This window comes from Papio anubis, chromosome 11 (assembly GCF_008728515.1).
Source record: "Papio anubis isolate 15944 chromosome 11, Panubis1.0, whole genome shotgun sequence".
NCBI classification, from domain to species: Eukaryota; Metazoa; Chordata; class Mammalia; order Primates; family Cercopithecidae; genus Papio; species Papio anubis.
In genome coordinates, this window is record NC_044986.1 from 80,559,454 (window position 1) to 80,620,401 (window position 60,948).

At 46.4% G+C, this 60,948-nt stretch overlaps 4 protein-coding genes across 5 annotated transcripts in view; 2 read left to right on the top strand and 2 right to left on the bottom strand.

Moving 5' to 3' along the window:
* Nucleotides 1-1,847, top strand: part of CDHR1 (cadherin related family member 1) — a 24,507-nt gene extending 22,660 nt beyond the window's left edge. The window contains exon 16 of the mRNA XM_021943333.2: nt 1-1,847. This exon is cut by the window's left edge and continues 2,751 nt beyond it. The gene's annotated coding sequence lies outside the window, so the exon portion shown is untranslated.
* Nucleotides 1,848-3,714: 1,867 nt separating this feature from the next.
* LRIT2 (leucine rich repeat, Ig-like and transmembrane domains 2) lies at nt 3,715-12,237 on the bottom strand. The gene is made up of 3 exons (XM_021943332.2): nt 8,872-12,237; nt 7,794-8,575; nt 3,715-5,812 (listed from the first exon to the last, which is right to left on the bottom strand). The coding sequence occupies exons 1-3, from the start codon at nt 8,979-8,981 to the stop codon at nt 5,052-5,054; spliced, it is 1,653 nt and encodes a 550-aa protein (XP_021799024.2). The 5' UTR covers nt 8,982-12,237; the 3' UTR covers nt 3,715-5,051.
* A 97-nt stretch (nt 12,238-12,334) lies between these two features.
* Nucleotides 12,335-26,011, bottom strand: LRIT1 (leucine rich repeat, Ig-like and transmembrane domains 1). The gene is made up of 4 exons (XM_003903682.5): nt 24,687-26,011; nt 20,691-21,157; nt 17,547-17,852; nt 12,335-16,373 (listed from the first exon to the last, which is right to left on the bottom strand). The coding sequence occupies exons 1-4, from the start codon at nt 25,145-25,147 to the stop codon at nt 15,397-15,399; spliced, it is 2,211 nt and encodes a 736-aa protein (XP_003903731.5). The 5' UTR covers nt 25,148-26,011; the 3' UTR covers nt 12,335-15,396.
* Nucleotides 26,012-27,749: 1,738 nt separating this feature from the next.
* On the top strand, nt 27,750-42,525 carry RGR (retinal G protein coupled receptor). Of its 2 annotated transcripts, XM_003903680.5 has the most exons (7): nt 27,750-28,542; nt 30,957-31,113; nt 32,204-32,325; nt 36,146-36,299; nt 37,648-37,765; nt 41,502-41,615; nt 42,117-42,525. In XM_003903680.5, the coding sequence occupies exons 1-7, from the start codon at nt 28,464-28,466 to the stop codon at nt 42,246-42,248; spliced, it is 876 nt and encodes a 291-aa protein (XP_003903729.1). In that variant the 5' UTR covers nt 27,750-28,463; the 3' UTR covers nt 42,249-42,525. The 2 variants fall into 2 exon arrangements, with proteins under 2 accessions (XP_003903729.1, XP_003903730.1); XM_003903681.5 differs by lacking the exon at nt 41,502-41,615.
* Nucleotides 42,526-60,948: the final 18,423 nt, after the last annotated feature.

Below are 60,948 nucleotides of genomic sequence, written 5' to 3' on the forward strand. Positions count from 1 at the left end.
CTACCAGTGCAGCCCAGCAAGGGCAGGAATTGGGAGGCCTAGGGTGGGCGTGAAAGCTTGTGAAAGAACTGTCGTCTCTCAGACAGGGGTCATAAAAACCTCTGGACTGGAAGCTCAGGCTTGCAAGTGGATCCAGGACCGAGAGCGTTCTCTTGGACAACCCCAGGAACTTGAACCAAGGCAGAGCCAATCTTGCAAACTAGCCATGGATGGGGAAATGCCCAGTAGCCAGCATGAGCCACACTGGGAAAGAGGAGGAGGATGCAGCCAAACCTAAGGCACCGGCAAGTGTGGTCAGCACTGGAGGAGACCCTGCCAGTGGGGTGAGGCCAGTCAAGTCCCTGTGTTACGAATGGTGGGCCACGGGGCTGCCTGCTCAGTCCCAGTAGGACAAGCAGAGTTCCAGGCTGGCACCATGATAGGCCTCCAGGGAAAGAGCGGGGAGGCAGGAAAGGCACACTGGGCAGGCTTGCCCATTCCTGGCCCTAAGAATGGAGCTGTAGCCTCATGGACAATAAACAGACGTGACTCCAAGGACTCTGTAGAGTCATTTTCCTCCTGCGCCTGAGCTCAGATATTCCGATCACATGATATAACAAAGAGCTTTACAGTTTGACAGCCCTAGGTCTGAATTCTGGTTCTGCCATTAATTGTGACTTTGGGCAAGAGGTCAAGTCTCTCTGGGCCTCACTTTCCTCAATAACACAGGTGCAAAGTGTGGTTGCAGAGAGGATGACAAGAGCTAATACATGTAAAGTGCCTAGCACCAGCTTTGTACCTACTTACACAAGCTCAGTAGACACTTGCTGTGACTGTGGCCCACATACTAGAACACTATGTCTTGAAAGAGAGGACCCCCTCCATGCATCCTCACCCCCTGGGATGTTTCCACCCACCTATAGGTCCAGAAGCTTTTACTTCATGCTAGGAGAAGGGAGGAGAGTGGGTCTGGAGGGAAGTGGAGAACAGGGCAGTTGCCACAGCATCTGTGGCTTGTGCAGCCGGCAGCCTGCACTGAGATTCCAGGGGGTTAGGAACAATGAGATGTCTGTAAGAACCTGTGGAACTCTGTCCTCAAGCAGCTCTCCCTCAGAATCCAGCTGGAGAAGTGTGTTCAGAGATGGGAAGGAACTACCATGCTCTGCTTCTCTAAGGATTTTGGCGATTCTATCTTTAGGAACTAAAGGCTTTGAGGGAATCCAAGGCCAGTCCACCTGCCAGGGGTGTTGGCATCTGTTGACAGGCAGTGGCACATCCTGACAGTCTTCAAGGGCCTTGGCCACCAAGGGGTGGAGAGGGAGAATGGAGAAGATGCCACATGAGGAATGAGGCAGGAGACTGGCATGTGCCACATGGAGGACCCCTTAGGAGACTCACAAACAACCTGGGGAGGGGTTCTCTGAAGGTCCTAGTTTCCAGAATGAGGCGGTCATGGCTTAAGCTACCATCATTTGATCAGTAAAGGAGAGTAACAACAGGCTGATGTTGTGGACATCGGTTTGATGTTATAAAATCGTGCACACGCACTTCTTTTAAGGCCTGAATGAGGTTTGGTTATTTATTCATTTCTCAATAATTTACTCAGCCATTCCTAGGGTGACACATTTGGAGTATATCATCTGTGCCAGGCTCTCTTCTAGGTGTTAGGTGTACGTCTCTAACAAGATAGAAGGAAAGAAGAAAAGAAAAAGAACAACATTCCTCTCTTAAATTGCCTGGGACTAGAGAGGCTTCATTTTAAAAGCAAGTAGCTCTGCTTACAAATGTTTCCTCAATCAAAGGCATTTACCTTGAACTTGTATGGTCTAAGCTCTAAATAAATAAGCTTCTCAAGGGCATGACAACTACATCTGAAACTGTAGCATCTTTTCAACATGAATTAAACAGAATATGTGAAGGATATTAGCCTAGATATCATGTTATTACATATATATATTTATAAATATACACATGTGTGTAGTCCTACTAAGATCTGATATTCCAAATGGCCCTGTCTATGTGCTGAGTCACATTCAAAGAAAGCACAAACTGACGTAGATGCCTGAAATGATGGTACCATTTATTACTGTGACATTTACTGAGGGTTTACTATGTGCCAGCTATTGTTCTGAGAACTTTACATGTTTTTTTTAAAAAAAGCCTTGTATACTTATCAGAATAACCCTATGAGGTAAGGACTGTTATTATCCCCATTTTACAGGTGAGAAAACTAAGGTACTATTATTACTCTATTTTATAGGTGAGAAGACTAAGGTACATGAAAAGAGAGTAACTTCCCTGGTACAACAAAGCCAGTAAGAAAGCCAAAATTTAAGCCCAAGAAACCACATTCAAGTCAGGGTCTATTCTTGCATCCCCACTATGAAATTGCCTTATTCAATCTGAGTAACATGAATCTTTACTCTAGGGTTTTTCAAGGGGAAGCGCAAGCATCTTAAAAAGTATCAGATTCTCAGAAATCCTCCCTAGACCATTTTCCCTCTCCCTAAATTTCCATGTTTACAGAAGCAGCTGAATACTGCCCTGCCCACCAACATGCTCCTGGCTCTCCCCTTGCACTGCTTTCTCCTCTTCCACAGCCCTTCCCTGCTCCTGACTCCTCTGTCTCATGTGCACCACCAAGCCTCTTTTGCTTGGCATGAAGGTCAGAACATCCACTCTCACCTTCATGGTAGCCCAGGCCATTTCATGATGGCTGCACCCTCAAGATCCATAGACCACTGTATTAGTTCATTCTCATGCTGCTAATAAAGACATACCTGAGACTGGGTAATTTATAAAGGAAACAGGTTTAATTGACTCACAGTTCAGCATGACTGGGGAAAACTCAGGAAAGTTACAATCATGGTGGAAGGGGAAGCAAACATGTCCTTCTTCACACGGCAGCAGGAGAGAGAAGAATGAGAACTGAGTGAAGGGGGAAGCCCCTTATAAAACCATCAGATCTTGTGAGAACTTACTCACTATCATGAAAATGGCATGGGGGAAATGGCATGATATGTACAGATTATGGAAACTACAGTTGAAGATGAGATTTGGGCAGGGACACAGCCAAACCATATCAACCCCCCTTGATGCTATGGAAGGAAGTACACAGAGGTTACGAGAAGTACAAGTTCTTTTCTTGCTCCAACCACTTTTCTTCAAAAATTTATCATAGGAAATTCCACATAAATAAATTCTCCACTACATTACATGTATGTGTGTGTTGTACACATGTGCATATCTAAATATATATATGTCCATATAATTTAAAAATATATGTTCTTAAGAGTGATAATAACATTTTGGGTTATGTTTTTTTAAAACTTCATCTGTTAGACCTCAAACTAGAACATTTACAGGTAAACTGGTGTGAAGCTTTGTATTTGTTTTAAAACACTCCAGTTAAGAAAACTGTTGAGGGCAAGGACAAGATTTAAAAAAGCTTGGAAAATATTAAAACTTGCTGAAGCTGACAGAAGAGGAGGAATGAGATTCTCTCTACTTTTGGCGTGATTAAAAAATTTCTTTTAAAAGTGATTTTTGCCAGGTGTAATCCCAGTACTTGGGAGACTGAGATGGGAGGATAGCTTGAGGCCAGGAGTTTGGGACCAGCCCAGGCAACATAGTGAGACTCTGTCCTGAATTTTTTTTTAATTTAGAGTTTTTTTTTTCTAGTGCCCAGAAGAAAACAAATGAGTAGAACCTGAAGAAATGAGTGGACAATTAGTCTGAAAATGAGAGCCGTCTTCAATTTTTAAAAATTTATTGTAACTAACATTGATTATGAACACAATCCAGGTATTAGACGAGTGCAGTGGCCACAGTGAGGAAGGTCAGTCTTTGCCTGTAAATGTCTCACAACCGAGGGACACACTGTGCATACTGTCCTTTTCACCAGAGGTGTGAAGTCAAGGAAGGCTCTGTGGAAGACATAATGTACACACTCGAGAGAGGCCTAAAAGGATGATGAGGAATGGGTAAAAGTCGTGGGAAGGAGGAAACATGTGTGATGTCACAACGAGGCTAGTTCATGTTTACACTCTTCGAAAGGCTTCCATGTGGCCAGTGAGGGAAACTGCAGGGAGACAGATGTGGATTAAATCCTGGGAATGGTCTCCCCTAGAAGGGCTGTTCAGAGGGACAACGAGCTAATGCTGGGGTTCTTGGGGCCCCTCCATTCCACATAGGTCCAGCTAAGAGGAAATGACCACGTCTTATGGATTTCATAGGAGGGCTTGAGACATTCACTAGGGGAAAGCAGTGGACATATGTGTGCTCTTCTTTCTGGGTATGGCCCTGCAGAGTCTGCTTTCTACCAGACCCAGGGCTACAGCCAATCCCCTGCACTTCCTTGGTGCTGATGGCTCCAGCCTGCCCAGCAGCACCAAGGGCTGCTCACAGGGGAACAGATACCCACAAAAAGAGACTCCCATTACCCAACAGCTCTCATCACCCTGATGGGCAGCTCTTTTGAACATTTATGTGATCTCATTGGGAGTTTGTCATGAAGAGAGAGGGTCACACTTTATAAACAATGAAAGACACAAGAATACTGCAAAACAGACATTCAAGGAAACAACGGAATTGGAACCTCTTTTGAGTGGGGCTTCTGCCTCCCGCCAGATGCAGACTCTGGGCATATCATTGAACTGTCCAGGCTGCAGTTTCTTCATCTATAAAAAGTGGGTAGACCTTCCTTTACAGGATAATATATGTAAAATGTTATACATCAATGTTACGTATAAACATGCAAATGTTATAAGGCTATGTATATGCAAAGAGTAATATTTAGCGGTTTCTAATCACCATGTATAATAAAATGATTAATTTGATAGGACAAATCTTCATTGACTTTAACTTTATGAAGATAATGACTATGTCCCCTTTATCATGAAGATAAAGACTGTGTTTCCCTTTTTACTCTTGAACCCCCTGTGTCAAGTTCAGTGCTTGGAACACAGTGGGTGCTCAATATATACTTGTTGGATAAATGGATGGAGCTGCTGCAGAGGGTTAGTTTCAGAGGCTTGAAGCCCAAGCCGTTTCCACCCCATGGCCTGGGTTGTTCAGCTGTTTTCTTCTATTCTTTCTTTCTCCTTGTCCCCCTCAGTGTCTATGTGCCCTTCACCATCATCACAGACAGCTGGATGTTCTCTAAAGGAGCCATCCCTGCACTGCGGGGCTGCAGGGGGGCAGCTGGGGGCTTTCCTGCAATGAAGACAGTAGCACAGGACCCACTTGCTGCAGCTGCAGGGGCCCTGGGCTGCCCAGGCATAGGCGCCCACAGGCACTGCAAGCAGTACCACACACAGGACCACTGTGACATGCAGGAGGCGCTCACGTGCCTCTAGCCCACCACCATCTCTGCCTGTTACAAAAACTACACACTGGCCCTGGTGTGGAGGCTGGTCCTCTAGGCTGAGGCAGGCTTTATATTTTGTGCCAGGAAGGAGGTTGTCCACAGCATAAGTATTGATTCCGGGGCCGATGTGAACCACCTCCTTCCTGAAGGCTTCATCCGATGCAATGTGGAGGGTGAACCACTCCTCCTCAGAGGTGTCAGCCACTGCAAGCCACTCCAGCAAAATCCCATGCACTGTCTGTTTGACAACCCGCAGGTCAATGTAGGCATTGCCCTCTGAGGGGATGGAAAGAGAATCAGGTGCATGTAGGGCCTGGGCAGGCTGGACGTGGAGAGAGATTACAAGGGTGCTCTTGCCAATGGAGTTGGAGGCCATGCAGGTGTAATTACCACTGTCTACCAGGTGGGCAGCAGATATGGCCAGCTCCGACAGAGCAGTGTCTTCTCCAGTAGAAGATGTCAACACTGGGTGGAAAGAAAAGGAAAACAGCTGTGCATTTATCTGATAGACTGCTGCAAAGTGTCTAGCAATGCTAGTTTTTGTTTTGTTTTGCTTTGGTTTTTGTTGTTATTGTTGTTGTTGTTAAAAGATGGTGGTAACCGCTTTTGAACCTTGTACCTGGTGTCAGGTGTTTGCCTCCCAGCAATCCTGTAAGATAAGTAACTGATTTTTACACATAGGATGTTGAGGATTGGAGCAATCCATCAACTTGCCCATAGTGAGAAGTGTTCAGAAGCAACAATTCGTCTGGGACCTGGCTCTTCAATCTATGAAGACCATACTCTTTCAACTTCACTAACTGCACCCACCAAACCACCTTTGCCTTCCTGAGCCATGGCTTTCAGGAGAGTTCTTGCAACTATGTCATTGTGTGATATTATGAGCTTCAAGAAGTACCTTCTTACCTTCCAAATGCACAGTTTCTCAGAACCTGGAGCCACATGCCTGGGCTCCTATCCCTAATGGAGCTCCTATCCTATGTGGTCCTGGGCAAGTTACTTAAATTTTCTTGACATCAGTTTTCTTGTCAATAAAATGGGATGATAAGCAATCAACTACCTCGTTAGTTTGAAGGTAAGTGTTCAGTCTTAGCTTATATTTTTATGGAGAGATTATATATAACACGTTGCCAAAGAGTGATTATAGAACACCACAAAATACAACACCTGGATGCATTTCTTGGTTTTCAAAGCGGATACAACAATAAATCCCATATTTTTCTTTCATCGATATTGAATGTCAAACCAATAAGGTATGATCAAAACAATATAAAAATGTGAAAATTCAGTTAATTGGGTAGTTTTTTTTTTTTTTTTTTTTTTTTTGAGACGGAGTCTCGCTCTGTCACCCAGGCTGGAGTGCAGTGGCCGGATCTCAGCTCACTGCAAGCTCCGCCTCCTGGGTTTACACCATTCTCCTGCCTCAGCCTCCCGAGTAGCTGGGACTACAGGCGCCCGCCACCTCGCCCAGCTAGTTTTTTTGTATTTTTTAGTAGAGACGGGGTTTCACTGTGTTAGCCAGGATGGTCTCGATCTCCTGACCTCATGATCCACCCGTCTCGGCCTCCCAAAGTACTGGGATTACAGGCTTGAGCCACCGCGCCTGGCCAATTGGGTAGTTTTTGAACCATCCAGAGGTTTGTCATAATGTAAAACAATGTCTGGGCAAACGACTATATTTCCCAAGTTTTACCCAGCTATTCCTAGTTGTCTTCTAGACAGAGAACAGAAGACAGGACACGAGGAATGTACAAAGATTTTTCTTTTCAGCTTTGGGATACCCCCAGGGAGGCCATCCCTGGCTTTGTGATGTGCCCAGCCCTACAGAGTAGCATGAAAGGTAATCCCAGCTGAGGTATGAAAACAGAGCACAGGGTTCCAGGAAAGAAGAGGCAGGTTTGAATTCCAGCCCCGGGGCCCACAGAGGTCACTTCCTTTCCCTGGGTCCCAGTATTACAAATTCAAGCCAATAAGGTCTGAACAATTTTATGTCAATGTTATTTCAAACAAGCACCCCAGGTGATTCAGTTCAGGCAAGTTAAGGAAATAAGTAATAGATCATCTCTAGAATCAGTCCTAGTAAAAAATTCTAGAATTCTAAAATACATGGTCCAGTGTTTTGCATCTAGAAGATTCCCAAAGACTATATCTGCTCATGTAAAATTTTATAATATTTACATAAGATATTAAATTAGCCCTGAAATGTGTATTTACATATGTGTATGTGTTCTAGAGAGATCTGTATGCAAACATTTAAAATAATGCCAATAATGGAACACTACCTTGGAATCTTTTCTGTTCTAGTGAGCATAATTCAGGGCTATCCCAGTCTTACTTGCACCCATCCTTTGTGATTGACCCAGCTTTGAACCTCTCTAATGAGGATGGGATTGCTACAGACCTCTCCATTCCCTCCAGATACACTGAGAGGGTGCATGTGGCTTACCATCAAATTCTCTCCACATACTCAGGGGATAAGTCCATGCAATGGATGGTGAGGGGCTGGCCTGTGCCAAGCATCGCAGGGTTACATTCTGTCCCACCCGGATGGTGACATTGGCACTGGGGGTTGAGATCTGTGGCTTCATGCAAGTACTAAGCTCAGTTTCATGAAAAAGCTGCCCTGCCTTGGAGAGAGGGCCCCGGCATATCAGGTAGGAATTCACCAGGATGACTGGGAGGGTAATGGACTTGACAAACTGGACAAGCCCCCTTAGGCGACAGTCACATACCCAGGGGTTGTCATGCAGCGCCACCACCAGGCTGGAGAGAATCCTGGCCCCACAGTCAGGTTGCCGGCGTTTCAGGTAGGCTGGCCAATTCAGGAAGACACTTCTGGATACAACTGTAAGCCTATTGGAGGATAGGTCAAGGTAGGTCAGGCTGACCAAGAATTGAAGAGCCAGCTCAGGGAGTGCATCAATCTTATTGCGTTTGAGATCCAAGACCCTCAGGAGAGGGGTGGCACGGAACGCTGTCCATGGTACTGAGCGGAGCCTATTCCCTTCGAGTCTCAGCTCCCTCAGTTCTGGCAGATGCTCCAGGGCTCCCAGGTGGATCACACTAATATTGTTAAAGTTGAGCCAAAGGTATTCCAAGGTGCTCATGTTGATGAAAGACCCTTGGGGCATCTCAAATAAGGGTGAGTTTTCAATTCTCACTTGCTTGAACTCTTCAGAAAGGTTCCCAGGGATCTTTCCCAAGGAGACAGATATGCACTGCAGAGTCCTGTACAAGAAACCAGAACAACTTTAAGACAAACAACAAGGAACCGGAAAGTGGGGTCAGGCTGATCCTGGCATTAGACATGTGAATCAGAATAAAAATATTATTATTCATTGAAATAAAAGGGTTAGACTCATTTTGGTAAAAATGCACAGTTCAGCAAAGTTCAGTCCCAACTAGAATGAGTCTCATAGAGATTTGCTGATTTCCTGCCAATTCTAAGCCTGCTTCCACTCCACATCATCCCCAAAGAAAACTCATTCCCCATAACCCTCTAACATCTGGCCAGCAGAGCGCACCTGCCAAAACTCTCCTCTGAACAAGTGCATCCTGGCAGACAGAAAGGCTGAGCTGCGTGTGTATCCAGAAAGACCAGAACTAACAGGAAGTGATGAAAAACCGAAGCCATATTTCTCTGTAAGAAAATACGTTGTGAGTTTTGAATAAGTATCGCCCCAGCTTCCGAGTGGCAAATCCTATTATTGGTAATCCATGGTGATGTAGGTCGCACAGCAGCAGGAAGCTCCTGGGAGCTCTGAGGTCTGTTACAGCCCAGATCACAGGTTCAGTCAGAACACACGAAGGGGGATCAATGTCTCTTAACTAGCGTCAGGAAATTCAACATTTGTGTGATTCTTGAGTCTGAAAAGTAAACTCCAAGTCAGATGTCCAATTCCATACAGATTCTACATTTCTCAGTGTCTTAAAAAGAAGTCTGAGAAACAAGCAGGCAGTGCTATTCTCAGCACCACTGTTCAGGGGATTTGGCCAGAATCCATCTAATGCTTCACCATTTGCAGTTGATTCCTGAAACTTAGAATTTCCAATCATTTTCTCAAAGTGAAAATAGGTAATGAGTAACAAAGTAATTCTGTGTTCATTTCCATCATTTGTTCTCTTCCCAACCCCACGGGTGGTGTAGTCATGCTTCTACTGCATCAAGACAGCTGCCTCTGCAGCTTGTATCACCAGTTTCAAATACAAGATGGTATTTTCTGATTAAACCAAAAGATTATTTTCTTGGACCTCACAACCTTTCCTTAATACTGTGTATTTCTCTTGGTCAGAATGAACAACCTACATTTTAAAAAGAGATATATGCAATTTTACATGCTTGCTCTTTCACTCTTCATTTATTCCACAAATATTTATTGGTCATTTGCTTTAAGCTATACTCTTGCTCAATGAAAGGAACAGGGTCGAGGGCAAACCTATTATAGACCCTGTCCCAAGGAGTCTTATCTCTTGCTTGTGCTTCTGAGTCTTGAGATCTTTGGAATGTAAAGTAATTTCTGTGATTCTCCTCTGCATAGTGAGAATAGTAACAAATACCTCATTATATTTCCAGGGATTTATTTTTCATTATTTTTTAATTTTTATATTTTTTCAGAGACGGGGTCTCACTCTGTTGCCCAGGCTGTTCTCAAGCTTCTCAGTCTCCCAAGTAACTGGGATTACAGGTGCAAGCCACTATATCCAGCCATATTTTTAGAAAATTTTGAGATTATGTTAAATACAACACCTAGCACACAGTTGGTGCCCATGAATCCTCCTCCCACCGACAAACTCTTTAAGATCTGAAAAGTCTACATCCCTATTAACTAGGGCACTTCCAGTTGAATATTGAAATTCCATCAGTTCCTTTAAGACTCATGATATACATCGTACCCTACAAAAGGCCTCAGCAAAGAAAATCCGCTTAGCTAACCAGTGAGGGGGGAAATGGGTCACCAACTAAGCTGATTACACTCCAAGCTTTCCATCCAAGCCAGATATATTTGCAGGAGTTTCCAAAGAGTCTAACTCTAAAACCTGGCTGGATCACTGGAGTTTGTCTGAAGGTAAAAATCCAAAACAAAACGAGAGCTATCGGCACAAAGTTTGTCATACATATGGCGATGTGCTGCCTAGATCCCCCTTCAAGGGATGAGTGGATGCTTAGCTGCAAGGAGTGCTTGCATGAGGTCATGTTCTTCCCAAGGCAGCCACATCCCACATCCAGTGACTGAGGGTGGTGAGGGCCTGGTCAGTTTGCCCTGATGGGGGAAAACTCTGATGAGCAATTATCACTCCAAAGTACCCTACCAGATTTGCTAAGGCTTTGCCAGGCTTGTTTCATGGAAATATGTGATTTAATTCATGACTATTCCAAACCACTAGTGGATTCCTTTCTCTCCCCTTACCCCAAAGGATAAAGATCTTAAGAGTCCTCCATTCCCCACAGTTTCATGTCTTTCCTTCTCATGCCAGCCTTTCCAAATGAATCCAGCTCCATCCGACTTCCCAGAAGTCTGCGGGAAGCTCGTGAAGCACACCCACTGGCATGCTATCTCGAGAATCATCTAGGCCACTTCTCTACTGCCCCCTACTCCTTTCCTGACCCCCTTATTCTCTGGTTTCCTTATTTGGCATATGAACACAGGGAGTGGCTCTCTTGGAAACGGAGGCAGGAGACCAGGACAATTAAAGTTAGCGTGGGTCAAGTTATTTATGTTAAACAACCTGTGGTTAAGTGTAGTCTCTAAACTCAAGAGACCCTAACAAAAATGGCAAGAGGGTCTGGGAATATTATAACCCATCTTCCCTCTTGCAGGATGCTTTTCAGAACTAGGCTCTTGAAATTCTCCATAGAGACAGAGTCATGGGGGAGGAATTACTCTGTGCTTGTGAATTGCTTAGATATAAATGGCTTCAGGAAGGCAGCTCCCTGGCTTGTCTTAATAGAATCTTAATAGGAGAGTGTCCTGCCTATTCAATTGGAAAATGCCACTCACCTTCCCAATATTAGTAAAACACTGGGATACCTCAGACAGAGAACTGGGCATCCTATCAGGGAGCAGACATGCTGTACTCCCTTTCTCTAAAGCTAGGACTCTTTCCCACCCCCATCCTCTGCTGCTAGCATGTCTGAGATGCTGCCTCAGCTACCCACATTCTGAGGTATGCCTGTGGCAGACATACAAAAGATGACCTTTCAAAGCCTCCTTGAAATAGGTGGGCTACAAGACTCTTGATCTGGCTAATGAAATGTTACAGGAAATGAGGTTTGAAAAGCCCTAACCCAATCTTCCAATTTATCTTTTTCCTTATTGTGGCAATCACTGACATTCCTAATGGTAGAGCCTTCCCAGCCATGTCCTTGAGTAAATAAGTGAAGCAGAGCCCTCCCTCCTTCGGCATTTCCCAAACTTAAGTAGAGTCTGTGGAACAGGAATACATTTTTCTGTGTTAAGCCGGGGACGTTTGGGAATGGTTGCCTAAGCATAAATCTAACCTATCTTAACTACAATGCCCTTGTGAATAAATATGCTCAGGTACTTGTATGTTGATTTTTGTCCTTGTTAGATTATATGATAATCAAGACAAAAATTTCCAGCTCTTGTCCTCTAGACAAACTGCTCACTGAATCCCTTGATTGATAGGCTAGGTTTGATAGCCCACATTCACTTTCCAGAGCACAATTTCTGTATTTGCCTTTTTGTGCCCAGCAACTACAATGGGCAAGTGACCTTGGACATATTCTCTGCTTAATCATGAAGACTATAACCATGTTGCAGTCATAAAAAGAAATCATGAGGATGCTATGATTCCAACCAGCCTCCAAACCAGGCTTCCAAGGCCAGCTATGCTGCAGCCTCACCATGGCCCAAATTGGTCTTCAGCATTGGAAGGCCAGAAATTCTTTTGCCAGGATACTCAGAGGGCATTCAGTTTTCAGGGACTAACTCATACTCATCAGACTCACATACTAAAAGACTAAGGTAAGCCAGACATCATTTTATTTTTTACAATAAGAATGTGTTTCTTCCCATGACTTGAATATTCATGGGCATAATCCAGGATGATTCTTCTCTACAAGAGCAAACCAGGGATGACAGGATACACAAAGGAAGGTTGACAGATGGGTATTGGGAGGCTTATCATCTTGGAGGCTGTATTAGTCCATTTTCATGCTGCTGGTAAAGACATACCCAAGAATGGGTAATTTATAAAGAAAAAGAGGTTTAGGGGACTCACAGTTCCACATGGCTGGAGAGACCTCACAATCATGGCAGAAGGCAAGGAGGAGCAAAGGCATGTCTTACATGGTGTCAGGCAAAAGGACTTGTGCAGAGGTACTTCCATTTATAAAACCATCAAATCACATGAGACTTATTCATTACCATGAGAACAGTATGGGGGAAACTGCCCCCATGATTCAATGATCTCCACCTGGCCCCACCCTTGATTGGTGGGGATTATTACAATTCAAGGTGAGATTTGGGTGGGGACACAGTCAAACCATATCAGAGGCCTTTCCGTACAGACCATGAAAATAGGTCCCAATAAACCATTGGATTGTTGGCAAGATTGAGCTCTCTCTCTCTCTCTCTCTCTCTGTTAGCATCAGATAAATACTACAGATTTCTTGCTTTTAAGTTCCTGATTTTTTTTCAAACAAGACTCAGTAAAACTGGCTACATGTTACTTGTCTTTAGGTCAATAACTGTCCCATCATGATTGTTCACACAATCATTTAAAGGCAACGCCCTGATCACTTCAACAGACGACTGCTTTCATCTACTGTGTTTACATTTGTCCTAATTTTGGGGGTGTCTATCACTCTCATTTATCAAACAGTCAGAACTGAGTCTTGGGTCTCCAAAAACTCACCAGAAATGCCTTTCTAAATCTTCATAAGGGGTAAACAAACTACAGTCTCAGGGTCAAATCCAGCCTGTCAACCGTTTTTGTAAAAAGTGTCTTATTGGAAGACATCCATAACTACTAATTTACATATTGTCTATGGCTGCTTTTGCATCCCATCAGCAGAGTTAAGTAGTAGCAACAGAGCCTAAAATATTTACTATTTGCCTTTCTTTACAGGAAAAAAGTTTGCTGGCTCCCAATGTATACAGTGTCTTTGTCATCTTTCAACAAAACCACCTCTCTTACCAATGTCTATGGCCCACAAGTTATAGTCAGGTGCACCCTCCAGGTGGTAGCAGAAGATATCCAAGAATGGAAATTCCATGCTCATGTGCATAGGTGCTCTCATGGTTCTGATCCCAGGTTTCGGCGATTTTTTAAAAGTTAATTTCTGTAGTGAACCTGCTGTGGACCACACTGCAGGGACTGATACTGAATAAAGACCCTCAGCCTGATGAGAAAGTTGTCAGAGAACTGGATTCTGAAAGAGAATTCATCACTTCCTTGTATAAATCATTCAACTCTTTGGTCCTCGTCTGTAAAATCAAACAGCCCCGCCTCCATAGTGGGTTGTCATGAGTATCACATGTGAGAAAACTGAGTGAAATATGTGGTAAGGTCTTTTGTAAATGTGAGGGGGAGTACAGTAATTTTAGGAAGCACTGCATCACACTGGCTTATATCTAATAAATCACGTGACATAATACTTGCAAATACTTGGAGTTTCTTGCATAATATTAGCAAAACACTTTTCTTTGATCACTTGCTGTCCCAAAATTTCTTCAGTTGCTACCCAAAGGACTTGGCACAGGTACCCTGGATGCTCCTCATGCCAGAGATCAGCTCTATAAACAAGAAACAAATTGAGCCTTCTGCTGGGAACATTCACTTTCCCCAGTGCACAGAGATAACATCTCAGTGGTTTCCTAGCTCTAAGAAAAAGCAAACAGGAATTTTCCTTTGAAACAACTTGAGCAACCAGGAAGGCTCTGAGACACTCTCAAGAACCCAGGTAGGTTTTGGTAAGAATCACAAAGGCTGCTGCATGGGAGCAGAAGTGAATGTGCCAGACAGCATAGAGTGTAATGAGATCTCTTGGATCCCTCCAGCCTGACATTCTGAAAGCAAATGAGCAATGTTCTCTTGGGCATTGTCTCAAACTCTAGCATTTATCGAAAAATCAAATGATTGTCTCTAGGCAGAATAGCACTCTGAGAATAAATATTAGAATTCAGTGAGGGCACAGTGGGTTATGAGTGTGGTGTGTGTGTTAGTGAGGATGGGTAACTACCAGTATGGCTAATGCATAGAGAGATGGTGTGTGTGAGTGCCTATGAATTAGCATTAATGTAATCAAGGTGCAGTATATGAGAATGGTAAGGACTTTTAACCGTGGATCCCAACTGCGTGGTCCAAATCTCAGAGTTAGCCAAATTTGCCTAGCTGTGTAATCCTGGTCAATGAAGATTAAATCACTGTTTAGCACATATTCCGTGCTCTACCATCACCTCCAGGGGAGAAGTGTCCTTACTTGCCCCGTTAAACTTGGGTTTGGCCATGAGACTTGCTTTGGCAGATAGAATATGGACAGAAGTGGCAGTATACCAATTCTGAACTAAGAACTTAACAGGCATTGCATGAAAAATCATTCCTCTATTATCATTCAACTGCACCATGAGAGAAACCTGCCCCAGGTACCCACTGCTACTCTCTAGCCCAGGCTCCAAATGAAACACACAGAGCAGAGCCATCCTAATCAACCCACAGGCCTGTGAGTGTGAAAATAAGTGTTCACTGCTATATATCACTAAGATTTTGCTTTCATTTGTTATACAGCAAAAGCTCACTGAAACAGGCAAGTTTCTTAACCCCCCACCCCAGGGAAATGGAGAGAATAGTGGTGCCTGCTGCAAATGATTGTTACAAGAATTTAGCACTTAGAACACTTTCTAGCCTGTAGTAAGTGCTTAACAAGTGTTAGTGGTTGTTGCAGTAGCTGCTGCTGCTGTTGTTGTGTGTAAGTATCTGTGTAAGCAGGCACCCGAGCAGGTAAGAGTGGGTGATCATGTACTCAGGTGTCAGAGTTAAAGAAGGAGAGTGGGCGGGCAGGTGTGTGAATTGTGGAGGCACGTCCCTCAGCAGAAGTACTCATTGATCCTCCTGCCCCCTTTGACTCCAAAGGCCTGAAAGTCCACACTGGAACGAGCTGAGAGAAGCCTGTCGGCCTCGCTGACACTGTGCCGGGACAGCTCCTCCAAGCCATCCTCGCTGTGGCCTAGTCTCTCTAGGTTGATGTAGGTAACTGTGGCCTCAGTGGAGTCCCTGTTGAAGCACTTTCGGCAGCGCCTCTGAAGAGCACCGCAGCAGACAAGCAGCGTGAGAGGCAGGGCAATGACGACAGCCACACTGATCACCACCACATTGATGAGCTGCTGAGTGTTCTCAGCATCCACCACTTCGTTGGTGGAGAAGATAACACACTGCTCCTTCCGGGGCACCAGGCCCTGCACGCAGACACACGCCACGTACTTGGTCTTGGGCAACAGCCCAGTGATAGTCACTCTGGTCTTCCCAGGCTGTACAATCACCCGCCGCATGCTGTGCTGCCCAAAGACCGCATAGAGGACATTGAAGGCAGTTGTGTTCTTAGCCTTGGGTGCCTTCCACACCAAGGACACGCTGTGGTAAGTGTCTCCCACCACCTTCACAGACCTCACCATTCTTGCCTCTGAGGGTCCCGCCCGCCCATCAGAGAGCTCTCCCAGGGCATCCATCTGGAAGTGCTGGAGGGTCAGCTCCTCCTTTGAGCTGGGCACAGACGGTCCAGTGGCCAGGACAGCGGGTTTGGGAATCTGGGGGACATGCCTGGCCACCAGCTTGTTGTTGTAAGCAGCGGCTTCCCCTCCACCGCCTGTCCTTGCCCATAGTGCCCCTGGGCTCCCGCTGTGCTCTGTGGAAGTCTGCGGCTCAGTGACAATCAGGGAGATAACAGTCTCAGAGGCTCCCAGGAAGTTCTTGGCTTGGCAGATGTAGTCTCCGGAGTCAAGGTGGGACACTGCAGGCAGGCCCAGCAGAGTCCAGCTCGTGCCGTCACTGGAGACTTCCTCATGCACTAGGAGGAAAACAGGCATGTGAGGGAGAACAAATGGGCCCATCTGCCCCAAGCTGCCTTTCAGGGCCAAGTTCACAGCCCCAGCTGGTGCACACTCAGGTGTCATCCTGAGAAAACACTGGTAGTCATTCAACTTTTCTTAGACCAGTCAAGGGGATCAATATTACCTTGGGCTCGTAGGTGGGGAACCTCTGGAGCCCCCGGCTGAGGCAGAGCCTAAGAATGATGCCTTCTAAATCTGACAAGCTCACACTATGGGTTTTTTTGTTGTTGTTAGCTTTTTTCAGATAGTGTCTTGCTCTGTCATCCAGGTTGGAGTGCAGCGGTGTGACCATGGCTCACTCCAGCCTGGAACTCCCAGGCTCAAGTGATCCTCCCACCTCAGCCTCCTGAGTAGCTGGGGCCACAGGCACATGCCACCATGCCCAGCAGTTTTTTGTTTGTTTGTTTTTTGCGACAAGGTCTCACTATGGTGCCCATGCTGGTAACTCCTAGATTCCAGCGATCCTCCTGCCTCATCCTCCCAAAGTGCTAGGACTGGGTGTGAGCCACCATGCCTAGTCAACCCACTATGTCCTTAAGGGCCCTGGAATTTTGCAAAGGTGACCAGCTAGATTGTGCTGGAACCACAGCTCCTCCATGTATGAGCTATGTAATGTAGCATTTAGTCTCTCAGAGCCTCAGTTTACTTATATGCAAAATAAGAAGGAAAACTGGGTTGCTCTCTGAAGTTCAACGTCATTATTTAAACATAATACACTTAGCATTGTGCTAGAACCACATGAAGAGCTCGATAGGTGATAGCTCACATCATTAATTACTCCAGGTAATTCTGGCTTAATATTTACAACTGGTAAACTTATTATAAATATTAATACACTAAAAGAGGATCTTCCACGAAAAAGTCAGCTTTTTGTTCTCTCAGTGTGGGCCCCCAGTCTCTATAGAGTGGCTGGTGGGATATGATAGGACAGGTCAAGAGCCATTGTCATTGTTGAATCTGTTGTCACAGTGACTTGCCTCGGGAAGCCCCCCATCAAACTCAACTCAGACAGATGGAAGCCCAGCTTTGCTTAGACAACTTCCCTCTGGCCCTGCCAAACCCCCATTTGGGGCACTGCTTTGCTCTCCCCAGTCTGGGGTCTCAGTGCAGCATCCCTGTAGTTCACATACCTGTACCATTAAGGGGCCTGCCATTGGCCCTCCTCCAGCTCATCTCGGGCCCAGGGACTCCGGTAGCTCCACAGCGTAGCAATGCTGTGCCACCCAAAGGGGACCTGATGTTGGCCACTCCTGGATGGAGCTCTGGGCCCTGGCACTTCCTCAGTTCAAGCTGGCTGAAGGCCACTCCGGCCAGGCTGCGTGGGCTGGCACATCTCAGTTCAGTCTCAATGAAGGCCAAGTTTGGGGCCCAGCCATCCAAAAGATGAACCAGGTCATAGAGTTGGCAGTCACATGCCCAGGGGTTGTCCTGTAGCCCTGCAGGGGTGAAAAAGAAGACAAGATATTCGGATAGATATTCAAGGTCCTCAGTCCCAGCACCCCTTCCCCTCTGGGAGGACAGGCAGGTCCTCATTCAGAGTCAGGAGAACTGACCTCCGGACCCAGTTCCTTGCCTTGCTAGTAGTATGACCTGAAATTTGATTTTTTGTGTTAAATAATAGCATTACTTTCTTTTCAGCATTGCTTTAAACATAATCAAAAATAAATCAATTTAAGTAGTGGGTAGATATACAGCATCCTGACAGAACTGGCAGTTACTGTTGCCATTCTCGGACTCATCCTTTCAGGCCACTGACCAGGTAGTATTTCCACAATAATCGCAATATGACAAAATCAATTTCTAGAAATGCATCACTGACCCCTGATCCTTAATGCCAGTTCTCCCAGTATATTTTCAGCATCATCCCAGCAATGAAGGCGGCTGCTCTGAGCCACGGACCCTTTGACATGGCTCAAATGGGCGTAAACAGCAGGGTGAAAGGGCCAGAAAATCAAATCCTGGGATATATCCCCTACTGTCTTTACTCTAAAATTGAACATTCTTATAGAGCCGAAAGCAGGTCATTGTACCCACTCTGTCAAAGAACATTATAGAGATAGAGGGGTACCATGTGCATATAAATGAGGTACCATATGTCCTCAATTCTAAGGCACAATTCCTTCTTACAGGGTTACATTACTGAAATGCAAGATAAATGCACTTGATACGATCTCCTTTTAGTCCCCAAAGACTTAATGAATTTAATAGTATATCTAACAATCAATGATATCTTATACATTCACATAGATATATTTAATACATGCGTCAAAGTGTTGGGGTGGGTGCATTCAGATCTGACCAGATATTCATGTCTCTCAGGTCTCTTTGAGCACAACCCACGGGTGCCAGTTCCTTTTCCTACCTCCCCCTTACCCCGTCTCGCCAGAGGTTGCTGCCTTGCGTCATTGGTTAAATGCACTTAATGATACATCTGCAACCCAAGATTCATCAATGCCTGGCTCCAGTGGTGTGCTACCTGCCTTTCATTTTATTACAATAGGGCCAGAAAGAATGAATGTAAAAGGCAAAGTTAAACAACAGTGAAACTTTCACTTGCCAGACTGGCAAAAGTTAAACATTTTGGCCATTTTAATTGTTAGTTCCATGAGTATATATGTTTTCATCTCTTTTGTTCTCTGCTGTATTCCCAGCACCTAGAATTGGAAGGCATTCAAAAATATGGAGTCTCACTCATTGCCCAGGCTGGAGTGTAGTGGAGTAATCTCCGCTCACTGCAACCTCCGCCTTCCAGGTTCAAGCAATTATTCTGCCTTAGCTTCCCAAGTAACTGGGATTATAGGTGCCCACCACCACATCTGGCTAATTTTTTTTTTTTTTTTTTGAGACAGAGTCTCGCTCTGTCGCCCAGGCTGGAGTGCAGTGGCTGGATCTCAGCTCACTGCAAGCTCCGCCTTCCGGGTTCACGCCATTCTCCTGCCTCAGCCTCCCGAGTAGCTGGGACTATAGGCGCCCGCCACCTCGCCCGGCTAGTTTTTTGTATTTTTTAGTAGAGATGGGGTTTCACCGTGTTAGCCAGGATGGTCTCGATCTCCTGACCTCGTGATCCACCCGTCTCAGCCTCCCAAAGTGCTGGGATTACAGGCTTGAGCCACCGCACCCGGCCGGTAATTTTTGTATTTTTAGTAGAGACAGAGTGCCACCATTTTGGCCAGGCTGGTCTCAAACTCCTGACCTCAAGTGATCCACCCGCCTCGGCCTCCCAAAGTGCTGAGATTACAGGTGAAAGCCACCAAACCCAGACCAGATGGGTTTTTAAATGTCTAATATGCACACTCTGTGACCTAATAATTCCACTTCTCAGTTCCTATTCTAGAGAAACATTGATGTGCACAAGAACGTATTGCCAAGAATGTTCTCTGTTGCATCATAGGTGTTAACAACATAATGGAAACAATTTAAAAGTCCACTAAAGGGGGAATGGCTAAATAAACTATAGTATAAATATGTTTATAACATAGTGCAGATATGGTATACTACAGAATGTTGTGCAGTAGTTTTAAAAATGAACTTGATCCATTTGTAGCAATTTAGAAAGATCTACAAGATACAGTGTTGGGTCAAAAAGTTAGTGTTGGTTAGTATGTATGACAAAATTTTATGTAAAACCCACACACAACTTTTCTTAATCCATGTATGTATGTGTATATATATGTACATACATATGCATATGAAATGTATCTGAACAGATAGGGAGCTTGCATATAAATATGATAATAGTAACTACTTTTGGGAACGGGTTGGAATAGGGAGAGAGGACAGAAGGGTCTTTAACCTCTTCTGCAATATTTTAAACGTTTGTATTTATTCATGTATGAGTTGTATAATTCAGATCAATTTTCCAGAATGAATTATGGCCCTTCTGTCATTCTCAGGACCAGGCAGGTGCCTTGGGCAGGAAAGGAGATCTAGCTCACATGGTAAGCTGTTGGTTTGTTAGGAACAGGAAGGAACCGAAGAAATAGCAGGTCCAGCTGGTGTAGTGTACTAACCCATCCAGCTCTGAGTTGGGAAATTGAGTCTCAGGGGCCTTCTCCTGGTTGTGTGACCTGGAAAGACCTCTCTTATGACTGGGATGTGAACTGCCACAGTCTGGCTTGTGGATTGAGCTCCTAAACCCGCCGCTCTTGTGGATCTCACTGTCTTTGCTTAAACCTGGAAGGCAGGTATGATTTCAATTTTCCAAATAAAGAATCGAAACTCAGAGAAGCATGGTAACTTGCCTAAGACCCCAGGTGAAGGATGCCACCTCTTACCTAGGACCAGCCTGGGGTGGTGGCTGTGAGGGAAGATACCGGTCTTCAGGTGAGCCCAGGACATGATCAGCTCCTGCGGGAGCCTCATCAGCTGGTTGCTGGAGAGATCCAGGAAGGTGAGGTTCTCCAGGAAGCGCGCGGCCTCAGGGGGCACAGCCGAAAGGCGGTTGGCCTGCAGGTCCAGCAGCCGCAGCTGGGGGGCGTCCCTGAGCGCGGCCCAGGGGAAGGTGGCCAGGCGGTTCCCAGGCAGCCGCAGCTCCCGCAGGCGTCGCAGGCCACGCAGCATGAGTGCGTTGAGCTCGCTGAGGGCGTTGTAAGGCAGCCACAGCTGCTCCAGGCGGCCCAGGGGCCTGAAGGCCTCGGCAGGAACCCTGCGGATGGCTGTCCGCTCCAGGCGCAGTCTGGAGGTGTCCGGGGGGATGGACGCCGGAGGCAGGGTCATGTCGGGGTCGTTGCACACCACCGTCCTGCTGGCAGAAATGGGGGATAGTTGAGCAAGGATCCTGCCTGGTCTGGGACCTCCCACCGCTTCGTCCCTTCGCGAGGCCTCCAGTTCTGCCTGTTATCACCGGACACCCACACCCGAGTCCAGGCCATGGCTGGGACCTGGAGAGGGGCCCGGAGCAAACCAGCCCCACTTTTCCTTTTTGCAGAGGTCTTGCTCTGAGAGCCTTTCACAAGGGTCCCAGGAAGGTCATTTGGTCTTCACGGTCCTGCAAGTCTTCACCTTTACACTGTTATGACCCATAACAGCCCACAGCACCCACAGTGCACTAAGAATGAACAGTATTAATAAACCCCGTGATCACGTTGTGCACTGTTGCTTTGCAAATATGTGTTAAAAGTGTTCGTTTGGCCAGGCACGGTGGTTCACGCCTGTAATCCCAGCACTTTGGGAGGTGGAGGCGGGTGGATCATCTGAGGTCAGGAGCTCTAGACTAGCCTGGCCAACAAGGTGAAACCTTGTCTCTACTAAAAAATACAAAAATTAGCCAGGCATGGTGGCACACGCCTGTAGTCCCAGCTACTCAGGAGGCTGAGGCAGAACAATCGCTTGAACCCAGGAGGCACAGGTTGCAGTGAGCGGAGATCACCCCACTGCACTCCCGCCTGGGTAGCAGAGCAAGACTTGGTCTAAAAAATAAATAAATAAATAAAAATGTTCGTTTGTTAAATTTTCCCTTAATTTTTGTAACTGTTTTGGTTTATCATTTAACAAAAAATGTACCAAGGACATAAAAAATGAAAGCACCTCAAGTCTCTCCCACCTCTGGTGAGCCATGTGATGATCAAGGTGTTCAAGAGCCAGGACTTGGCAGCGTCACAGCTGGATTCACACCTGGGCTCTTTGCGTGCTGGCTATGTGTCCTTGAGTATACTAGGTAATGTCTCGTTTCCTCAGTTTTGCCATCAAATAGACTCCACAGGTGGTTATGGGGTTAAAGAGATAATGCATGTAGAAGCCCAGCACATTGCCTGCCACCCTGCATGAGCCCAAGGGTATGGATCACTGTCATCATTGTTTGCATCTCAGCACTGCAAGTAGATCGGGTCAGTCTTATCAACTCTTCTACCCAAACCACGACTTCTTAAACCTTATTCTGTTATGACTGAGACTAAAGCAGAGGATAGAGAGATAATAGGAAGCAGTCCCTGCCCTCAAGGAGCCTACATTTCAGGGTTATGTTTTACAGTACGTAAACCGAAAATAAAATCCTAAGCCCCTCAACCACTGAACAGGCCTGTCTAAGGGAGGTTGTTCTCTTGTAATAGCATAACCTACTGGTCATATCAGGCTTTCCTGGAGGTACACACACATATCACCAGCATCCCTCAGAATAACTCATATACTCCACTTAAAGGCGGCTGGGCTGGGCTTGTTTTTTCTTGTAAACAGTGCCCACAAACAGCACGGATATTCTTATTCACTCCTTTTGAGCAAATATACGTGGAACTCCTACTAAGTGATGGGCAGTTCAGAAGAGACTCAGTCTCATAGCCCCTGTCTCCATACAGTGTGTAATCTAGCTCAGGAAGAAAGAGCATTTACAGCAACGGTATTTCCAGATAATAAAATAGGTTTGACCAGGTGTGATGGCTCATGCTTATAGTCCCAGCTACTCAGAAGGCTAAGGTGGGAAGGTGGCTTGCGCCCAGGAGTTGGAAGTTGCAGTGAGCTATGATTGTGCCATTGCACTCCAGCCTGGGTGACAGAGCAAGATCCTGTCTCAAAAAAAAAAAAAAAAAAAAAAAATACAGGTTTGGGTATTGCAAGGAGGAAGGTCTGGATGTAGGTGAGAGAAAGACAGGTGATTGGAAAACTTATCTTGGGAGAGAAAATGGCAAAAGGGGGATTTAAAGGAAACTGTAAGAACCCAATGCAAGCCTACACCACAGCTCAAACTTACAGCACAACTCAAACCTCCAGCGCAACTCCTGGTGGGGTAAAACCAGAGGCAAACTGGGACAAACAGCATAGGCACAAATCCATTCAGGTGCACAGTCCAGCTCTTCCCAGGTAATCCCAGTGACCACAGCACACACTTCATGATACAACAGCTCAGACATAAAGGCTGGGCTCTCTGAGAGGCCCAGGTGAGACAGGGATCCGAGGAAGGCTTCTGAGATGCAGAAGGAGCTTTGGTCTAACTGCACAGTCTGTGCCCATAGCCACAGGGGACCTCAGGGCCCGCTACCATCTTTCCTGATCTCATAGGACCCTCCGTGCAGATGGGCTGGTGCATGTTAGCCATGGGATGGTCAAGCGGGTAGAACCAAGAGCTCTGGCTTCAGAGGAAGGAATGCCCACTGACTTACATTAGCGGCCCTAGAAACTCATTTTCCATCTTAAGGCTAACTCTGCTGCCTGGAACTTATCACTGGTCCCTGCCCATGGCAGCATCACCAGAAAAGTGTTCTGAAAACTGAATCAGAATGCCTGGGTTCCAGGACCGGTTTCATCAAGGATGTTGTGTGTCTTTCAGCCCTATGCCTCCTATGGGCAATGGGAGGCTTTTTGTCACTCCAGTGACACTCTCCAGGCTGGAAACAGCCTGTTCAGGGCTCAGCCTGGCTTCTCTTGGGGACAGGATCCCTACCCTCCATATGAGTTGATGCGTTGGACACTTGGGCTACAATGGAGTTCGTTCTGGTTCTCAGATCATTTGAGGTGTCTTTTCTTAGTGGTTCTTCTCCATTCTCTGCCTCCTCTCCTCCCCCAATCAACTCGACATTCATTACCAAGATTATTAAAAGGGTAGCTCCGATAACATTGTTCCCTGGATCAGAAACCATCAGTGGCTCAGAAACCATGCAGAGGTCTTTAATGGATAAACTAAAGAAGTCGGAGAAAAGATGTTTTAAAGGTTGCTAAAGAAAAGAAGAAAATGAGCAGTAGTGGAAGAACAAGGGTCCACCAGCCACGGTGGCATGGGAATGGTCATGGAAGGAGAGGAGGAGCGATTGGAAGTGCTCTGAGGGATCAGACAGAGGGTGGGGAAAGTCAAGGAAAAGGCTGGGGATGGAAGGAAGCATGCTTGTCATGGGATGGGCACTCCTGGCTTTTGGAGCACCCATAAAAAGGGATTGAGGCTGAGGCTCCTGGGATCTGGCCAGCGAAGATCGAGAGGAGGAAGAGAATGAGAGGCAAGTGGTCCCATCATGGATGGGGTCATAGGAAATATGATTGGGCATTGTAGAGAGGTCAGGCAAGAGAGTGCAAGAGGCCTGGGAAAGAAGGGGCTGGGGAAATATAGAAAAGAAGAAGGAATAGAAAAAATCAAGGAGAAGAAAAGAAAGCAGTAAGGGAAGGGATTTCCTGGACGTTTAAGGAGGGCTCTTCTCCTCCAGGAGCCTGGAGGAGGACTCAGGAAGGACTTCCTAGAACTGACACACTTGTGCTTCACCCTCGGGCCCCAGCTCCAACTCCTCCCAACCCAGCCTAGCTGGCAGAGCAATGGAGGCTGGGCTGCCCATCCCATACACCCAGTACCATACCTGGCCTTGCTGCCATCACCCATGATATGGAGGCTGCAGCTGCATTGAGAGGGGCAGAACCCCCGGGCCTGGGGGGGCCACCCAAGGGCCAAGAGCCAGAGCATGCCTAATGCCACCCTCATGGCTCCTGGCTCCTCTCTGGCCCAGGCAGGGGCCTGTCCCTGGACCGCTCCGTCCCACCGGCCCAGCAAGCCCAGCAAGCCCAGCAGCTGCCCACTTGCTCGCCAGCCCCTTACACCCCCTCCTGAGGCCATCGGATAAACACTGACAGGCTGGGGATTAGGGAGGGGAGTCCCAGCCCCAGCACTCAGCGGCTTATTGCTTTCTGAATCACTCCGTCCTGAGGGTGGGGGCGGGGGACCCCCTTCCATAGCAATAGCGACAGGCCCAGAGAGGCCAGGGCACAGCAAAGCAAGACAAGTAGGCAGCTTCCCAGAGGCGAACAGCCATGGGACTGTCATCTGCAAAGCACCCCCATCCCAACAAGGCCACGGACAACACAGACTCCAGTGGAGTGCCAGGGAAGATGGAGACACAACCCCCGCCTCAATAAGGGCCTTTGGAAATTCTTTCCTCTGACACTGTCTTCCAGCAAAAAGAGCAGTGAAATGAAGCAACGCTTCTTGACGGTGCTAAAGGCATGGGAAGGAGGCTAAGCTCTGGACCCAGGCTTCCTGGGGTCAAATCCCAGCTGTTTCATTAATGGGCTGTGACCTTGGGTGAGTCACATTCTCTCTTGGCCTCTGTGTCCTTATCCGACAAAGAGAAATAAAGCTACTCCATGCAGGGTGTTTGTGAAAATTAAACTCAAATTCCAAGGCCTTGATAGCCTGTGGGAACAGAAGCTCCCTCATAAGTTGTAAGTGCCCAGTTTCACTGGTTCTTTTAAGTCCCTGCTTACAGAGGAACTGGACAGATTCAGATATTTTGGAGAGATATCAGAGGTGTCTCTCATGAGCCCGCAAATGGTCCCAGGCTGCCAGGCAAACAGCTGCCTGCCTTGAGTGCCCCATGGATATGGACTCAGCACACTGCTATTTCAGCTGGCCCCTCCTGGGCATTACTATGAATGCCAAAGGTGGGGATGTCTCCACATGAGGGACAAGGGCACCCCTCTCCTCAATGGATGGTACTCCAGCGAGGGCCCCAGAGAGGTAGCTCAGAGAGTTCTTAGAGAAGGTACTTCAGGTTTTTTTGGAGACAGAACCCAACCTCTGATAAGGGCTTTTGGAAATTCTCCATTCATAAAGCTTTCTTTTGCTTTATAGTGACAGGGTTGCTCTGTCACTCAGAATGGAGTGCAGTGGTGTAATCATAGCTCACTGTAGCCTCGAACTCCTGAGCTCAAGCCATCCTCCTACCTCAGCCTCCTGAGTAACTGGAACTGCAGGCAACCACCACCATGTTTGGCTATTTTTTTAAAAATTAGTTTTTGTAGAGACAGGGTCTTGCTGTGTTGCCCAGGATGGTCTCAAACTCCTGGCCTCAAGTGATCCTCCTGCCTCAGTTTCCCAAAGTACTGGGATTACAGGCCTGAGCCACCGCGCCCAGCCTAATTTCAATTTTTACCTATTCTCTCCTAACCCTATCTCACTTTACCATATCTACTCAAGATGCCGGTGGGGACTGACCAGGGATGATTCCTAATAGTAGACACTCAGTTGACTCGCTCATTTATTCTTCACATTTGACCCCGAGGCATTGTTCTCTAGTCCAGCATGCCCTACCTATGTTGTTTGACTTTTCTAGAGGGTTCCCCAGTCCTTCATGCCTGTGATTCCAGGCAGGCCTAGACCAGTGAGGTATACGACCTGCAAAGATCTCTGGGGCCCCAGCGCACACACAAAATGCCTAGCTCGGTGCCAGGTCAGTTTTGACAATACTGGCTTCTCATTCTTTCCTTCCAGTGCAGCCAGTAGGATTTTCCCAGTGTTTCCCAGCTATACTTCCTCCTCCCCAAACCCAGCCACCAGATGTGCCTGTTTCCACATCTCTGCTTCTTCCTCCTTGTGTCTTTTGCCCAAATGAACTTTACCGTTTAATCTTGGCCTTGCCCTGCTTTATCTTCTCTCATGAAGGCTTTTGTGACCTTGAAGGCATGAAAAAAGGACTGGCATATGTATTAACCAACACCATAAGGTAGAAACTGAGAAAGAAGGCCGGGCGCGGTGGCTCATGCCTGTTATCCCAGCACTTTCAGAGGCCGAGGCGGGCCTGAGGTCGGGAGTTCGAGACCAGTCTGACCAACATAGAGAAACCCTGTCTCTACTAAAAATACAAAATTAGCCGAGCATGGTGGCACATGCCTGTAATCCCAGCTACTCAGGAGGCTGAGGCAGGAGAATGGCTTGAACCTGAGAGGCGGAGGTTGCGGTGAGCCGAGATTGCACCATTACACTCCAGCCTGGGCGACAGAGCGAGACTGCATCTCAAAAAAACAAACAAACAAACAAAAAAAAAGAAATTGACAAAGAACAGAGAACGCTCTGGAGGGTGCAAAAATAAGCTCAGCCCTGCGGAGGGATTAGGCTTAGATGGAAGTGAGGACTCATGAGAGGAAAGGCCTGGGAAGTGGGCATTCCTGGAACAGAGCAGGTTGCTCTACCAGAGTGTGTCAAAGATGCCATTGAAAAGTGCCTAAGCCTGAGGAATAGGAGATTGGCTTTTGTTTCAGCTCCATCCATAAATTACTGCATGGCCTCAGGCAGATTTTAATTGTTTTTAGCCACAGTTTCCTCGTCTGAGATGGAAAGGATAATGGTATCCAATTCAAGGAGTTGTTTGTAGGACTCATCAGAAGATCCCTTAGCACAGTGCCTGACCTCGCTCAATATCAGCTATGTTGCCAATAGTGCTCTGGAGCTTGGTTTCTTAATCTGAAAATGAATTAAGTTGCCCTAGATCAGTGTTTCCTGGTGTAAATTTTATCACGAGCCAGAGCATAACAATGCATAAAGAGCCAGTGTGTCAGGAAGTCATTTGTAGCAGCCAAAGCTCTTAGTGGGGCCGGCAAGGCTGGGCGGGTTGGGGGGCGGAGACTGAGAAGACAGCAGCCCCTCTGTTCTAAGACAGAGTCCTAGGAGATTTTTTATGCTCGTGTGGCTCAAGTGCTCTATGGGAGACAGGAAATGCTGCCCTGAGGTTTATATTCACGATATCTAACCGGGACTTATACAGAGGCCACAGACAAAAGACATTGACATTGCAGAAAAGTAAACGAAGAATCTAGTGGTCCCACTCCAAGGTACATAACTAGTTAGTGACAGATTCAGAACCAGAAACCCATTCTCTGGTCCCATTTGGGGTTCTTCCTCTGACAACAGGTGACTTCCCAAACTTCATCCTTTCCCCAGTGCTTTGGAGTACACACATGTGAGCCTGAGGACACACGCGCCCAGGCACCGGGCTTGTCAGGAACAGCTGCGGCTCAGATCCCTCCTCCTGCTCCCCTCCCTTGGTTATGCAATTCTTTTCCAATAAGGCTCTCAGTCTCACACCATTTGGATTCCCCGACCTTAATCCTGTGCAATGGGGCTGAAATGAATGAGACAGGGCCCCATTCTGGCTTCACAAAGGCTGCATTGTCCAACTCGTGAATGGGTTCCTTCTGCTTGGACCAAGAGGACCATTTGCAGGGGGGAGGCATCCAGAAAGAGCCCAAGGTCCAGCATAATAACGTGCATGTGCCTCCACGCACATGGGATGGCCCTTTAAAAGGGAGGGCCTGGCTGCGGGAAGCCAGAGACAGCTGGGCCACTGGCAGGAGGGAGAGTGAGGATGGCAGAGACCAGTGCCCTGCCCACCGGCTTTGGGGAGCTCGAGGTGCTGGCTGTGGGGATGGTGCTGCTGGTGGAAGGTGAGCCAGGCAGAACCTGGGATGCAGCGGGGGCCCAGTGGGTTCTGAGGACCCAGGCTACCAATATGGAGCTGGCAAGGAGAGGCGAGGTCCCCAAATCCAGCTGGGTGTCAGGTCCCCTTGACTGCCTTCCCCTGTGTGTCTGGACTCAGGGGGTGTTCTGACAGCTGAACCTGTGAGGTGCAGCACACTGCCTGCCAAGCAGAGAGTAAGCCAGGCAAGGGTCAGGGAGGGAGGGACTTTTGAGAGGGGACATCTGCCCAGGAGATGATCAAGAGCCAGGTTTTAGGACTTTTCATGTCCCTCCAGTCGGGAGGAAATTTAATCCACTCCTTAGAAATCCTGCTAAGAATCCCACATAAGATCAGTCCCCTGAAAGGCTCTGGGGACAGACAGCTCTGCCACCTGCTCTTGTGTGACTGGAACCAAGTCCCTTCAGCTCTCTGCCCTCAATGCCTTGACATTCCGAATGGGTGGTTGTAAAGATTAAATTGGATAATGGGTGTAAAGTGCTAGCCTAAATAGACTCCAGGGCATTTGAATTCATTCTCTCCCATCCTCTCCAGCCCCACCACTATTTTCACTGTGTCTACTCCTATGAGCCTAAGCACTTTCCCTCTGGAGGCAACCTGGGTCCGCAAGGTACCTACCTCAACCTAGAATCCCTAAGATGCTCGCTGAGGCCAGAGCTAGAGACAGTGTCAATCCTGAATCTGCGCCAGCCCAAGCTAAGTTGAGGGAGAATGCAGCTTTGGTTCAAAGCAGACCCAGAGAAATCATCAGTCTCTAATGAGAACTGACAATGGAGAGGAAGTGACAGTCATTTGATTGGTCCTGAAGGCTCTGGACACGACTGTCTGGTGGCCCCAGCCGGTGACTCCCTTTCCTGAGAACCCTACAATGTAGCATCCCTCCAGGTCCTCAAATATGCCATAAAATTTTACCATTTTATTTTTTGGAAGGAGTTTAAATTTACATTTTTATTTCATGTTTGATGATTAGAAATGTCATTATATACATAATGCTTTGGTTTTTATTTTATTTTATTTTAAAAATATTTTTAAAATTTCAATAGCTTTGGGGGTACAAGTGATTTTTGTTTACATCAATGAATTACATCATGGCAAATTCTGGGATTTCAGTGCACCCATCACCCGAGTAGTGTACATTGTACCTAATATGTAGGTTTTTTTAATCCCACCCCCCTCCCACCCTTCCTGTTCTCCAGTCTCCAAAGTCCATTGTGTCCTCTGAATGCCTTTGTGTACTCACAGTTTAGCTCCCTCTTGTAACTGAGAACAATCAGTATTTGATTTTCCATTCCTGAGTTACTTCACTTAGAATTATGGCCTCCAGCTCCATCCAAGTTGCTGTAATAAGACATTATTTCATTCCTTTTTGTGGCTATTATTCCATGATGTATATATACTACATTTTCTTTGTCCATTCATTGGTCAGTGGGCACTCACACTGATTTCGTATCTTTGCAATTGTGAATTGTGCCACAATAAACATAGATGTGCATGTGTGTTTTTGGCTGGATTAAATGGCAGATCTACTTTTAGTTATTCACGGAATCTCTATACTATTTTCCATAGAGGTTGTATTAATTTACATTCCCACCAGCAGTGTATAAGCATTCCCTTTTTACCACATCCATGCCATCGATCTATTGTTTTTTGATTTTTTAATGATGGCCATTCTTGTAGGAGTAAGGTGGCATCTCATTGTACCACAGCATGTCTTTGAGCATGCTATTCCCTCCTGGAATGCTCTTCCATGCATTGTCCTGCAGGTAAGTGCTTCTCATAGTTTTGAAGGCGGGATTTTTTTTCTGTTCCTCACTTTAGATGGGGGAAGCTGAGGTTCAGAGAGCTTAAGGAGCAGCAAGCGAGGCAACCAAGCCAAAATTCAAGGTCGGGTCTCTCTGCTTCCTGAGTACGCCCCCTTCACGCTCACTTCCCTGCCTGGCGTCCTGGGCAGCTCCCAGCTCTAACATCAACTCTTCTCCTTGGAAGCTCTCTGACTTTGCTCTGCAGTCCTTGGGGAAGGCATTTTGAAATCCAAAAGGCCTGAATTCAAGTTCCAGCTCCACCACTTACTAGCTGTGTACTTAGGGCAAGTTAGCTAGTGTCTCTGAGCCTCAGTTTCCCAGCTATAAATGGAGAAGAGTATCCAAATGAAGACTAAATGAGATGACTCATATTAAGTGCTTATCCTGGTGCCTGGTGTGTGCTAAGTGCCCGGCAGGTGTCAGTGATTATGATCGTTATAGCATGAAGCATGCTACGCTATATTGATTGTCTTTCTTGTCTGTCTGGGAGGTTGCTGATGCTCCATCCACCCCACACACCCTGTTCTGACCCCAGCTGGGCTTCAGCAGCCCCAATGCCAGCCCCCACCCTTCGTTTCAGCTCTCTCCGGTCTCAGCCTCAATACCCTGACCATCTTCTCTTTCTGCAAGACCCCGGAGCTGCGGACTCCCTGCCACCTGCTGGTGCTGAGCTTGGCTCTTGCGGACAGTGGGATCAGCCTGAACGCCCTCATTGCAGCCACATCCAGCCTTCTCCGGTACCAGCCCCCTCCCCAGTCCATAGGCCCTGAGGTCCTGCCTGGGGCCTGACCTCTGGGCCCCGGGCAGCCAGGCCAAGGGCATTTTTACTACTTACAGAAAATTGGCCAAGGGCGGAGGGTGGGCAAGCTAAAATGGGCTGAATTCCAGATTGATTCTGAAGAATGACCGCTGATTTCTGGAAGACAGGGATTGCTGAAACCTGATGAAAGAGATGGCAGGCTGTAGAGATCAATGGTATAGGTTCTGTAACCAAGCAACCTAGGTTTGCATTCTGGCTTCATTCAGCATTTCTAGTTCTGGGCTTCTTCCATAAATAGGGTATTATTTCCTAACTCATATAGTTCGTTGGAAGTATTTACTTCTATTATGTATAAATAACTTAAAATAATGCTTGATACCTAGGACTCTAAGTAAGTGTGAAAACAAACAGGGTTTTAGCTAGCGTCTAACACCTCCTTATACACAAACCAGGGTCTTCCATCACAGCTTCAGAAGGTGTTTATAAAATTGTTTTCTGAAGCAGACTGGACATTCTCATTCTGATTTTGGACACTGCAGATGTCCAGATGCTCCAGCCTTGGAGCCCACCTGGATGCGCATGCTCCGTGCTGACCAGCCTGGGGGGATCTGCATCAGTGAGAATTCTTCCTCCCACAGTGAATTGAAGCGTCCACCTTTGTTTGGCCCTTTAGGCTGGGGAGGCCTGGGATCTCCCCTCTGACTTTGCCTTCATCTTCTGTGTGACCTTGGCTTCAGTATCTTTGCCTCTTTGAACCTCAGTTTCCCCACCTATCAAATACAGGCATGACCTCTCCTGTGACAGTGGGATCTGATCACACAGAGAGAGCCTATGGCCCAACTGTGGTGCAGTCAAAGTCACCAAGCATAGAGAGTGTGCATCGGGCTCCACCCCTTCAGCCCAGTTACTTAAGCTCTAACGCCTCATAGGAAAGACACCGATATTAAGGCCCTCTTTGGAGAAGGAGGGCAACATTCAGGAACGCACATTCCAGGCTGTACTTGGCAGGTGTGGGAGGTGGAAAGGGTTGGAGGAGAGGGGTCACTGGTGCCCAGTGTCTCCCACAGGCGCTGGCCCTACGGCTCAGATGGCTGCCAGGCTCACGGCTTCCAGGGCTTTGTGACAGCGTTGGCCAGCATCTGCAGCAGTGCAGCTATCGCCTGGGGGCGCTATCATCACTACTGCACCCGTATGTATCTGGGCTCCTGGAGTGGAGGGACACCGATGCAGTGTGGAGAGTTTAAGAGGCAGGGTGGGGCAGTCAGAACTAGCTACCGCTCCGTGTTTCCCAGGGCAGGGAAGTGTGGGTGGGTGTGAGTGTGCATGCCTATCATGTGTAGGCACTCATTTCAGGAAAGGAGGGAGGGTGGAAGAGTGTGCAGGAGAGCTGTTGAGGCTCTCTTGCCATCACTGCAACCTTGGGCAAGTCAGGGATCCTCTCTGAACCTTAGTCTCCTCCTCTGTGAAATGATTTTTTTTTTTCTTTTTGAGACGGAATTGCTCTATTGCCCAGGCTGGAGTGCAGTGGAGCGATCTTGGCTAACTGCAACCTCTGCCTCCTGGTTTCAAGCGATTCTTCTGCCTCAGCCTGTCGAGTAGCTGGGACTACAGGCGTGTGCCACCACGCCCAGCTAATTTTTGTATTTTTAGTAGACATGGGGTTTTACCATATTGGCCAGGCTGGTCTTGAACTCCTGACCTCGTGATCTACCTGTCTCAGCCTCCCAAAGTGCTGGGATTACAGGTGTGAGCCACTGCGCCTGGCTGAGATGATTTTAATAACCAATCTCAGTTTTATTTTGAAAATCAAATGAGATCAGGGATACAGAAAATGCCCTTGCAGACAGGTACTACGGAGGTGCAGAGAGGCTGGGTGTATGTGTGTAGCTGGGCATGTGCCCTGGCACCCCACCATTCCATGAGGCTTCATGAAAACTGTCCAGCTCTAGATTTCCCAATCTGCATTGTCAAATACCATCTTCATAATTGGCCATATCAGTGTACAAACTGCTCTGTTTCTCCTTGATTTTTTTTTCTTAAAAGTGACTCATTTTTTAAAATGTAAACACCTGCTTCAAGCTCATTCTAAACAACATCTGGGAAATCACAGGTTTAATGTTCTTATAATTTTAATACAATTAAAATAAAAATCTGTTCACCCAGAGACCATCTAGAACCCTGTTCACCACCATGGGTACATAAACATGTTTTGGGGAGCTGTGGCTCAGCTAACCCTCCTAGCAAACCCTCAGCTCACAGCCTTGGAAGCAGAGGCACAGAGAAGTTAAGCAGCTTGCCTAGGGTCACACAGCTACTAAGGGCAGAGCTGACACTGGGCATGACCTGGTACCTCCAAGTCCTGAGCTATGAATTTGCTCAGCACAGAGGCTGCTGTGAGGTCTATGGCCAGCACAGCCTCAAGCCGTGGCATGGCCTCTTTGGAATCCACAGAACTTCCCTTGCCATAGTCACATGTACAGCCCCCTTCCCTGCAAAGTCACTGCCCGTCATGGGTCTCTCCAGGCCAAAATGCTTCCATCGGTCTCATCATTTTGAGTGGCAATAGTTTAGCCTTCCTGTCCACCTGGCCTCAGAGCGCTTCTCCCACTACTTCCATCCCAGCCCCCACCCCAGTGATCCCTTGGACCATCTTACACACACACACACACACACACACCACCTTCTCAGACAGCAACAGGCTTCTCTGCCTCAATATAGAACAGTTAATCCCTACGCCAGAGGCCTTAGATCACAGCCCTTTCTATACTGAGAGCATGGCAGAGCAGTGTGAAGGCAGGCAAAGGGGAATGAGGAGGTCTGAATTCATCTACTCCATCCCTGGGTGGTTGTAGGCATGTCACCTTGGCCATCTGTTTCTAAAGCTGAAAGTCTGAGGCAGCACAAGGGTCCAGGTAGGTATTCATTATTGTGCCCACAGAGAATTGCTTGAACCTGGAAGGCAGAGGTTGCAGTGAGCCGAGATGGCACCACTGCACTCCAGCCTGGGCAACAGAATGAGACTATGCTTCAATAAAACAAAAACACAAAAACAAACAAACAAACAAAAACAAGAAGAAGAAAAGAAAAGGCCAGGCACGGTGGCTCATGCCTGTAATCCCAACACTTTGGGAGGCTGAGGTGGGCAAATCACTTGAGGTCAGGAGTTCGAGACCAGCCTGGCCAACATAGTGAAACCCCATCTCTACTAAAAATATACAAATTCGCTGGGCATGGTGGCATGAGCCTGTAATTCCAGCTACTTGAGAGGCTGAGGAAGGAGAATCGCTTGAACCAGGGAGGCAGAAGTTGCAGTGAGCCGAGATCATGCCACTGCACTCCAGCCTGAGTGACAGAGCAAGACTCTGCCTCAAAAAAATTTTTTTAAAAAGATTGGCAGAACTGACCTCTTGACTATATCGAGTCTTCCTATCCATGCACATATTTATTGTGCCCACAGTTGGGGTGGGAGATGTCTTAGTCTGCCCAGGCTCCTATAATAGAATGCTATAGACTGGGTGGCTTGAACAATAGAAATTTATTTCTCAGTTATTCAGGCTGGGAAGTCCAAATTCAAGGTGTCAGCATAGACAGGTTTGTTGAGGGCTTGCTTCTTGATTTATAGATGTTCACCTTCTTGCCATGTCCTCACATAAAAAGAGAGATTGTCACTTTTGTGTTCCTTCTTTTATTTTTTTGAAACAGAGTCTCACTCTATTGCCCAGGCTAGAATGTAGTGGCACCATCTCAGTACACTGCAACCTCCACCTTCTGGGTTCAAGTGATTCTCTACCTCAGCCTCTTGAGTAGCTGGGACTACAGGCGCATGCACCACGTCCAGTTAATTGTGTCCCTTCTTATAAGGGCACTAATCGCATCATGGGGGCTCCACCCTTATGGACTAGTTATATCCCAAAGGCCCCACCTCCAAATGCCATCACACTGGGGATTAGGGCTTCAACATATAAATTTGAGGGGACACGAACATTCAGTTCATATCAGAAGGTCACATCCAAGCAAACTCCATCTGGAACCATATCAGTAGAAGCAAAGTGTCAGATGAGGGAGGTTGTAGATGTGCTCTTCTCTCCTGATCAAAGCCCACCTAGAGACTCTGCCCTGGGATCTTAGATACAAAGGAGTATGACAAATAAACAGTAGACAGAGGAGGGCACCTGTGAAGTGCGTCCTGAAGCCAGATCCAGGAGGAACCACTGGATGGGAAGGACCCAGTGACACTGCAGCAGAGAGGGGGCTTCAGGGAAGGGATCAGAGGAGGTCAAATCAGCATGACTGGCTCACATCAAAAGATGCTGCTGGGACCCAGCCTCTGCCTTTGGCACTGAGATTGAGCCCCAACCCCCGAGTCAAGCATTCTCAGAGGGTATCCTGGAAGCAGGGGCAGTGGCCTGATTCTGAGCAAGTGCTGAGGATGGTGGTAGGTCCAGACTTCTGCCTCCATCCCCTATGACCCTCACCTGAACCCCTGCCCATGCTTCTTCCTGAACTTTGGCTTTGAAAACACATCTCTCTCTTTGCCATTCCCTCCTTGTCTCTGTCCTCTGAAGAAGATGGTATAGTGTGTCTATTTGGAGACCTTCACCATCCATTATCTATTTCATGCTTCATAACAATCCTCTGAGCAACTCATCATCATTCCCCTTGTGGCAAGGATTATCATTCCCCTTGTGGGCGAGAACACTGGGGCTCAGAGAAGCTTTTCACTTGCCTGAGGCCCTGAGTTATTAAGCATCAGAGCTGCGGTTCTCATTTTGGTGAGTTGCTTAGTTAATCCCCTTCTCAGCCTCAATTTTTTAGACCATGACACAGGGATAAGAAAACCTCCTTCTGGCAGGATGTGGTGACTCAATCCTGTAATCCCAGCACTATGGGAGACTGAGGCGGGTGGATCACTCGAAGGGACACTCTTCAAGATAGGGAAGTCCATTCTTTCTCACTCTACCAGGCCATCTCCCCCTCACAACCTCCTCTTCGTCCTCTGTCCTGGGCAGGCAGCCAGCTGGCCTGGAACTCGGCCATCTCTCTGGTGCTCTTCGTGTGGCTGTCTTCTACCTTCTGGGCAGCCTTGCCCCTCCTGGGTTGGGGCCACTATGACTATGAGCCACTGGGGACATGCTGCACTCTGGACTACTCCAAAGGGGACAGGTGAGGTGGGAGGAGCAGCTTCGAGGCTCCTATCCATGGGAATCTTGGCTTTGAAATCCTATGACAAGGGTGCCCCAGCTGAAAATCCAAATGGGAAAATGTGAATGTTTGCCAGATAATCTCAACTCCTTAGTCATGATACCTACATGTAGGCAGACATTGGGACTGGAAAAAGCCTGTTCTGAAAACTGGCCGGGTGATGGGAATGCTATGAAAATTGGGACCCAGAGTTGAACCCAAAAAGAGACATCATACAAGGAGCCATTGGCTTGTGTCAGTGATAACAGTCACCAAGCCACACCACCTCTTTGCCGTCTTTAGCACAGTCAGCCATCATGGCTCTGACCTCATCAGTTTCTAGAGGGTGCCATACCCTTGGCACAATAGATTCAAAGAACATTATGGTCCTTCCACTGGGAGGGAATGCCCTGAGCATATGCTATGAGGCAATCCCTGGAGAAATAGAACTGAATGCAAGAGGGTCCCCACCCTCATGGGGCTTGTGTTCTGGTACTGCCCCATCAGGCGGCTCTAGGGAGACAAGGGCTTAGGGGGATCCTTTAGAAACTGCCTTGAGGAATGGTCACATGGGCTCCAGCCCCTCTTGCTTCTACTAGAGCCACGTTGCATTCATCTGCTTTACCCATGGTGTTTAATCATGAGGCATCTGCACTGGACGACAGGCTTTCCAGGTGATGCCTTTTTGAGAATGCTGGGCTTGGTCCAGGTGTCCCTCCATGGCCCTCCCCAGCCAGGGTCCAGTCCTTCCAGCTGCCCCTCCCTGGTGTACAGCTCCAAGGTGACATAGTCTTCCCTTCAGAAAATGGGAATCTGCCTCCCTGGGACTCCCACCATTCCCTTCACCTCCCCATGACCACTACCTGGGAACCCAGGCTCTTCTGTGGTCCCTTCAACCATTTCTTCAGTGACGTAGTATCCAATATTCTTGTTATCCAGTCTCCTTTTAAAACCTTTGGGCCTAGAATGCTCCTTGAGTGTTCCTTCCTCTTGGTCCACTGACATCCCCACCATTGGGTGAACATGTTTCCCAAACTAAAATTTCCCATTCTTCATGCTTGGGGGACAAACAGGAAAGCAGGGCTAAGCACTTGAACAAGAAAGAGGCCTCTTCCTCCTCGGAGCTCCCTGGCTTCTAAAGGCAAGTTCTAGGGGGACCTCGTAGCTCCCAAAGGGGATTTACCTGGGACCCGGGAGCAATCACACTGAGTACTTGTGTGAATGGAGCATTTCCCCACACCCGATCATCGAGAGCAGAGCTGGTGGGTCCTTGAGGGCAGCTGACCATCCCTGAGAGCTGACCCCAATCCTCCATCCGCTCTCCCTGTAGAAACTTCACCAGCTTCCTCTTTACCATGTCCTTCTTCAACTTTGCCATGCCCCTCTTCATCACGATCACGTCCTACAGTCTCATGGAGCAGAAACTGGGGAAGAGCGGTCATCTCCAGGTAAGGACCCCTCCCGGAGTGTTATCTGACGGTGCGGCGCAGCCCCAGGCTCTTGGTGTCCCGAATGAAGAATTGGATGTGACACACACAAATAGCAAAGCAAATATTCACTGCTTTTGCAGCAAAGCAAAGCAGCAAAAGTTTATTCAGCACAGTATTACACTCTCAGAGAGGGGAGGGCGGACCGATCTCTGCGAAGTGAGATCAGCACCAGTTTGGTGTATTTTGGGTTCTTTTATGTGTTTATTTTTCTTCTTCCCAAGGCTGCCTAATCTCTAGCCAGCGTCTGCCTTTTGATTGATAGGTTACTTAGTCGCTTTGGCCCTTGTGTGATTGCCTGTCACCTCCATCCCATAATCTTAAGTACATGCATGATACGCAGTCCATATGCATGAGCCTTAATGAGCTTATTATCATACAGGGTCATTTTAAGGATACTTTTTCTCTCTAATGCACATGCCCATCTCTGAGGAACTGCTCCTGACAGGTTTGGTCCAGATCTAGCCGGCCATGGGAGCTTCTTACTCACTTTTTAATCTTATTTTTGTTTTGGTTGCTCAACTTCTGTTTCTTGTCTTGCTTCTTGCTCACTGCCTCTTCACCTTGCTTCTGCTCCTACTTATTCTGCCCTTTAACCTCCAATTCCCTCTGCTAGTCTCCTGACTCAAGAGCAGTAGAAATTTCTCGGCTCCACTCAGGGACACCAGGGAATATGAACAATGTGACAGACAGCAACCAGGGGTTTTCTGCGTTTTCAATGATCAAGAGAAAATCCAGCTTGTGCACAGCATAGGATGTTAGAACTGGAAACTACCCTCCCTTTGCTCAGATCGCTAAGGCCTGGGGAGCAAGGATCAGGACTGCTCAGATTCACCCAGACCTGGTAACTCTGGCGACCAGGGCTCCCTGCCGGACACCATCCCTGCTGTTCCACTTAATTCTTGCCAAAGATCTGAGGTTTGGCACAAAGTTACAGTCTTTTTAAATGCTGCTTTTAAAGTGCTTTGAGATGTTTAATTTAATCACAGTCACAGGGTGGTGTCCAAAAGATAAAAATCAAACCTATAAGCACATTTGTCCAAGAAATATAGTACTTCAAAATAAGCCCTCCTAGCCATTTTTAAATTTCTGCGTTACTGTTCCCTTGCCACAGTTTTATTTTAACTTGGTCACCTGGATGACCTCTAACAAAGGAGTCCTAACAAGCAACAAAGATTAGAACAAATTCAGATCTTAGTATTATTTCATCTTTGCAACCACTCTATGAGGAAGGAGGTTTTCTCTTTTTTTTTTTTTTTGAGTGGGAGTCTCACTCTGTCGCCCAGGCTGGAGTGCAGTGGCCGGATCTCAGCTCATTGCAAGCTCTGCCTCCTGGGTTTACGCCGTTCTCCTGCCTCAGCCTCCCGAGTAGCTGGGACTACAGGCGCCCACCACCTCGCCCGGCTAGGGTTTTTTTTTTTGTATTTTTTAGTAGAGATGGGGTTTCACCGTGTTAGCCAGGATGGTCTCGATCTCTTGACCTCGTGATCCGCCCGTCTCGGCCTCCCAAAGTGCTGGGATTACAGGCTTGAGCCACCGTGCCCGGCCTTTTTTTTAGTTTTTTGAGACGGAGTTTTGCTCTTGTCCCCCAGGCTGGAGCGCAATGGCACAATCTCGGCTCACCACAACTTCCACCTCCCGGGTTCAAGCGATTCTCCTTCCTCAGCTTCCCGAGTACCTGGGATTATAGGCATGTGCCACCACACCCAGCTAATTTTGTATTTTTGGTAGAGACGGGGTTTCTCCATGTTGGTCAGGCTCGTTTCAAACTTCCGATCTCAGGTGATCCGCCTGCCTCTGCCTCCTAAAGTGTTGGGATTATAGGCATAAGCCGCTGTGCCCAGCCTTCTCTTTTCTTTTCTTTTCTTTTTTTCTTTTGAGACAAGGTCTTACTCTGTTGCCCAGGCTGGCGTGCAATGGCAATCTCGGCTCACTGCAACCTCCGTCTCCCGGGTTCAAGCGATTCTCCTGACTCAGCCTCCCTAGTAGCTGGGATTACAGGCATCCGCCACCATGCCTGGCCAATTTTTGTATCTTTTGTATCTGTTGGCCAGGCTGGTCTTGAACTCCTGACCTCAGGTGATCCACCCATTTCGGCCTCCCAAAGTGCTGGGATTACAAGCTTGAGCCACCGCGCCCGGCCAGAAGGAGGTTTTCTTATCCCTGTGTCGTGGACTGAAAAATTGAGGTTGAGATGGGCGTTAACTAAGCAACTCACCAAAAGCCACACACCTGGATTCAAACTTAGGTCTGGAACTCCACCACCCACGTGGTCAATCACAGTGCATGAAAGAAACTCTCTCTTTTTTTTTTTTTTTTAAAGTCACTTCATCTGCCACTTTATTTATTGTAAATTGGAAAAAGACTGTGCAAATCTATTTTAGCTGCAGCCCCGATGCTCCCCCGAGGTCAGAAGGAGCGAAAGGACTTTGCTGGGACCAGAATCCAGTCCCCTGGCTCCCGGCTGGCAGCTAGCATAGGCGCCGCCTCCAGGCTGTCCTCCGCGATGCCTGTCCCAAACCCTGTCTGGAGGCGCAAAGTTCACATTTATTGGAGGCACAGGCAGCCGGGAGACAAGGCTGCCACCATGATCTCCTCATTTTTCTGGGTTGACTTTAAACCATTGTCTCTGGTGGGCATCGTCAAGGTCACACGCAGGGGTCCGGGGACCTCATCCCAAGCTAAGCGGCTTCCGGAGACCGCACAGCACCTCCAGGGGATTCCAATTCTCACGGCCTCGGCTCCCGGGAGGGCCCCGCAGTGCTGAGCTCCCTTCCCCCCACCCCCAAATAAGGGACAATTAAGAGAGAAAAAAAAGTCTCTTGGTCAACATATTTTAAAAATCCAAGATGGAAGAAAATATGTTCTCTTCCAACTTAATCACCCTCTTTGTTAAAGAAAGTCATGTCAGGGAGAAAACAGGCAAGAACTTTAGCGTCAGAATTTGCACGTTCGCGTGTGTGTGTGTGGGGGGGGCGGGGGGCAGGTATCCGGCCGCTCCCGCTGAAATTAAAGCGCGAGTCTTGCGCCCCCTCATGGCGCCACGCGGCACCCCAGCGTCTCCTGCTCTCCGGACAAGCCCCGTGCCCGCTGATTATATTTCACATTGGGAGCCCAGACAGGGTGGTCTCGCCAGGTGGCTGTAGCTGTGGATGACCAGTTGGTTCTAGGACTGAGGCCTGAGGGCAGCTCAGCCTGGGGCCCCTTGAGCACGCAGTCACAGAGCCCAGGATTCCTCTTAAAGAGCGCAGACCCGGGCCAGGCACAGTGGCTCATGCCTGGAATCCCAGCACGTTGGAAGGCGGAAGGAGGAGGATCCCTGGAACCCAGGAATTCGAGACCAGCCTAGGAAATATAGTGAGACCCTGTCTGTATTTGACAAACAAACAAAGAGTACAACCCAGGAGGAAGCTCATTATCCACCCAGTCTCGACCTACAGCCACGTCAGGTATTATCAGGCCATTTTACAGACACAGCAACTGAGGTCAGGCAAGCTTAAATAAAAGGCTTAAGGTCACACAGTCTTAAACAACAGAGAGGCCCATCTGGTCCCAAGTTCCCCTGCAAACTCAGCTCCCTCCTGAAGCCTGGTTCATGCTGCCCAGCCCTGCTGAGTGCTGACCTGGTCTTCTCGGCCGCATGGGGCTGTGGGCCACCTGGAGCAAGCTGACATCTCCTGCCACAATTTCTCCCCAGGTAAACACCACTCTGCCAGCAAGGACGCTGCTGCTCGGCTGGGGCCCCTATGCCATCCTGTATCTATACGCAGTCATCGCAGACGTGACTTCCATCTCCCCCAAACTGCAGATGGTACAGATACTTCTAGTACCCAAAGCTAGACCCCTCTCAGTCTTTGTGTCTCTGTCTCACCTCATCTCACTTTCTGGATTTATGGCCTCTGTGTCAGTCTCTTCCTCTCTGTGTTTCTTCCTTTGGATACTCACAATGCATAGAGCATTAGTTTGCCTCCCTAATCCCCTACCTCGTCCCTGAGTCATACCAGGCTGCTACTTGACATTGCCCAAACCTCATGTGAGATGACAGGGACAGCCAGCCAGATGGTGCAGATAAGGACTCTGTGACTAGGGGTTGAGATTGGAACCCAGGCTGGGAGCAGGTGGGTCTGGGCAAGAGTATGACTCCATGGGCTCCATGAGCCATGAATCTCTGCCAACTAGTCAGGGAAGGCTCCAAGGCTGCAGAACTAAATGATTGGCAGCTGCAGGTGGGGGTGACTGGGGTCGCCAGGTGGGACCAGAGAGAGGAGCAGTGGCTTTGAAGCTTCTTTTCTGGACTTTTCTGCCACAACAGGTGCCCGCCCTCATTGCCAAAATGGTGCCTACAATCAATGCCATCAACTATGCCCTGGGCAATGAAATGGTCTGCAGGGGGATCTGGCAGTGCCTCTCACCGCAGAAGAGCGAGAAGGACCGAGCCAAGTGAGCCTACCATCCTGGACTGAGCCCCAGGCCGGGAGGCTGCCCCAGGAGTTCTGCCCAGCAGCCTCAGCGGCCAAGCCCAGACACTCACCCACCTTCCCTAATGGCCCCGTGGAGCCTGGCCCTAGGCTGGACACAAGGATTCAGAAAGACACCAGGCTGCACAGAAAGAGCCAGATGGACCTGAGTGTTGATCATAGCCTTCTACACTCGAGGCTGAGAGGCTTCAGGAAAGTCACTCCTTTTTAAAAATAATAATAAATTTAAGGGGGTACATTGCAGTTTTGCTACGTGGATAGATTGCCTAGTGGTGAAGTCTGGGCTTTTAGTGTAACCATCACCCTAATAATATACATCATACCCATTAAGTAATTTCTCACCCCTCACCCCCTGCCACCTTGTCACCCTTCTGAGTCTCCGATGTCTATTATTCTACACTCTGTGTCCATGTGTATACATTATTTAGCTCCCACTTACAAGTGAGAACATGTGGTATTTGACTTTCTGTTTTAGAGTTATTTCACTTAAAAGAATGACCTCCAGTTTCATCCATGTTGCTGCAAAAGACATGATCTCATTCTTTTTTATGGCAGTGTAGTGTTCCATTCCATACACACACACACACACACACACACACACACACACACACATTTTCTTTAACCAATCATCTGTTGATGGATTGATTCCATATCTTTGCTACTGTAAACAGTGCTGTGATAAGCATACAAGTGCAGGTTTCTTTTTGATATACTGATTTCTTTTCCTTTGTGTGGATACCAATAGTAGGACTGCTGGATCAAATAATAGCTCTATTTTTAAGACAGTATGGAGAAATCACCATACTGTTTTCCATAGGGGCTGTACTAATTTACACTCCCACCAACAGTGTGTAGGTGTTCTCTTTTCTCTGCATCCTTACCAATATCTGTTATTTTTTGACTTTTTAATAATAGCCATTCTCACTGGTGTGAGATAAGATCCCACTATGGTTTTAATTTCCATTTCTCTTGATGACTTTTGATGTTGAGCATTTTTTCATATGCCTCTTAGCCACCTGGCATGTATTCTTTTTGAAAAAAATATCTATTCATATCTTTTGCCCACTTTTTAATGACATTATTTGGATTTTTTTTTTGTTGTGTTGAGTTTCTTATATATTCTGGATAACAGTCCCCTACTGGATACATAGTTTGCAAATATTTTTTCCTGTTCTGCAGGTTGTTCATTCTGTTGATGGTTTATTTTGCTGTGCAAAAACTTTTTTAGTTTAATTAAGTCCCATTTGTCTATTTTTTGTTTTGTTGCTTGTGCTTTTAAGGTTTCTGTCATGAATTCTTTGCCTAGATCAATGCCCAGAAGAGTTTTTCCTAGATTTTCTTCTAAGATTTTTATAGTGTCAGTTCTTACACTTAAATCTTTAACCCATCTTGAGTTGATTTTTTTTTTTTTTAAGTCGCAGTCCTGCTCTGTCGCCCAGGCTGAAGTACAGTAGTGCTATCATAGCTCACTGCAACCCTTGCCTTCCAGGTTCAAGCAGTTCTCATGCCTCAGCCTCCTGAGTAGCTGGGATTACAGGCATGCGCCACTATGCCTGGCTAATTTTTTGTGTTTTTAGTAGGGACAGGGTTTCACCATGTTGGACAGGCTGTTCTCAAATTCCTGACCTCGAGTGATCCACCCGCCTCGGCCTCCCAAAGTGATGGGATTACAAGCATGAGCCACTGTGTCTATCCTTGAGTTGATTTTTATATATGGTGAGAGATATGTGTCCAGTTTCATTCTTCTGCATATGGCAATTTAATTTTCCCAGCACCGTTTATTGAAAAGGGTGTCCTAACATCACTCCTTCTAAACCTTCTAACCCTTAACATAAGGATGTTAATGCGGACTTCACAGGGTTGTTGTGAGGCTTGAAGATAACGTGTACTCACTAAGCATATAGAAAATACTCATTAAAACAGAGCGCTTCGTTAAGTCTTGGCCATGCCCTCCAGGGACTCAGTCTTACATAGAAAGGGGTAAAAGCCCCAGGGTTTGCTTGTGGGAGCTCAAGCCAGGCTGCCAGCATCCAAACACCACGTATTAAATCGTGATCTGCTGCCTGTCACTTCCTCTGCCTGTGCATCGTTTCCCAAGTTGGGAGGTGAGATGACGGCAATGGCAACTTGACTACACAGAAAGGACCAGAACATTCCCTGGCATGGTAAGTGCTCACGGAGTATCAGCCACCAGCACATGCCAGTCAAAGACAGCCTCTGGTAATATGGGGCTTGGCCTGCACATTGTTTTAAAATGTTTTGAGGTTCGTTGCCAACATTTAAAAATCAGGAAAATTTATTTAAATCCAGATGTCAGAAGGTGAGGCTACCTTCCTACATGGTTACAGTTTGCAGAGCTCAGGGTAGCTTGGCCCTTTGCCCAGGACACATGCTCTTCTGTCAGCCGCAGTGCCTGTGTCCCCTGTGGATCTTGTGAGCCTCTGGGTTTGTGACAAGAGCCATCCCGGGTCCCCAAGCGAAGGAGACGAGGCCAAATACATCAGCGTCCTCATCTGTGCTCAGAGGAGAGGCAGGGAGGAAGGTGGTTTGGTCAGGCTGCTTTCAGGGATGGCTTAAGCTCAAGCCCTGCATTCCCAGGCTTCCTGCAGGAGGGAAAGGAGAGCTTGGCGAAGGCCACCCTGGCCTGGGTTGGCAAGAGATGGGAAGGGCTGAAGCAGCACCTGGTGGGGAATGACCACAGTCCTGCCTGAAGCTACTCACTTCAGAAGCCCCACGTCTGCCCACACCCCCATTTCCTGCTCATGGAGTGGGCTTGGGGACACTCATCACCTTCAGGCTCTTCTGCCCATGTTCCCAAGCACTGTTAGGATCTTTATCCCCTGTGACAGACACTGTGTGCAGGGCCTCTCCTCTGCCCTCCTTCCCACCTACCCCACAACCTCCCCTGCACCCCTGCCTTCTTTTAAGCAGCTCAGCTGCCTCTGGGAGAAGAGGACAAAGGAGGTGGCTGAATCCTGTCTGCAGTCCACCTCCCCGTGGGCCCTTGGCATAGTCACTGAGCTGGCATAGGAATCAAAGTCCACCCATCCCTGGCACTTGGCCAGGCAGAAGTCAGACCACAGCCCTCAAAGGCCTAAATCCTTCTCAGACTCGCTTTGCTCTGCCCAACCCCTATGGTGATGGATTCACAGCCCTCAAGCTCTCTGCTGATTTTCTACAATGAATATGTACCACTTTTGCAATCACAGAAACATGTAAAGAAAAATGTTACTTCTATCTCCTTCAGGTGTTTTATCCCTGGCTGTAGTTGTATGTTCCCTGCAGAGCCTCTGGGCCTCTGGGTTTGTGAAAGTAATGCAGGAGTCCCCATCCCTGAATGTATATCTGTATATCTGGTGAGACCCAGGGTCCTGCAGGGAAATGGAGATGGTGGGCAAGGTGACTGAGGAAGTCTGATGATGAAGGCGCAGCTGACCCAGGACCATGGAGGCAGGTCTGTCCCACAGAGCGGAGGGGAGGAATAGATAAGCCCCATCAGTCTGAGTCTGTTGAACATCACTCCCCACCAGCCTTCCTCTCCTGCCTCCCTCCCAGGCTCCTCTGGAGCAACTGCTCACCCTTTCCTGGGCACCCCTAGGTCTTTTTTCTCCATTCGCTTGTGTCCCCTTAATGCCACCCCCTGCAGACACAATGAGTTTAAGGGGGACACATCAACAAGGTCCCCCCACCTGCGTTAGTCATCACTAGCACCACAATGCTCTCTCCAAGTTCCGTGCAGCCCTGGAGAACTGGGGCCACATTGTGGAAAGGTGAACAAGAGCAAGGTGAGAAGACTGAGTCTGGAGAATTCAGGAAGGAAGAAAGAAGGGTGAAAATAGCAGAGAATGTGCTAGAACCTCATCTACAGAGCTCAAGGGCTTAGGGCATCTTCATTGGAGGCCCGGGGAACCAGCCTAACCTTCCCCTGCCCTGGCCTCTAGCCACACTCTACACCAAAGACCACACTGATACACAGACACACAGACTGGACTTGGAAGAGGCCGCCAGGAGTCAGGTGGACATCCAGAACCAGCAAGCACCAAGTACCAGAAAATTCCACCTCCAGCAATCACTTCCTCTTTTGTAAGCCAGCATCCATTTGACCCCCTGAATTCCTGTCTGTCACTTAGTTCTGACATATTCACCTATCCATCCAATACATATCTACTGAACAGCTGCTGTGTGTCAGACACGCGCTCGATGTGACGACGCACCAAGATCCTTTCCAGATCCTGCCAGAAAATGTCCACTGTCTCTTTGTCTCTTCATTACATTTGTGAGGAAAACACAGTTGTTAACAAGAGCTAGGAAATCAAATACAGAAATTACGGTACAGCCATGTCCAAGTAAGTGGAATCAGGTATAATAATAAGGGTGATGAAGATAGCCCAGAAATTTCCTTCAGAATCTCCGCAAGTCATTGTCACAAAACTAAACACTTATCCCTGGCTCTAGATAAATTAAGCGTGCACTCTGTGCTTCATTGTGTACTTGGTTTAATTGTATTTCAAGAGAATTATCCCCCACTGAATTTCAATGTGTAGCCAATTTTAGCCCCATTCTGGATTTTTAAAATTTTCTGTTTCACTTGGAAATCATCGTGGTTTTTTTTTCTTTTCTTTCTCTCTCTCTTCTTTTAAACTATGTAGTCCTCTGTAAGAAAACCACCATTATTTCTAAGAACAGTTTTCCCTAAATTGTCATCCACAGAGGAAGGCCCCATAATATGCACTCCTGTAGTGTGATCAGGCCCTGCCTTCCCCTCGCTGGGTAAACTTGGGAGTCAAGACCCCCTCTGGCCCATCCCCTCCATCATCTCGGTCCCCCGGGGCTCTGACACAGGCAGAAGATTCTCAAACACTATCGAAATTTTTTTCTCCAAACTAGATGTTTGTGGTGGACTGAATGTTTGTGTCCCCTGAAATACCTATGTTGAAACCCAGTACAGTTAAATGAAGTAATAAGAGCGGAGCCCTGATCCCATAGGATTGTGTGCTTATGGGAAGAGACACCAGAGAGCCTGAGCTCCCTCTTCCCCCACCCCACACATACGTCCAGGAAGGACCATGTAAGGTCACTGTGAAAAGTTGGCCCAGCCCAAGGAGAGAGCCCTCACCAGACACCAACACTGCCGGCGCCTTGATCTCGGACTTCCAGCCTCTAGAAATGTGCAAAATAAATTTGTGTTGCTTGAGCCACCCAGTCTATGTATTTTGTTACAGCAGCTTTAACAAACTAATACAATGTTACATCAAAGCTCATCATTGAAACAGATGATAGTGGAGGGGACCAAGAGCCCAGCTGGTGTCCCCAGCCCAGGAACACCCAGTGCCACCTCTGCAGAACCTGGGGATTGTAAAAATCCAGTTTAAAAGTTGTAAAATTTGGCTTCTAAGATCCCCTCCCACTCTAAGATCCATTGATTTTAGAATGTATTTAAGTTCTTTTGCAAAGAAATGTAAGTACAGTAGAATATTATCACCCACCTCATCCTCTTGCTGGGAAAGATGGCACTGCCTATTGCCAAATGGACTTGACATCACAAATAAAGTAGAAAGTTGTAACCAAAGTAAAGGATTGGCCCCTTCTGGAGACCTTCACTGGCACAGTTTTCCTGGGGAAGGAAAGGGCTGTGCATTTGACTGGCTAGCAAGAAAGTAGATACCAACTAGATACTGCCTGAACTATACAGTATCTGTATTCCCTCTTAAAGGGAAAAGGGATTCTGCAAATTTTCTACATAGATAAATAAATTAATTGGCAAAGAAGTTAGCCTAATTTATTCATATCTTTCTTTTTGCCACAAAATTAATAGAATTTCTGCTGTTCTCCCTATCAGAGATACTCCTGGTCCAATTCTCTCAAATACAAGCTCACTCTCCTTCCCACCACAACCGCCTCCCTTCTTCTTGTGTTCCCTATGTATGTAAATATCACTATTATCTGTCCTGTCATCTAAGGTAAACGAAGAGAGAAGAAGGGAAAAGCAGAGCTCTGACATGCATAAATACCACACTAGGTAGAATGTGAGGGTGGCGCAGTGCTCAGCAGGTACCACAAGGTGGCAATGCCCTCTACATGATCAAGGCATCCTGAGCTGCCAGATCTGATTCCTGCAGTTTCCAACACGCTTTCCTGTGGCTGATCGTGGTACAAGAAGCCTGACGTTTAGCTGTTTCTACCTCAAATGATGACATGATTCTACATCTCTCTCTTTCTTAAAGGAAACAGAGTGTCATGCCCATTGGCCAGAGGAGTCTTTGATGGCCCCGAGGAATCAGTCTCTTTTCTCTGCCTATAGAACAGCCATTGAATGTCTAGCCAAATGGAGGCCTCCAAAGCCCCGCACACCACAGCATTTTGATAAGAGTTCTGGGCCTGGGTTTTGTCTTTGTCTGACTGATAAGTCAGGGCAGTCCCTGGATTTCTCCGACCTGGGATTGTTCATCTGAAAAGTGGTGGTAATTACCTCTCATGCTGTGATCATAGGTGGAAGCCCACTGAAAACTATGGGGTGTGCTGCAGGAGGGTTCAGAGAAGCACCCCACGCCTCAGGCAGAGGCACAACAAATGACATTTGGCAATTGTGGGCAATGTTTCTAAGGTAACGAGGGCTGGAAAGGCCCTGGGTGAAGGCCAGAGACATAATCCTTAAGTCTGCCCTCTGTTCTCGCTTGAGGCAACTTGCTGCTCCCCTCTTAAGCTGCTCCTTGGCCCCAACATCACACACCTGCTCTTCCCTCCATCCACCTGGCAGCTCTCACAATGGCCTCCATTGTCCCCTGCACAGCATCCTCAGCTCAGCTGCCCTGCCCTCTGCAGCTGTCCAACACATGCACCGCCTTCGTCTTCTAGATCACAGCCAGCTTGGCAGATTGGAAAGGACTCAGCTTTGGGTGTCGGAAATCCCTGGGCATGAATCCAGGATTTACCATTTATTCAATGTGACAAAGATTCTCTGCTTGACCAAACTTGAGTCAGGCTCTCGAACCTTCTTCTAGGCCCATCTCTGATCTTCCTTGTAACATCCAGTTGTAGCAAAGAACCCTATTAAGTTAGTTTAGCAAGAACCATCAGCCCCTCGACATCTGATCAGGTTCCTCAGCCTGCACCATCCCCCAGGTGATTTCTGATCACCCTGGCCTGTCTTCAGCAAGATTCTTGTTCGATAGGTTTAGCCAGAATCCCCTTTATTCTTGATATTTCATCTTAGTAATTTTCCATCCAGCAAACCACACCCTGCTCCTGGGCTATCATTTCCCATTTGTCCATCTCTCTCACCTGTTGCAACATTCCATTGCAGCTGTCCCTACACCTGAATAAAGTCTTTACCATGCTTTCACAAGTGTCATTGAATAGTATTTTTTAACAAATGTCTACACAAGTTCGAGCAAATTTTTTTTATCTCTGAGTTTGTTCCACAGCTACAAAAATGGACTCATTTGGGTGGCATACTTTAAAGCACATGGTACATGGTAAGTGCTCAATAGATATTAGACACGTTCCATCGCAGACTTCCTCATCTACTCCTTGCTGTCACTCAAGAAAAGAGTGTGTAGGAGAATTATGATAATTGACTGGCAATTACACACCAAGGTGTCCCAACTACTCCCTCATTTACTCCCCACAACATCCTCACAAGCACAGTTCTCAACTTTGTTTGCACATTTGAATCAGTGGGGCCTGGTGATTCAATGTGTTGTCCCTGCACCGGAAACCCCAACCTCATTTGGGAGCTTGTTCAAAATGTCTCAGGGTTGGGTGTGGTGGCTCATGCCTGTAATCCCAGTACTTTGGGAGGCTAAGATGGGAGGATCACTTGAGTCCAACAGCTGGACACCAGCCGGGGCAACATAGCGGGACCTTGTCTCTGTAAATACATACATACACACCCACATACATACATACATAAAATAAAATAAAATTTTTAAAAAAGAAATGTCTCAGGACCTCAAGTCTCAGGGCCCAGCTCAGACCTCCTCAATCCAAATCTTCATTTTAACACCCCGCCCCCAGAGTTGGTTTGTGTGCACCTTATAACTTGAGAAGCATCAGAGAGCTTTACAGATTATAGCTGTCTAGGTCCCTGGCAGAGATTCTGATGTGGTAGGTTTAAAGGGCTGGCTGGCTTGGGCTTTTTAAGCTCCCAGGTGGTTCTAATATGCAGCCATGAGTGAGAACCACTTTTGGGGAGTGGTATGAACAGTTCTGTTTCATGAAGAGTGATTCAGCTGAGATCTACTCTGAGTTATCTCTGAGGCCATTGTTTGCTGTTTTATATGAACATATATTTCTCTCTAGGTGTTCATTCTTCTTCACTTGCTCTTGTTCTGTGGCTTGCTCTCATCTTTCTCTTATTAAGTCCCCTAAATTCCAAAGACCACAAGCCAGCAGGAGAGACTCAGCCCAAGGCTTTTTATTTTATTATTATGATATCATCTACAAGATAATAGGGCCAGGGCTTTTAGTGGAGACACTAAAGAATAAGAGGTTAACAATACTGCTTAAGGTCATATAGTAAATGAGAAAGCATGGTTAGTGCCTCCCGACACAGGGATTTTTGGGTATCAGTGCAGGCAGTGCACATCCAAGTTGCTGTAGGGCAGCACTTCTCAACCTCTTCGGTGCACACAAATCACCTGGGATCTTGTTAAAGGCAGACTCTGGTTCAGTAGGCCTGGGTAGGGACTGAGGGTGCATTTCTAACAAACTCCCAAGTAGACCGATGTTACTGAAGTTGCAGTGTGTTAAGCCAAAGCAACCGATTATGATCCTGGCTTTGCCTTTGTCACTTCCCAGCCTCTGACTGGATGTTCATTGTCTCTCACCTGCCAGATGATTCAGATCAATGTTTCAGGTTGTGTCATTGGACTGAGCTCTGAAAACCTCCATGCCAGGCCTAAGATGCCACTGGGTGGCCCTCTGGTGCACCTCCCTATGGTATTTCCTGTTGCAGAGCAGCTGTTGGGTGTTCATTCAACAACAATTCAACAAATATTTATTGAGCCTAACTGTAAGTCAAGGACAAAGTTTAAACAAGACAGACAAGGTCCTCATGAGGGGCTTACATTGTACTGACAATAAACAAGTAAATGTATAAGAGATCGTTACAAATTTTGATAAGCACTTTGGAGGACATAAACTAGGGAACAGATAGGGAAGCTGGGAGAGGTGGTTGGAAAAGACCTCTCTGAAGAGGTGATATTCGAGCTGTGACTTAAAGGATAATAATAAGGCTGTCAGGTGAGGGCAAAAGAAAAATATTTCAGGCAGAGGGAACAGCAAGTGAGAAACGGAGTGGCTGTTCGAGGAGCATAAAGAGGCATGAGGCTGGGGCAGAAAACCCAAAGAGAAGCAACAGGAGACGCAGGGGCCATGTCCATCCAGTAGGGCTGGCTGGGACGGGGAAGGGGAACAGTGAGTTTTATTTTATTATTATTATTGTTATGATTTTTTGAGATGGAGTCTCGCTCTGTCACCCAGCCTGGAGTGCAGTGGCACGATCTCGACTCACTGCAAGCTCCACCTCCCGGGTTCACGCCATTCTCCTGCCTCAGCCTCCCGAGCAGCTGGGACTACAGGTGCCCACCACCACGCCCAGTTAACTTTTTGTATTTTTAGTAGAGAAGGGGTTTCACTGTGTTAGCCAGGATGGTCTCCATCTCCTGACCTCGTGATCCGCCCGCCTCGGCCTCCCAAAGTGCTGGGATTACAGGCGTGAGCCACCGCACCTGGCCAGTGAGTTTTATTTTAAGAGCAAATGAAACTCTTTGAAAGGTTTTCAGCAAGAAAGTAACCAGATCTGGTTTCCATTTTTAACTGATCTCTCTGGCTGCTGTTTGGGGGCTACATTGAACAGTACAGGCTGAAAATTGAAGTAGGGATTGTTACAATAGTCCAGACCAAAGATGCTGCTGCCTTGAACTAGGTGGTGGTGACAATAACAGTGAGATATGGACAGATTTGGTATACAGTTTTGGAAACAGATATTACATGACTTGCTAGTGGTTTAAGTAAGTTTATCAGTTTGGGTGCTTTTGATTTCAGGTAACGGAAAATGTAAACATTAACTGTCTGAAAAATAAGTGCAACTTACAGATTCACACAAATGAAAAGTGGAAGAGTGGAGGCTTCAGGCAAGGTTTGATCAGGTCTCCAGGTTTATTTTTCTGTGATTGTCAGGCCTACCCTTTCTCTCTCCCACTCTTTATGTGTCCATTTATTCTTATGCTAACTTTATTAATAACTGCAAGATGGCTCCAAGAACAATATACGTACATGATTGTGAGTTAGCTCTGTTCACATATAGGAGGAAGCAAGTATCATTCCCAATAACCATAAAACAAAAATCTTGAGTTGGGGCTTGATTGGATTACTTCTAAACAAATCCCTGTTTCCAGGATAATTAACATGATAGTTGGCTTAATACTCCCATTAATCCCCAGCTGCCAATGGAATGATTAGCTTAGCTTAGATGGGGTTTACTGGAAACCATCACCATAGGTAAGGGGGTGAAATTATTTTAATTTGCTTGCACCAATAAAGGTAGGGGTGTAGTCAGTCCTACACAAATGACATAGTTGCTGAGTAGTGGGGGAGGGCAGAATGGATGCTGAAGAGAAAATTTCCATTTCCATTTGTAAATGAGGTGAGAATCGAGGACATGGGAGTACATAAGGATGGGACCTAGGGTTTTGGAGGTGCCATATACCAAGATGAGGAAGACAAATCAGGCCTGGGGGAGAGTAAATACAGATGCCCCTTAGATACTCAGGTATTTGAGTCTAGTGAGCATCTGGAAATATGAGTAAGAGCTGAAGGGAGTTGTCCTGGGTGGAGTCACCCACATCACCTGGCATCCTCTAGGTGTGGGACAGAGTGACAAACTTTCAGCCACTAGCACAGCCTCTCCCTGACAGCTCAGGAATCAGAAGAAAAACCCCGTGATGAGAAGGTTAGAACTAGTGATTCTCTAAACCAAATAAAGCCATGAGCATCAATATTCTGCTACTAAAGGAATAAATGAAGATCTAAAGGAATACATTACAATTAAATATCTTGTTCATATCTTTTGTTTGAGCGATCCTCAGAACAATGAAAGAAAGGTAACAGGAAGAGAATTTAGAATCCCATTTTTTCAGATGAAAAAGGTGAGATGTGCACAGGTTAACTGGCACCCCAGATACATCAGAACTTAAGTTTGGAATCTATCCTCTTGATCCTAAATCTAGTCCCCACCCCCTGCAGATCCAAACATCTATGATCGGATAACTCTATTCCTGGAGACAATATATCTACGACCAAAGATATTCTATGACTCAAGTCAGCACATGCTAAGAATTTTTCAGATGCTGTGGGAGGTGACTTAACAGGGAGGCAGCAGGTGAGATAGAAAGAATCTTGGTCTCCTGGTCAGAACAGACACCTACTTGGGAGTTCCAGCTTTGCTGCTCCCTTCCTGTGACTTTGGGTGAGTCACTGAATTTTTCTGGGCTGCATTTTCATTTATGATGGGTTGGATTATATCAGTTGTTTTCAAACTTTTTTAAAAAAACTGAAGCAATCCTTAGGTCACTGGTTCAATTCCGGCTGGAAGTAGGTGCCTTACACTTCAACTGGGCATGGTGGCTCACGCCTTTAATCCCAGCACTTTGGGAGGCCGAGGCAGGCGGATCACTTGAGGTCAGGAGTTCAAGACCAGCCTAGCCAACATGATAAAAACCCATCTCCATTAAAAATACAAAAATTAGCCAGGAATGGTGGCAGTGCCTGTAATTCCAGCTACTTGGGAGGCTGAGGCAGGAGAATCGCTTGAACCTGGGAGGTGGAGGTTGTAGTGAGCCAAGATTGTGCCACTGCACTCCAGCCTGGCAACAGAGCAAGACTTCATCTCCCCCCGCAACCCCCACCCCAAAAAACTAAAGCATTTTCTTTGAGAAAACACACACACACACACCAGGAAATATAAATAAACTAAAGAAATCCCAGCATAACTTCTCCTATCAAATGTTTAAGATGGTGAATGGGGATAAGCCTCCTCTCCCATGACTACCATCTTAGAAATCTGCAATCCACTCTGCTTTGCTTTCTAGGAGTCTGTGGGTTGCATCTCTTTTTAGGTAAGTTCTGAGATTGCCTGCCTTCCCCCAGTTCTAATGCCCCAACTACTCCAGGAAAACAGCCTCACTTTCCCTCTCTTCACAGCTGGCCAGTACCACAGACAGCAGGTGTTCTCTGTTCACAGTGATGTTAGTGCATGAGCCCCATGGATAGAGCACCTTGTTGTTCAGCCTACCTGGGTTTAAAGAAGGTCTTTGTAGAAGCTCAGGTGTTAGAAAGCTACAGATACCATTGTTTATCAGTTGCTGTTAGCAGGTGTATTTGCCAACTCTTGCTCAAGTTAAACAGGAAGTGATTAAAGGACTCCTTGAAGTTAGGAAGGTAAGAAGAACAAACACTCATAATTATGAAACAGCAGAGTCTAACCCTTTATTATGGGCTTTCCATGTGTCAACATATCCAAGCCTCTGAACAATACTAAGATGACAGTATTATGATCTTAAGTTTTACTATCTGCATTGCATATGTGAGAAAACTGAGGCTAAATTGATAAAACTCCAGAAGAAAACATAGGCATAAATATTAATAACCTTGGATTAGGCAGTGGTTGCTTACATAGAGTAAGAAAAGCACAAGCCAAACAATAATAAAAATGGCTAAACTGGACTTTTTCAAAATTAAGAACATTTGTGCTTCAAAAAGTGCTCAAGAACATGAAAATACAGTCCACAGACTGGGGGAAACATTTGCAAATTATATATCTTATAAGGCACTAGTATTCAGAATGTATTTTAAAACTCTTATAGTTCAACAGTAAAAGGACAAATAACTGATTTTTTAACGGTCTAAGCATTTATATAGATATTTCTCCAAACGGTTACACAAGTGACCAATTAGCCCATGAAAAATCCTCAACTTCGTTAGTTATTAGAGAAATGCAAATCAGAACCATAATGAGATGTCATTTCATATCTACTAGAATGGCTGAAATAGAAAAGGTTAATAATAACAAGTGTTGGCAAGGATGTGAAGGCACTGGAAACTTTATACATTGCTAGTAAGAATGTTAAATGGTACAGCATTTTGGAAAACAATTTGGAAGTTCCTCGAAAAATTAAAAATACAATTATCATGTGCTTAGCAATTCTACTTCTAGGTACACGCCCAAGATAATTGAAAACATATTTCTACACAAAATATTGTATACCAGTATTCATAGCAACATTATTTACATTAGACAAAATGTGGAAACAACCCAAATGTCAATCAACTGATGAATGAATAAGCAAAATGTAACTTATCCATACAAGGAAATACTATTCAGTCATAAAAAAAAAGTGCTGATGCATGTTGCAATATGAATAAACATTGAAACAAGCCAGACACAAAAGATCACATGTTGAATTATTTCATTTATACAAACTCTCCGGAATAGGAAAATTTATAGAGACAGAAAGTAAGTTAGTGGTTGCCAGGGGCTGGGAGAACAGGAGTTTGAGAGGTGATTGCTACTAGGTATGAGGCTTATTTTGGGGATATTGAAAACATTCTGAAATTAAATAGTGGTGACGATTTTATAACTTTTTGAATATACTGAAAACCACTGAATTGTACATTTTAAAAGAATGAATTCTAGGGTATATAAATTATATCTTAATAAAAATTAATAATTAATAAATTTAATTAATGAATGGAAAGTGCAATGGGAACTCAGAAAAGATGAAACTCAAAAGTAGCAGGAGGGATCCAGAAAGGCTTCCCTGAGGAGGTAACACAAGTTCTCCCCTTCTTAACTCTCAAGGCCCTGAAGCATAGTACATGCACAATTACTTTAGAAACTAATGTCTCAGCAGAGCAGAATGGTCCTACATCACATCCTGATACTCCTTCCCAGTGCCTTCCTCTCCTCTATATAGGCTTTACGTAATAATCACAAAATCCCCCAGCCCCATCTGTTCACCTATTTTTCAGTAGAAGCTGCTTCTACACCTAAATACATTTTTTATTGCCATTTTAAAATCAATTTCTAACAGACATCTTGCACAAAAATTCTCCTATTTTCCCTATGTTCAAGTTCAGAGCTGGGTGGGAAAGGTTGATCATGGGGACGTAAGGAAAGGGGGCTACTAGAGGCTGAATGCCAGAGTGTAAGGGGCATTATTCTGTGACTTGTAGCATGGAAGCATAGTGACCAAGCACTATGCTTCAGCATAAACGAACCACAGAAGCAATGCTGGTAAGGATGTCGTGGCCCAATGCCAGGATCCATTAGGAGTGTATTCATCTGAATAGGAGACAGAAGACAGAAACAATCTAAAGGCAGTGGTGGAAGTCTCCAAGTGGATGGATGAAGGACAGATTTGGAAATGGGCAGGGCTGGGTGGAGCGGAATCGTAACTCAAAGTCCTGAAGCAGAGAATGTTCACATTTAGAACAGGAGGTGGCTTCCCCTCTGGCTTTCTGGACCTTCATATTGCTGAGGTTTGAGAAAATCACACCCTTTTAGTTGGGATGTTTTTGAGATGAGGGTAAAGGCACTGATTGAAGGCCATGGAGCTTAACTGATAAATGAAAGGGAGGGAATGATATGACATGAGACTAGACAAGAGACAGGGTCCAGAACACAGAAACCCTTACAGGCCAGGTTGAGGATTTGAGGCTGACTGGGTGCAGTGGCTTAAGTCTATAATCCCAGCACTTTGGGAGGGCAAGGCAGGAGGATCCTCTGAGCCCAGGAGTTCGAGACTAGCTTGGGCAACATAGCAAGACTCTATATTTACAAATAATAAATTTTAAAAATTAGGTGGGCACGGTGATGCACACCTGTAACCTCAGCACTTTAAGAGGCCAAGGCAGATGGATTGCTTAAGCCCAGGAGTTCGAGGCTGTAGCGAGCTATTATTGTATCACTGCGCTCCAGACTGGGTGACGGAGAGAGAACTTGTCTCAGAAAAAAAAAGAAAAAAAAAAAAAGATTTGGGGCTTGATGCTAAATGCAATTGGAGGTATTAAAAGGGTTTAAGCAGAAGCTGATATAATCCAATTTATATTTTGGCATTGTGGTACAAATAACCATCCATCCGTCTAGGTGGAGGGGATGTAGGGAGTCCAGTTGAGGCTATTTATGGACATCCAGGTGAAAGATGGTGATGGCTTGGACCATGGTGGTGGCAGTGGAAATGGAGAAAAGAGCAACAGAAGATGACTGGGCTTATGGGGGAAGGGCATGAGTTCTGTCTGGCATTGTTTTGGCTGATGTGTCTTTGTGACAGCCAAGTGGAGATTTAGAGAAGGGGATTGAATATGAGAGTTTGCAGCTCAGAGAAGTCTGGGTGGGGATATAGATGTGCAAGTCTTTGCTATGGAGTTGGTAACTGAAGTGTTGGTGGTGGATGAGGTTTCCCAGGGAGCGGTTTTAGATGGAAGACAGAAAAGAGCCTGACTAAGCCTTGAGGAATCCACTATACTGAATAGCCTGGTGGGGAGGAAGAGTCTGCAAGGGGGACCAGAATGAGTACCCAGAGCACCAGGAAGAAAACGTGGACTGAGAGTTTCCCAAAGTATAAGCAAGAGGGTATTTCAAGAAAAAAAGAATGGTCAAGTAAAGTAAGGGTGGATGAATGCCCTCCGGATTTGGTGATTTGGTGGCCTTCATTGACCTGAGCAAGAGCTGTTTCAGTGCGGGGAAGAGAACAGAAACCAGACTGGAAAGACAAGTGCTTGTTTTGCCAGGCATGGAGGCACACACCTGTAATTCCAGCACTTTGGGCTGCAGCGGGAGGATCGTTGGAGACCAGGAGTTTGAGACCAGCCTAAGCAACATAGTAAGACACTGACTCTATTTAAAAATTTTTTTTTCATAGAAATGAAGTGTTTGTTTTGAGAAATTTTGACTGAGATAGAAGAGAGAAACAAAATAACACAACAGAGGGGAGGTCCTGTGTGCTTTTGTTTAAAAAAGTGAAGCTTGAGCAGATTTAAATGTTCTTGGGAAAGGTTGATTGAGAAGTAATTGAATATATGGGAAAGATAAGCAATAATTAATGGCATAGGGTTCTGAGAAGAGAAAGAGTGTAGGATCCCAGGCAGCAGGAGAGAAAGGCTGAAGGGGGCAAATTTTGATTCATTTGTGGGATTGGTGTTAGAAATTTGAGGAAATTCCCATTTGATGACTTCAATTTTCTTTGAGAAGAGGAAAATCTGCTGTTAACAAAGCAGGAATTAAGATGATCAGAAGGTTGAGAGAATAAGAGCTTAAGACAATAGTTGAATTTCACGGAAGAGAATTGCAGATGTCACATAAGCACAAGAAGAGATGTTCAACATCATTTGGCATTAGAGAAATGCAGATTAAAACCACAACGAGAGAACTGCTTCCAGGAAAACGAAATAGAGGAATGCTTTTCTATTCTTCCTGCTAAGAGACACTAAACACCCTCAATATTTTATGTATAAAACAAATACAGGAAACTGAAAGACGCAGAGAAGGAAAAGCTGCCTAGAGATCTCAAGATGGAAGAATGACACAGTGATGAGTTCTCTAGGTTTTCTTTTTGCCTCATTTATCCAAGATTTGAAACTAAAGAAGAAGTCAGTGGCTCAGTCAAGATAATTAATGTAGCAAAAAAAAAAAAAAAAAAAAATACAGTCCCAATAAAAGGGCTGTTTAGCCAAATAAATGGGAAAGGGGCAGCCTTTAGGCAATAGCTGTCCCACTCCAGCAAAACTCCTTGGAAAAGACCATGGCCCCCATCCCCACCAGCCCAGCAAAGGTTGAATGAGGAGCCTAGACTTCCACTTTGGCAGGGCTGTAAAAAGGCAACAAAGACCCCTTTTGAGATGGTGTCAGGTAAGTCTAAGTAGGGAACTGAGACTTTTATTCTCAATAATCAGTAATGAGCCCACCCCAAATTGTCAGTGGAGACCACATGGGCAACCTGGACTTCCACTTCCATCTGGCAGTAATGAGGGGCCCTCCCCCAACCTCAGATGTCAACAGAGGCCAGGTGGAGAACCTGGACTTCTACTTCTACCTGGAAGTAACAAACAGGTGATCCCTCCTTCCCTTGCCAGAAAAGTGCCAGGGAATATCAGCTAAAACAGAAAGTTTCAATAAGATCCACAGGCTCATATTATAGGAAAATATCCAGATTGCAAGTGAAAATTACTCATCTTGTGAAGAACCAGGAAGATCTCAAACTAGTTGAAAAACAAACAATTATAGATGCCAGTGCTAAGATGAGAAATTGATTAGGATTATCTGACAAAGACTTCAAAGCAGCCCATATATAATATATATAATATATGCTTCAAAGCAGCCCTTATATAATATATATATTTATTATATATATATAGTTTGTGTGTGTGTGTGTGTGTGTGTGTTTTGAGACAGAGTCTCGCTCTGTTGCCCTGGCTGGAGTGCAGTGGCCCAGTCTCAGCTCACTGCAGCCACCACCTCCTGGGTTCAGGCAATCCTCGAGCCTCAGCCTCCCGATTAGCTGTGATTACAGGCACGCACCACCACACCCAGCGAATTTTTTGTATTTTTAGTAGAGTAGGGGTTTCACCATGTTGGCCAGGCTGGCCTCAAACTCCTGGCCTCAAGCAGTTGGCCTGCCTTGACCTCCCAAAGTGTTGGGATTACAGGTGTAAGCCACTGCACCCGGCCAATATTTTTTTAACAAAAAATTTGGAACGTGCATGAAACAAATGAAAAGAACTAGAAAAACTCATCTAGGAAATAGATTATATAAAGAAAAAACTCTGGATGGACTCAACAGCATAAAGGAGGGGAGAGAAGAAATGTTAAACAAAATAAAGCAGGAGCAGCTACACTAATGTCAGACAAAGTAGATGTCAGAGCAAAGAAAATTGCCAAAGAGAGAGAAGAACCCTATATATGATAAAGTGGAAATCCTCCAAGAAGACTTAATAATTCTTAATGTGTGTGCACCAAATGCCAGAACTGAAAAATATGTGAAGCAAAAAGTGATGGAATTGAAAGCAGAATTAAACAATGGAAACTTCAATAACTCCTTCTCAATAATTGTGAGAACAACTAGGCAGAAAATAAGCAAGGATGTACAAAGAACTCAACACACCATCAAGGAACAGTTTCTAATCAACATTTATAGAATGTTCTACTCATCAGTAGCAGAATACACATACTTTTCAAATGCCCATAAAACATATACCATGATAGGTAATATCTTGTGTCATGGAGTGTAGTGGCATGATCTCAGCTCACTGCAACCTCCACCTCCCAAGCTCAAGCAAATCTCATGCCTCAGCCTCCCTAGTAGCTGGGATTACAGGCATGTGTCACCACACCCAGCTAATTTTTGTATTTTTAGTAGAGACAGGGTTTCACCAGGTTGGCCAGGCTAGTCTTGGCCTCCCAAAGTGCTGGGATTACAGGTGTGAGCCACCACACCCAGCCAAAAAATTTAAAATAACTGAAATGATATAGAGTATGTTCTCTAATCACAATGAACCAAAATAGAAATCAACAACAGAAAGATAACAGGAAAATCTTCCAATACTTGCAAACTAAACAAAATACTTCTAAATGATTCACGAGTGAAAGGGAAAGCATCAAGGGAAATT

Coding starts and splice junctions, on each gene's coding strand:
- LRIT2 (XM_021943332.2), bottom strand. CDS start 8,981: ATGGCTTCGGTTTTTCATCACTTCCTGTTAGTTCTGGTCTTTCTGGAT. Junction 8,576..8,871: donor TCAGAGGAGAGTTTTGGCAG/GTGCGCTCTGCT, acceptor TTTCTTGTACAG/GACTCTGCAGTGCATATCTG. Junction 5,813..7,793: donor TATGTGGAGAGAATTTGATG/GTAAGCCACATG, acceptor CTTTCCACCCAG/TGTTGACATCTTCTACTGGA.
- LRIT1 (XM_003903682.5), bottom strand. CDS start 25,147: ATGACAGTCCCATGGCTGTTCGCCTCTGGGAAGCTGCCTACTTGTCTT. Junction 21,158..24,686: donor GGTGATGGCAGCAAGGCCAG/GTATGGTACTGG, acceptor TTCTGCCAGCAG/GACGGTGGTGTGCAACGACC. Junction 17,853..20,690: donor CCACCCCAGGCTGGTCCTAG/GTAAGAGGTGGC, acceptor TCACCCCTGCAG/GGCTACAGGACAACCCCTGG.
- RGR (XM_003903680.5), top strand. CDS start 28,464: ATGGCAGAGACCAGTGCCCTGCCCACCGGCTTTGGGGAGCTCGAGGTG. Junction 37,766..41,501: donor GGAAGAGCGGTCATCTCCAG/GTAAGGACCCCT, acceptor ATTTCTCCCCAG/GTAAACACCACTCTGCCAGC. Junction 41,616..42,116: donor TCTCCCCCAAACTGCAGATG/GTACAGATACTT, acceptor CTGCCACAACAG/GTGCCCGCCCTCATTGCCAA.